Consider the following 72,089-nt stretch of genomic DNA (forward strand, 5'->3'; position numbering starts at 1 on the left):
AGAACACTCTGAGCTGCTGTTAGCCCTGAAAGCAAAGGACCAGAACAGAAATCAAAGGCTGGAAGTGGAAGCATGAAGGCCACCTTGAATATATATTATTTTATTAAGATAAAGCAGTCATGATTCTCAATTCATACTACCCCAGCCTTGCAATCTTCCCCCTACAAAGAATTTGCTAAGGAATAAGAAACCCTTCTCAGACCCTGTGCGCACATGTGCGTACAGCTCCCCCCATCTCAACCACCATTAAGGATTTCACAGAGGGATTCCTAAGGGATGGCTAAATCCATTCAGATATACCCAGTAACCTGGTTTCAAAACACCCACCTTAGTATGCAATCCAATCATCGCATGTATTGTCTTCTCAACAAAGAACCAGATTCTGCTCCCAGTTCCACTGATATAAATGGGAATACAAAACAGTGACTCACCAGCCAGAAGCTCCCTCATGGCTGGGCCTTATGTAGCAGGATCTCTTCATCTGATACCGACTGATGACAGCCACTCCAGCCCTCCACTTCCTCTCATAGCTTTGTCCTCCACCCAGGTCACTTTAAAGTCTCGCCCCTTCCAGGGTATAAAAATCAGTGTCTTAACTCTGAACATACCAACACAGCATCTTCCACCCATTCTGGGCTCCTCCACAGTCCTACAGTTCTTCAGCAAATCACATTCCCATGGTTCCTAAATGACATCCTCTAGCACAACACAGAAAAATCCACACAAAACAAACCCAATTAAAGCAACTGCTACTCACCCAGACTTTGACTTTTAGCCCTGCTCTAGAACACCAACCCTCAGGACCACCTCTCTAGAACCTCGTGTGTTTGTTCACCAGGAGAGACTCATTCCTCTTCTGCAGCTTTACTCAGCTCCTTTTCCCCAATGAAAGGAGCTTAATCCTCCCCACCCCCAAGTAGCTTTCATTTTCCTCCAGTACGAAGAAGACCCAGCTGGGTCTGATAACAACTGGAGCCTGACACACTCTCCAGGTGCAGACAGATGAGTTAATTGTGCTCACACACTCCTTTTAACCCTTTGTTCACCTATGTGTGGTTTATACCCCATCACATGGAGTAACTCCAGATTCTGCTCCTAGTTACTTGGGGAAAATGCACAGTAACTCTGAGTTACTCTGGATTCATGTCAGTCTAAATGAGAGCAGAAGCTGGCCCTTAATCTTTTAATTATGGCTTCATTTCTCCCCTCACCTTTTTATCTATACACTCCCCATCAGTGGCCCCACAAAATTGCGAGACCTCCTGGTTAACCTCCTCCTAGCCTTGGCTAAAACAGCCATTTATAAAACCAGAGAGGGGAGGTTGGCCCATGAAGCGTCCTGCGATTATAGGGCCTTTTTCCGATCCTCAGTACATTCACGTATCCGGGCGGAGTTCCTCTGGGCGGCGTCCACCAACTCCCTTGACGCCTTCGAGGAGCGGTGGGCGCTGTCTGGGGTTCTCTGCTCGGTGACCCCATCCGGTTCCCTCCGTCTGACCCTTTGATTGAGGGGAAGAGCGAGAGACGCCAGCGCCAGCCGTTGCCGCTGTGGATACCATCATTACTGTCATCTAGGAGGGGTCCTATAATACATGGGTGTCTACCCCCCACCCCTAAACCGCCCACCCCGCAGCTGTGCCCATCTTGCTGGGCACTCTCAGGAGAGGGATAATCGGTGACACTGGACGCGGCACTAGGTATCTCGAGGGGGTGGAAGACCACGAGTGTCGAGGAAGCCCCCCCGCTCTAGGCCACCAGGTAACTCAGGAGGGTGGAAGACCATGAGTGTCGAGGAAGCCCCCCCGCTCTGGGCCCAGGCTAGCCTGAACACTTCTCCCTCCTGAAAGCTGCTGTGTTATACCTTCTGTTTGCGTTGTTTTGTTGCATAGTTTGTTTTGTTTTCCTTGGTAATTCTTTGTAAGTGTTACAAATAAAATTCTTTTCTGTTTCAAAAAAAAAAATCTTTTAATTAACACTGGGCACCACCTGCTAGTGGCCTCCATTTTGCTCAAGAGTGGGTTTCTGTACATCAGGGTTTGGTGAAATTATTCTCTATTTTGCTTTAATAACAGCTCAACGTTGGAAGGGCTTTACTACATAAATATGAAGAGTTGAATTATCCACCACCTTGCACTTTGTGAAGTCACTGAATCACAGCTCCTCAAAGGTATTTAAACTCCTAACATCCATAAATTTCAATGGGAGCTAGGAGCCTAAATACCTTTGAGGATGGGGGTCCTACCCTGTGCAAAGTTGGTGTAAAACACTACCAAATCAGACTCCCCCACTCGCTTACACCAGTGACTGTGTTTTACACATACTTTTCTCTGGTGTGAATGGCCACACAACGCAATGGAGAATGGGGCCTGAAGGTTCTAATTCATTAGTGACATAAAAAGTGTGGCATGTCAAGTGCAACTTGAACTGATATGGCATTCAAAGGGTATGCAAAATACTTGTAATTTACATACTAGGGAGGGGGGAAAGGAGGAACAGAAAAAGTCTGTAACTAGCATGCAAGACAAAGCAGCCCCCCTCTTCCATCTTGCACACTCCTGTTAATTGCTTTTCTGGCTACACGACTTCCTCTCACCTGCTTGCACACCCTCTGAGCATCAAGGACTTGATTCTCTGTTGCCCTGCGCCTTGTGAACTCATATACATCCGTGCAAAGTGAGTGCAACATGAGTGTAAAATGCCACCAAATCAGAATAGCATTATACATCTCCTCTGCACTGGTGAAAACGACTACCCAAGGGGCAGGGCAAAGGAAAATAATGGCCACATTCTCCACTGGTGTAAACTAGTAGAGCTCCACTGACTGCAGTAGAGCTAAACCAGTTTACACTGACAGAAGTTGGTTCCAAATCAGTGTAGATTGTATTACTTTACCACCTGTGTTACCCTTTACATCATGGCTGACTTTGGCCCAGGGATTTCCATGGGAGCTACCTCCACTTTAACTAGGCCTGAGTTTGACATTAAATAGTTGAAATATTTAAAGATTGAACCTGTGAATGGGATATAGAGGGTCCGTAAAGGGAAAAATAACTGACTTTCATTCTTCCCTGTAGTTCTCTGCTGTTATTACCTATGGTGACTAGTCCCTCCCTTTCAAACAACCTTTGCTGACAGCAGCCCACAATGATACATTGCAGGATGCACTAGAGTGCCGAGGAAGCCAGTGCAATATGACGCATTTACTGTACTACAATGTACTGTATCTCAGTACTAATGACGTCTGAGTATTGAACTAGCCTCCACAGGGAGCAACACTGTAACACCTGCTCTTTGTGGATAACCTAGCCTTCATCCCCCTGCTGCAAAGGGGAAAAAAAAAGAAAAGGGGAAAAAAAGACCTTTTCAGAGAGGTTGCTGAAGTGGAATGTCACATTAGTGCATGCTTGTTAATGACAGCCCATTACAAGGTTGGCAAAGAGTTCCAAAAGCTGCCCCCAGAACCACAAGTACTGGAACATTTTATGTAGTGTTGAAGTATTCAAGTCTAAAGGTCTACATAATAAAATAAAATACAAACTTTTCATTTATTTGTTTTAATAATTGTCTGTTAGTTATTTTGTGTACAATAACAATCCTATATCTGGAATCTACACTTCGTGGTCCAAGGGACTCTGAGATAGTAGTGAGCTGGTGAGAACTAAGGTCCAAATTCTGCCCTTTGTTACACCAGTGAAGCGCTATGTAAATAGTTAATGTTGCATTGGTGCAAATCGAGAGCCAGGTTTGCTACTAAGTATCTACATGAAGGCTGGTTGTGCATAGGAAGCTGGGTTTTTTTTACTATATTTATGAGATTGAAATGTGATTGTATGGTCTCCACCAGGGTGCATGCATTTTGCTGGCTGTACTGATATCTGGGAAATCTTTCATTCATGTAACAGGAGGTAAATACACATGTATTTCTCCGTCTCTCATTTCATCTTGCCATTAAGCATTGTAGTTTCAAACGAAAAGATGGTGGTGCTTTTCCAAGATCCTCCCACAAAGTACACTCTACTCACTGGAGATACATAAATGTGGTGCTGCTCTGAACACATGGTGCAGAGGTTCAGCATCTGATCATGCATGCCCCTCGGGCTCGAGGGGGCTCTTTGAGGTTGGTTCCTGTCAAGGGATTTTGAATACATCGTCCATGGACAATGCTGGCTGCTTCTTGGGACTGACGTCTATTGATGAAACTCAGATGGCCTTTTAAACTCTGATATGCTTCTTCTTGATAGGAATAAAAATTAGTGGTGGTAATCCCTCAAGCACTGCCCACTCCAATGAGCTTTCACAGGCGCTTGTGATCTTCCCTGTCGTTCCTTACATGTTTTGATGAACGGTGAAATAGTTATCAATGGTGATTTTAAATTATTGTCATTGGATAACGAAATTAACACCTCACTGAGATAAATGGGGCATTTCATGCCTCTCAGAGCTACTTTCTCAGGCTCTTTACAAACTCAGGCAGACATCACTGCTTCACTCACACTTGGTTCACATTTTCAAGGTTTTTTTCATGACCATAAGAGCTGTAGGTTTACTTTGTTTTTGTTTTGTTTTATGAATGTTTAAATTCTGGGAGACCAGGAAGGCAGCTTGGGAGAGGTACTGCTGCAGGCAGTCCCAATTCAAGTTCTATTCACAGCCAAACAGAGATTTCCAGGACATTCCAACTGAATAGAATTGGAAAGTATGTGACAATGCATCCACTGACTTTGGGTTTCAGTGACTATCGTGATCTATGGTAATCCAGAGAAAATGTTGAGCTTAACTTCAACTTGGTCAATATTTTCCTTAGCAGACGTCAATATCTGCTTATGATTTCACTCTTCAACTGTATCTATGAAGCATTTTGTGGTGCATTTTGTACGAAAAAAATATATAAAATAGAGTCATAATATACTGGTCAAATCATGTTGCTGAAAATATAGGCCTCAAGTGCCTTTTTAGCTCAGACATTTTTCTTAGCTGTTTTTCCCATTGCTAGCCTTTCTTGTTTTTATAAATACAGCATTTAGTTTTTGCTCTGTACTTACAATCACCTACTGAAATATAAACATTTAGTAACTTTTCTAAGCTGTATGCAGCACTGTCTATAAGATTTTTTTCTCTCTGGGGATGTAATACATGCATTAAAATGTCGCTGTGACTTTGATTCTATATGTGTGAAGTTAAGAGTGTAATTTTCCTGTGTAGTTTAAAGCTATTTTTCAAATGATCCCTATTCATAGTATAGAGAATGCTCACTTCTCAATGCACTCACCTAATTCCCACTAGAATTAATTAACTTTAACTCTGGTTGCTCATATGACAACAGTGTCCCCAGAATGGGCAAAAGTTTCAAAAGGGTGATTTCCTTTTCGCAGTTGTAATTTGTGCTTCTGCACCCACATTTGAATTGTGGGTGCAAATGCAAATTATTATACATGTCACTAGCAGAATGCAAGTCCAAATCAAGTAGTCAGAGACACAAATACATTAATTTGCAAGTGCACAGCATTCTGTAGATGCAAGTATAGGTGCAAATTGCACCTGCAAAATGGTAGGCCAGGTCTCAGCCAAACATTTAAGTCAATGATTCTGCAAATTGCCTTCAACAAAGGTTAAGGTCTGTCTCAGCTCTTTCTCAACATACACCAGGAACCAGCTAAGATGAAATGTTCACAAATGTCACAAATATTCATTGGATTTCACGTTGATGGCTGTGATGGGAGTGTATACCACATCCTGGACTTAACAGGAGCTGAGTGCTCAATTAGGGCACCTGGTTCCATCTGGAAGGTAGGCCTTGCCCAATTAAAGATGAATCCTAGCTGTGGGAGAAGCAAAGTGGTTAGAGGTAGTCAAGAGTAAAAGGATGACTACAGAGAGAAAGGGAATTCTGTAATTCTTCTCTATATAATAAAGAGGCCCCTAGGCCAGGGAAGGTTTCAGAGCAATAGAGGGAAGAGAAAGCCCTGAGATGAGCTAGACTTGTGTGCTCCTTGGAGTTGAGAACTTTGGCAAGCGATTAGGAGAAAGATGGAGACCCTAGCAGGGTGGATTCTGCTTCAGGATTGAGCCCTGCCACAAGAGTTGGGATCAAACCACCCTGAAGGTGCTTGAAGGGGGAACCAGAATAAAGGGGAAAGTTAAGAGGGGTGAAAGCTTGAGCCTGGGGAATGATAAAGGGGTTTGTTTGTGTTTTCATTTTGGATTTGTTTGGAGGAGTCCAAAGGAACCTTGTGAGCCCCTGCCCTAAAAGAAGGATGAATTGTGCAAGGCCTGGAGCCTGGAAAGATAAAGAATTTGTGAAGCCCTGAAGTGAGGGGCTAAAGATCACTGAGTTCAGAGTTTGAGGCTGAGAAGCTGACACAAGGTCTTAGAATTGTTTGCTGGATTTTCTGTTACCCCAGCAGGGGGTGGGACTAAATGAGGCCAGGCTGTAGGGCTGAGTCATGACAAGAGGAAGAACACTTCAGGGCTGGAGTGATTGTCACTAAGGGGCATTGGAGGAGAAGAGACTTCTACACCATGACCAACCAGAGGTGCATCCACTCTTCTGTAATGGCATTATTCTTTGCTTGGATGTCTTTCTATAGGCTCCTGTTCTCCTCTCTAAGGAATTCCCTTGGAATGAGGTGTATTGACTCTATGAGGCCTCTTATGTAAATGGGGTGATATGTGGTCTCCCCCTCTTCTCTACAGGCCTATCCAGTGATACTTGCAACCATCCATTTTGTTCATGTGCAGGTTAGACAAGCAGTCTCCCAGTTTGTGCACAAGCAAATCCTGTGCAAGCACAGAACAGGCTTGTGTATCTGGACACTTAACTAGGTGCCTAAGTGGGAACTGAGCTCTTTTGAAAATCTGGGCCTATAGGAGATTGTTGGAATTCTTTATTGTATTGCAGTTCTGTACAATGAAATGTTCTTTCAGCAGCCTTAACTTTTTAAATGCAATGCTTTAAACACATAATGTAACCTACCAGATCTCACAGGCTAAGCGGAGTTAGACCTGGTCAGTATTTAGACAGGAGGCCCCTAAGGAAACCCAAGATCCTGTAGGGGTGTACATAAGAGGGGGAGGTTGTGATGGGGGCACAAACTCCTCTGGCTGTGGCAGGCAAACAGAACATGCCCCTCCAAAAGTGGTGGAATTTAAATTCCTGTGCATTCCCCTGGTAGGAGAGGAGGCTAGTCATTCAGTAGAAAGCGATCTTCCCAAGACATGAACAAAGTCTTGTATTAAAGTGTGGCCTGACCACTGTGAATGAGGCATAAAAACCATGGACCTAGGTCCTTGTGCCATGAGCTCTTTAATTCTTATTTTGTATAAGAATTAGAGGCATTTGCTCCAATATCCTAGCCAGATTCCATTGTGGCTAATTCATCAATTTCTAAGGCTAGAAGGGACCACAGTGGTCATCTAGTCTGACCTGTGTAACACAGGCCATGAAACTTCCCTGAATTAATTCTGGTTTGAACTAGAGCCATTTAAAAAAAAAAAAAAGAAATCCAGTCTTCATTGTATGTATTGTCTTGTCTTTTTAAAATCTCTCTGTAGTTTGAAGCTGCACATAACATTTTGTTACACTTTGTGTCCTAAAGTACTGTGCAATGCTGGGTGTGTTAGCTACCATGTTTCAACCCAGAGGTGGCTGCACTTCAGTGCTGGGTAAAGCATTTCCTTTATATGGACTGGAAAGCTCTTTGGGATAGTCTTGGATGACAAATTATTATTGTATTTAATTTTTGAAACTCCACTGGAAAAGTTAAGCCCTTAAAGAAATCCGTGCACTTACTACATTCAGCATTTTCCCTTGTAAGAAATGACTGGTGAGTTTGTGCTTTTAATTATTATCATTCTCCCTTGAAATTATAGGCAAAGCACTCAGTGATATTTGAAACATAAATTACTGGCCTGAAGCCTCATGCTACTGTTTCTCCATATCCCTGCCAGGGCTGCAAATCAATTTTCTGCATTTCTTTCAGATTTTCTGAGCAAAATTGTGGAAAATAGCTGTTGGCACATGGCATTTTTCCACAATGGTTAGTTATTGAGTTGTGCAGTAATGTGCTGCCATCGCGAAGCCAATCCAGTTAAAAATGCCAACCTCAGAAGGATCAGAACGCTTTCTCAATCTGGATTTCATAACGTTTCCACAGGAAGAACAAAACAATCGGCTTGGGTTTTGCCTGTGGCCCTGTGTCATAGTAAAAAAGATAAAATAAAATTTAATTTCATTGCCCCTTAGTTTTCTTCTCCTCTTGGTTCTCTCCATTACACCCCTTCCACCCTGTGTGGTTTCTTTCTCTTCCCCTTAGGCTCCTGCTATGGCTTCCTCTGACTGCAGAAGATTTCAGGAGGGTTTTGTTTTGATCTATTTAGTCATTCTTTAGTATTTTTAATGGGAGACCTCAAACTTCATCTAGGTGCTGTAGGGAGTAGCACTGATCACTGAATCAACTCCCCAGCATGGTGCTGTGACATTGGCGGTACCATCTTCTGAAGGAATGTGGTTCAAAAGAAACTCCTGACCACTGGCAATTATAAACCTTTAGGATGCTGCCCAGTCCTGAGGAGCTTTACGCCTTCAAGGCTAGCCAATTTCCCAGGCCTTTGTGGCTACAGGTAAGATACTGTGCTGAGAAAAAGAGAAGGTGTTTACCCAGTGGAACAGGGATGGGTCTAGGACTCATAAAGGGAGCTACTGTAGTCCACCCCTATCTTTTGTAGAAGGAGCAGGCGGCAGCTGGACCTCAGCAGTGTGCCCACCAGAGCCATGGAACCAGGAAGTGGCTCCAGACTGAATAAGGAGTACTTAGTAAGAGGCAACAGAGGCTTTCTGTCTGTGCAGGAAGTGGGTTACATTCAGACTTGTGGGGGAAGTTCTAGGCAGGGCTTGAGTTCCCTTGCTGGGAGGGAATGGGAACCAGGTCCAGGTGGAACAAATAGATAAGAGCTGAGTTTCCTCCTGTCATAAATATAAAAGGAAGGGTAAACCCCTTTGAAATTCCTCCTGGCCAAGGGAAAGCTCCTCTCACCTGTAAAGGGTTAAGAAGCTAAAAGGTAACCTCGCTGGCACCTGACCAAAATGACCAATGAGGAGACAAGATACTTTCAAAAGCTGGGAGGAGGGAGAGAAACAAAGGGTCTGTGTGTCTGTCTATATTGTGTCTTTGCCGGGGATAGACCAGGAATGGAGTCTTAGAACTTTTAGTAAGTAATCTAGCTAGGTACGTGTTAGATTATGATTTCTTTAAATGGCTGAGAAAAGAACTGTGCTGAATAGAATAACTATTTCTGTCTGTGTATCTTTTTTGTAACTTAAGGTTTTGCGTAGAGGGGTTCTCTGTGTTTTGAATCTAATTACCCTGTAAGGTAACTACCATCCTGATTTTACAGGGGGGATTTCTTTATTTCTATTTACTTCTATTTTTATTAAGTCTTCTTGTAAGAAAACTGAATGCTTTTTCATTGTTCTCAGATCCAAGGGTTTGGGTCTGTGGTCACCTATGCAAATTGGTGAGGCTTTTTATCCAACATTTCCCAGGAAAGGGGGGGTGCAAGTGTTGGGAGGATTGTTCATTGTTCTTAAGATCCAAGGGTCTTGGTCTGTAGTCACCTAGGCAAATTGGTGAGGCTTTTTACCAAACCTTGTCCAGGAAGTGGGGTGCAAGGTTTTGGGAAGTATTTTGGGGGGAAAGACGTGTCCAAACAGCTCTTCCCCAGTAACCAGTATTAGTTTGGTGGTGGTAGCGGCCAATCCAAGGACAAAGGGTGGAATATTTTGTACCTTGTGGAAGCTTTGACCTAAGCTGGTAAAGATAAGCTTAGGAGGTTTTTCATGCAGGTCCCCACATCTGTACCCTAGAGTTCAGAGCGGGGGAGGAACCTTGACACCTCCACTTAGAACCCTAATGATGAGACAACTCCATTTGTGGAGTTCTAAGGATTAAAGATGCCCTGGGACTCTGTATTGCAAGAGAATTGTTGTTAATCCTGGTAGCCAAATTCTAGAGCTGGTCAAATAAAGAAAGAAAGCTGATTTGAATTTGATTCAGTTAAAGCTTGAGGAACAAGGTCGTAGCTCAGATTCTTACCCGCTGAACAAAATGGTTCTTCCAAAACCTCTGGAGAAAGTCGGCATCTGGGTTTTTGATTATATGCTTTACTGCAAGAGAGTGATGTAATGTCAGACATGATAAAACAAGGGAACTGATCTTGAATTGGAGTTAATGGATGATAACTACTTTAATCCAAGTTTGAGCACTTCAGATTTATCCAGCCATAATTTTAGGAGCAAATATTTTTGAGGTTGGAATAGTTTGAGTGACATAGGCTGTCGGCTGGTTTAGTCTGAATCTTATTTTGCCATGGCAGAAGGAAATGCTGCCATGTGGTTGTAAAAGTCATTTTAAAAGGGAAAACCAAGTTAACCTCTGGGTCCTTCGGCTAGTGTAAAGTGATGAATTGCTATCTTCGTTAACAGAGAGGATGCCAAATAAGCTACATGAGTCAGAACAGGCATAGAGACAATCTGGCAGCTCTTAATGAGTCAAACAGGACCTGATTTGTAATGTGAAGTTATTGATAATCCCTGAGTTTATATAACAGTGATTCTAGACTAAGGAGCAAAAAACATTCTCATCCCACCCCTTCCCTGCAAACTGTTAGATGACAAACTCCTCTGAACAGATGGCCTGGGTTAAGCATCTGCAATCTGAAAAAGTGACATTGTCAGAGGTAAGGCTTCTCGTCTGCTCCTGTAGCAAGACACGTAGGGCAGATGTTGATTTTTCAGTTAACAGGTTTAAGGATCACTAGGAATGTTGTGGTACTTGATCAAAGTAATTCATCTCAAGAGAATCCGAGTTCGAAGACAATTTAAAAAAATAATTCTCGAAGATGTTGCTTCAGCTCGAGGAACACGCTGCTTCTTTTTCACACTAAATTCCTTCCCTCAATCGGAAATTCAATACGTTGGGTAGGAGAACCATTGTCAATAAAATAAACATTGAAGCTTAGGTGTGGTCTAAATGTAACTTTAGTACGGGTGTAACTATCACTTTAGGGGTGTTTTTACCCATGTAGTTATACCAGTACAACTCTTAGTACTACTAATCTACAAAGTTTTGTTGACATAGCTATGAGGGTCGGGGTGTGTGTGCATGGGGTAGGGGAAACACAACCAGCCACCACAGCTGTGCTAGCAAATCCCCCAGTGTAGACACGGGTATGCTGACAGAGGGCTTCTGTCAAGTTAGCTAATGAAGTGTGGGGAGGCGCTGTTACTATGCGAGCAGAGAAATTTCCTTCCCTTGGCATACGTTGTGTCTATATTAAGGGATCTGCTGGTATAGTTCTACAAGTGCTTTGCTGATGGTGTAGACAAGACCTTAGTGTGGATGCAGTTATACCAGTGTACAGGTATTCCCTTTTCAGGTACAGGAATAAGCTATTCTGATATAAGCACCATTACAACTGCATGCATACTAGGGGCGGGGAGGAGGGTTGTACCACTACAGCAGCACACAGTATAACTAAAGCCGTGCAGATTTCTGTGTGTAGACAAGCCCTTGTAAGTGAGAAAAGGGAAAGGTCTAGTGTGTCACCCATACCACCCCCTGCTAATGCAGGATTGTTCCCGACCCTGGTCCAGGAACTCGCAGCTGTAAACAAGCTCATTTTCATTGGTTTCATTGTTACCAGCTGAGGATCTTGACTAATATGTCTCTTAGCATGTTGCCCGTTCTAGTTTTAAGTGTCCCAGTTCCACTTTTCTAACATCAGATTCTTCTGCCTGAGATTCAGGCATGCAGGGGATGAATCCACAGACCCTCATGCCTACCTACAAATTCTTAGAACTCTTGGTGACACAACAGCCATAGCTTCCAGAAGTGCAAAGACTGTGGACTCTGAAATTATGAAAGTGGATTAAGCTAAACTGAATTAAGGCCACTTTTTGTGAATGTGCGTCTACACAGGGGGTTCATGCAGTTTAACTATTCCACTTCAAACTCACACTTTTCTAGTTCATTTGGATTATGTTTCCTGAGTGTCCCCATGTAAACTAACAGAATAGATTTGAAGGAGCTGGAGAGATGGGTCCTGTCCAGGAAGCCTGTAAAAGAGACATTCTTGAACCCAGGAAACCTGATCTTGTCCAAATTCATGCAAAGTTGGGAAATCTTTATTTTTAAATTCCAAGACCAACAGACATGTATGCGAAGCATGCATTTTCCCAAATGGCAAAGGAACTGGACAATGGGAAAGAGCAGAGGGAGGGGTTAGCCTAAGGGAAAAGGCATTCAGGCTGTTAGAGTAAAATGGGTGCCATTAAAGAACTAATGCTATTGATAAATATCCCAGTTTTAATTGGGGACACATGGAAACTGATAACAGGCTTGTATAAATGGAAATTTCGATCATTATTGTTCATTAAGATGGCACCATCAGAAAAGTGCACACTGTGAACATCAGAGGCTAGACTAGGACTCTGAGTAATATTTGCAGAAGCCAGAGACCAGTGGTAAAACGGGCGGGGGAAATGTCACAGTTGAAGATGGCTGCAGTGAAATGTGAAGGTGCAAATGTCAACACCTGTGCATGGTGCAGGCGTTGGACTGCTCCAAGGGCACACAGAAGTGTAAGCATGTTCAGATGTTTGTGACGGCAAAGTGCAGGTATCCATTTGAGCATGCATGTACGAGTGAAGCCAGGCATTAGAAAGTGACCATTTAAAGAGTCTGCAATAATACCTTACACTGACAAGGTCTGCGATTCTGTTTACCCTAATGTACATTCCAGGCACCCTTTTTTTTTTTTTTTTTAAATTGTGTACTGCTTAATGAGAGCCAACTTCCGTGCCTTCACAGGAAGGGGCAGGGTGTGTCACTTTAATAATTTTGTCTCCTTCCATAACACTCCTGATTTATTTATTTATTTATTTTAAAGTGATTCCTAGAAAGCATGGTGTTGAGCCAAAAATGCAGTTCAACTGGTGTCCTGTTGCATTGGCAAGAACAGTGATTGCATATCATATCGCTGAGCCTCCACAGCCCTTAGCGCTGCAACAGAGTACAGGAGGAATTTATCTTCTTGGAAAAACTGATATGCTCCCTAAAGCTATAGGAAAGAACAATGAGGAAGGTGATCAAGTGTTATAACTACACAATGCACAGTGTGTCCCCTTCATTTCAATATGTCTCCCTCACAATTAGACATGTAGGTAATTATTGCAGAAGGGACCATGCCACAAACTTCAGATCTCGATCTAACACATGCATGGCTCCAGGGAATTGGTTTGGCCCACTAACAAGGAAGGGTTTGCTTGCAGAATTTGCGTCCTGATATGGGTTCAGATTTCAAACACTCCAAAAGCTTTGAGGCATCTTAACTGAGTAGCCTGGTTCAGGCCTGTTTCTAGGGATGGGTGAAACTGACTTTTGTGCAGTAGACCTGTGTAGCACTGATGCCAGGCCTCCCTTTAAGCCGTTGGACAAGATAGTACATACGCTTTGTGCTGTCTCCCTTCACAGTGGGGCATAGCTGGTAACCCAGGGGAAAAACTGTATTTGCCTCTTCTACAAATATTTAAACAACTTCTGGCCTTGTCTCCAAATCTATCTTTATTCCCCACAAAAGTGAAGACAAGGCATTTTGGTTTTGAGATAAATAGCCATTTTCACAGGGAAAGTGGTACTATTTTAGCTGGTGTGAAAATTTGCTCTTTATTCCAAGATGAAAGTTCATCACTTTTTGGCAGAGAATTTTTTTTTTTCCTGGTGAGGAATTGAACCCCTGACCAAATTCACAAAGCTCCTAGTTCCCACAATCCAACTCTAAGACCATCTCAACTGCAAAATGGCTGTGATCATCTATGGTATTTGAACTGTTCCTCTTGTTGGGGTAGAATATAATAGGATGCAGGACTGGACTGCCCCCTAAGAAGGGAGGCATCAAATTGACTATCCTAGGTCCAGAATTCAAAAGGCTCCCAGTATTTTGGATGACCCCTTCTCATCACAAGTGTGTGGTGGGATAACCTCTCTCCTGTGGGCTGCTGCTACCTACCACTTCATGCTAGTTATTTCTCTCAACTTCTGGAGCTCCCCCTACTAATCTGAGTGGTGCAATGGGGTCCAGTTTTAAATTTGGCAATGAGATCTAGCATGATCAGGGTTGGACACCAGACCTTAGTGTGTGTCTGTGTAGAAAATAAATGACTGGTAAATAAATTTATTTATTCAGGGAGGGAGTGATATTAGATCCCAATAATATGTTACATAGAGTGCTTCAAGACCCAGGCCCTGCTGTCACCATTTCGCTTTGCTCCTCCTTCTGCAGCACAAACACCCCCACACACCTGCAGTGTCACCTTTTATACAGTACAACAGTGATGGGGAATCAGGGCCACTGCATTGCACCAAAGTGAGAGGCTGAAATAGTTCAAATGAAAGTGTGTAGCAACAGAATGAGAAGTTACTGCTCTGATCCATTGTCAAGAGGTGAAAAGCTCAATTCAGGTAGCAGAGGAGGAGCAGGAATAATATGCTGGGGTCGGGGGAGAAGTTGTGGGGAGTGTGTGTCTGCAGGCAACTTCTCTTGCTTCCTTTGTGTTTTAAAGGAACACTGTCAAGTGGCTTGGGTCCAAAATTAGTTTTGTCTGATCACATAGATCCCCCCCACTCGAAGGGCAAGAATAGCTGCTAGGAGACCCATATAATTGCTTCATACCCTGTCCTTGCATGAAGACATTGATTCCTACCTGCTTACCTCCAGATAGTTCTCATACAAAGTCCATTTACTCTGAATTTCCTCCTATCAGAAAATATGTAGACTTCAAAACTACAAATATACTTCCCTTAGTAAACAACATATTTGAAAACCAGATCACCCTTTATTTATCTTCCATTGAGAGCATAAACCAGTCACTTGCTGTTGGGAGTTGAGGAGAAACTTTCCTTACCTGCTGCAAGATTCTTATCCCATCTCTGACAAGTGTACTGGAAAAGATGGGCCTCTGGTCTGATAATTTCTGAGTCCCTTTGAGAACTCTTGCGTTATAAGAAGGGTAAGCAGGAACATGCTCTGGGTTCTTCTGGCCAAGATTCAATATGCATAGGTAGTAACATATGATAAACCAACTACACAACATGGAAAAATGAAGCTAACCTAGATTAGATTGTGTGTGCATATATAAACTGCATGGATTTAATGTATCGGTAAACCCCATGCAGATGGGTGTGACCTACAGATTTAGAATTGCTTCACACACTGTATGTAAATTGTAGTTAATCTGTCAGTTTTCACTGTTAATGTAACTGTGTAAATCTGTCACTTGCACAAGGTTACTTAGTTTTCCTGGCCGAGAATGCAGTCATTTACACTGCTGTGGAGATCACATGTGCCCTTTTGAAACATTGATGCATCCAAGGTCGGGGTGGGGGGTGGGTAGGTGTGTGTGGGTGAGAACTGGGGAATTGGATCTCATTCCCAGGGCCTCTAGCTTACAAATATCAATTTCGCTTGTTCCGCAGTGACACCTTCTGTGCATTCTTCATGCTTATCTGTATGTAGAATCTTAGCTGTTTAGCTGCCATAGAGTGGCGTTCCCTTCTGCTGCTCTACACCAGTCACTATTGGGACCACATCTTCAAACAGACACCTGTATCTGTGTCTGCATTTACACATGCAGTTACTGTGATTGCTTGTGCCTAGTGGGTTTGTGTGAGCAAATAGTTATACAATGAATATTAGAGTCCAACAGTATATGTCTAATCACCCCATATGCAAAAGCTTGGTGGTAATGTTGCCTGCAAAGATACATGTCTTTTGGTGTTGTCAATGAAAGTCACAGGTTTTTCAGGTAGGGTGGAACAGGAGAAGTGTGCAGGCTGCTGCTGCCAGTTCTTTTGATAAAGGCACTTCAGTCACCAGGGAAGTAGCTTTTATGAAAGAAATGAATAGCAAATATAAACTGTCATGGGGTGGCTAGTCCCTTTTAAGGGAAGTCAGAGTCCAGTCTACCTGTGATGAGCTTCGTTAAAGAGAATGAGCCCATGTCAGCCTCCCTGGAAGTAATTAACTGCCTAGGTGGCAGGTTGGTAGCTAATTGGCTAATGAGCACTTGACTTAGATAACAAGTCAGCCCTCACCAAAATCTATAACATCTTCTAAGTACCTCTAAGATATGGATGCTACATGGATAGTTTGATCCTAGCCCATAGTGGGTGAGGTTCACTGGTAAGCTCCAGCTACTTTTGTGCCACACCATAAACCTGATCAGCCAGTTAAATTAGACCAGGCTGACAATTGTCTTTCATTGTCAAAATGTTGCCTAGGAGGTAGAGTGCAACTGTAAATCTAGCCTACTTAGGAGAAACTCTTTCTAAAATTTAAAAAAAAGATTAATTCTAAGCAGGAGCCACTCCCGATCTGTCCCAGACAACTCTCCCTTGGTGGCTGCCTCCACCCCTGGGGCCAGGAACTGGTTCCCCATCTGCCCCCCCACAATTCTCCCCTGGTGTCTTCCATTTGGACCCCCTCCCCCTGGAATCATTCAGCTCAAACACAACTGCACTCTGGCATCCCCCCATGCTCCAAAACCTCCGCACTTCCAGTTCATGCCACCCAGCCTGGCCTTGGCATGCCACACCCTAGCCAATGCCAGCCTGTATACCCCACCTGGTCCCCCTACTCTGCCCCCTGCAGCCCTCCACATCTTTCTGGGTGAGCATTTTCCTGTTGAAGCGATAGCCACCATGCGAGTCTGGGGGTGGCCGAGACCAGGGCTGGGAGTTGTCTTGGCAGTAGGGGCCAAGACTGCAACAGCAGGTGTGGTTTGGGCACGGCTAAGAGCAGCCCTTGCTTGGGGGCAGGGAGTGGCTAGGGAGGAGATGGGAGCGATTCCCTGAGCAACCTGTTGGCAAAGGGCTGCGTCCTGCTCTTCAGAGCCTTGTCTGCCTATAGGTAGGCTGTGGTGTAACTACAATGGTACTGAAGGAAGAGCAGTCCTGGTTGGTTGGGCCCCCATAACCTTGTAGGCCTATTGTAGCTATGCTCCTGGAAGGAGTTGCTCTATGAAAGGGGCCTGAGGGCAGCTGAAGATGGGACGTGACCCAGGGAAACAGCAGCAAGTCTGAGTGAGCAGATCTTATCTGCTTAATACAGGGTCTGTGGGCTGGAATCCAGAACAGAGGGGTTGTCTGGCTTCTCCTACTGACACCTTCCCTGAAGAAGGGGATGTAAAAGCCCCTCGATGTGACAGGAGACAAGGACTATCAATCACAGGCTGGGCAGAAGGCCAGGGATACAGTCATGAGACTTTGTTTTATTGGACTCATTATTACCTCAGAAGCCATGGGACTAAGTGACCAGCCTGGAGGTCTCAGTCATGGAAAGGGGCAAGCCACCCCAGGCCTGGATGGCGGTTAACAGGGGAGCCAGAGTTGAAGAGGCTGCTACACCAGCTCAGCCCCAAGGGGGCACAATGGAGAAATGACACCATCATGTATTTGTTCAGGGAAGTGTCCTCCATTTCTGAGGATGGAGGCTACTGAGAGCCTAAAGCTCTCGCAAAGACATACTAAGGCCACATTTTCAGGCAAGCGTGTGGATAAGTGACTCTCTAGCAAGTGTGCCAGTCAGGGGGGCATGAATGCATACCTCTGTGCATGTGTCCATCCCCAGCTGCAGGAGATTTGTGCACCTACATAACAGGGGCACATACAAAAGTGTTTGCTCATTTAATGCACACCTGAAGGGGCTACTTCCAGCTGAACCTAGTTTGTTACAGTTGCTAGCTGAGCCAGAATAACACTTCCACTTTGCTTATTCTGTCCATATGCCACAGAGGCCTAGGTGCAGGGTCTCGGCAAATATATCATCTATACATGCCCAGCTATAAAACAGCGTGTGGGTGGACTGTCTGTGCTTTCAGAACTCCAGCCTGTAGAAAGATATGGCAGCTACTGTGCTTGTGGTGACGTATGTGTGTGGGTGGTTCAAGGTGTGGATCAATGTCTCCCTTCCAGTTAAAACATGCTGATCATGATGTCACATTGAGGAATCCCAGCTTGTAAAAGGACTGGCAGATGAGTACTAGAGCAAAAGACAACCGCGTAGTTTGTGCATGTAGAATTTTAGTGCTGGCCTTACAGTTCAGTGGTCTGAAGTCCTGGGCTTGCCCACACAAAAAGAGACTCCATGCAACTCTGCTAATATTAGTCAACCTTGTTCAAGAGGGACCAACTTTAGGGGAAAGAGCGTTTTACTTTGTATTCCCATTTAAAACCTGGGCCTTCTGCTGACACTGCCATTGAGTACCCAAAATGCCAGTTGTTTGATGAGGCCATGTATCCACTAGAACCTGGACTGACACTACCAACTTACTTCTATACTGCCCAGTTGGCCACTGGAGAGGTGTCAGACAGAAACAACTGTAAGTCCCTATTGGTCTAAACCAGTTTCATATTGGCAGTTCATTTATTGTTATTAGTACTCATAAACTAGACTTCAAAGTTCTGGCACAGAAAATATTTCAACTTAAAAAAACAAAACAACAAAAAACACCCCCAAAACCCAACCTTGTGAACATATGCGTTTCTCATAGGAATGCTGGCATAATCTTACTTTAACTGTGAACTGAAACACACATGCATAGTACTGTACTGACAGTCTGCCCAGCCAGTAATATCTGCATATAGGGTTAGATATTAACCCTTGCTCTTGTTTGTTTATGATGGATGAGAGGCCTGGAGCTGTGTGAAGGGGCACTAAGGACCAAGTCCACCAAGGGACTTAGGTTCCTAAACTCCAACTAAGTCCCAGTCCTCTTGGCGCTTGTTTCTACCTCGAAGCATGCACACAGATTCCTCCCTCTAGGTGTCCGAATGCCTATCTCACACCAAAGCTCCAGTGTGATCCTCTCACTGGGGAAAGACAGGCATTCCTCTGCTTCTCTGGCCTGCAGGGCTCGATTCAGTAGGCATATAACTCCACACAAATAGCCAGAGGAAGCAGACTGCCTTACATCCTTTAGCCAGTGGTAAGGTCACTTACTTGGGATGTGGGAGACCCTGGTTCAGTTCATCCCTCCACCTCTCAGGTGAGTACCCTAACCACTGGGCTCTGGGATGTTCTGATGTAGTGCACTCTCTCTCTCTCTGTCTTGTGGACACTATTCCATTTAATTAAATAGCTTAATAATTAAATATTGGGCCAAAAACAGTGAGATTCACTCTATAGTCCAATGGCTAGGGCACGTAACTGAGGTATGGCAGCTCCCTGTTCATATCCCTTCTAATCAATCAGTGGGGGGGGAATTGAACTGGTGTCTCCCACCTCCCAGGACTGCCCTACCCAGGGGGCTAACGGTCATGAGATGCAGTTTCTGCCGCCTCCTTCACCCCCTTTCTCTGGCCATTTTGTATGGTGTTAACTCTTTCTCGCACAAAATGGCTTAGTCACCTGCCTCCAGCAGAGGGTTCTCAGCTGTGGATGTAAGCAGAGACGGGCACCTCCCTGCAGGCTGGAGTTACGTGCTGAACACCATGGACACACACCCCTGTCATCAGCCTCTCCCATTGGCTAGCTTAGGTGGCTTCCCACCTAGCATGCTGTTTTTTGTGGATTCCATTCTAAGGTGCCTGCCCCCATTCATTGTATAGGGAGTGTAGGGGTCTGGCTCAGGCTTTGTGAATTCCATTGTTGCTCTGGTGGCTTTCTGGGTTCCTAAAAGTTATGTGTTGCGACACCTAAGCCCCTTTGTGGATCCAGGCCTAAAAGCCCTGTATCCAACTGGGGGAGGATTCCCTCAGTGCAGGACCTGAGGAAAGCAACCATGAGTCTTCCTTTGAAATATGTCATTGAAAGTCATGGTGTAAAGGGTGTGCTGGGTTGGGGCTTGGTGCAGGAGGGGCATGTCAGGCTAAGGCTATAGTCTGCAGCGCTGTGAAGATTCTGGGCAGCTCAGCAGCCCATAGGCAACCATGGAAAGGCTGCTATAATTAGACAGACAGATCTGGGGGCCTATGTTACTATAGGGAGACAGAGCATCCCTAGATTGGGTGAGTTCACAAGTGGCTTAAAGGCACCTTAGCCCAGCTCCCCTGGGTTGTGAGTTCTGTGCTCCACCTCTGAGACAGTATAGAATCTCCCCTGTTGTATTCTGTGGAGCTACAGTGATTGACTCTAGCTGAGGATCTTTAGAGATTCTATGGGCCAGAAGTTAATCAGGGTGTGTGTGTGTATATATAATTGTATGTATATAAGCAGTAAATGATCATTCTGATTTAGACCGTGATAATCAACTCAATCCTGTGAGATATTGAGCACCTTCAGCTCCCAGTAGTGTCTATGGGAATCAGGACCTGTTGGGAAATGCTCAGCATTTTGCAGGATCAGGGAGATAATATGACATTACAGCAATGGACTGCGACCACTGTTCCCTCTAAGCTGTGCGTGTGTGCGTGCGCACACAGATCCTAAACCCCGCGCACATGGCGAAACACCGTGCACACAAACATTTGCACAGAAGAAATTTGCACAGAAGAAAAGGCCTGTCAAAAAGTAGAGAGAACATTGACTGTGACTGTCCATTTTGGAACTCTCCAACATCTGTTGCATGGGGATTCTGGGAAATATGTCACATGACTAAAGATGATTAAAACTCTGGATGTGAGTGACTAAACACTGGATGTGGACTTGAGTGATGAAGTTCAGCACTGGACCTGGATCTAAAGTTCAGATGCAGTGTTCTAGTTTGATCCTCTACTGACATTCCACTTTACTTGCATGCAAAAAGCTCTCTAATGCTGTACTAGTTTCATTCCCTGCTAGTGTAGCTGTTGTTTTAATAAATGGTTAATTCATGTTAAAGTTCAACAACAACACTGGATTGATATAGTTTGAAAAAAACAACCCAAAAGCATGTTACAGAGAATGAAGTTGGCTTCAGCAAGTCTCCAGCTCTGCTTTTGTGGTTTGTGATGTCACCAGGTCGCTTGGTGGAATGATTCCCTTGTAAATCACTAGACCCCCGTTTGTTGTTCTTGTTGCATTCCATCTGTCCATATGGCTCTGTCAGTTGCTTGGCAGAGCAGGTGACTAGGTGAGTGTGCGTGCCCAAACACCGAAGACATGGTCAGGAAGGACACTCATCCTCGAGCAAAATAACCACAAACATATGAATGATTCTTTCAATTCCCTAATCTTTCAATCAGATGTTTCTATCATGTGGGTAAGCACGACAATCATCTTTAAAGGGGAATCAACAGAGTTAGAGAAACTTTAATGGAGGTTCATTTGAGGTAAGGCAGTAAGCTAAAAGCCATATGTTGCTTTTATTGCAACTTTTCCCTCCTGCTTACCATTGGGAGCCAATAGCTCCCTTCGAGCCCTCAGTGCACACGCACATGGGCGCGCGTGCACACAACCAGTATAACAGGCTTCCTTGCTGAATGCACTTAATGTGCTGTCTGTGCTGGCATGCCTTCGTCTTGCTTCATAAAACTTGTTGAAAGCCAGTCAATTCACTAATCTTTTGCCAAGAAAAGTTCAACGCCAAAAGGAGGAAGATGATAGGGCCCAGTCCTGTGAGGTGCTGAGAACTGAAACCAGTGGGTGCTTAGCCTGCTGCAGGGTGGAGCTCTTGTATGTTTGCCCCCCTCCCCTTTTAGCTCTGTCTCTGAGATACGGCTGCTAAAATGAGTAAAGGAAGCAGCTTGGTGACTGGAGCCATGAGACACAGATACTGACTTTGCCAGCTCTTTGAGGAGGTCTCTATGCTAACCAGAGCAATGTTCCCCCCCACCCCTCAGACAGCACTAAGGATAGGAAAGTTAATAGGATCGCCTTTTCAAAACATGCGGAGGAGACATAGGGACACTCTGGCCCCACGCCAATATCAATCCAGCATTTCTCCTCCCTTCCTGAACTAACTGACAGAAAATCCCTGGCAATGGAAACTTCAAACTGTTTGAAAAGAAATGAGTAATCACTTGAGTTGCCTAGTCCAGTTCTAAAGTGCACTATCATCAGACCATAGGGTTCTGGCAGTGCTGGTAGCTTTTGGTCAGCAGTGAGCTTGCCAACATTCCTGTCCAAGCTATTCAGAGTGTGTGCGCGTTGGGGGCTCTAGGGGCTACCATAATACGACAAAAAATAATCGAATTTGCCACTCTCACTTATTGTGAATGGTAGGCTGGGACTCTTACTCCTTCCCACCCAGAGCAAGTCTGAAGGTGTCCTTTTAAATGCTACATTGATCACAAATATTTGCTTATGCTTGTAAGTCAGTGTAGGCTCCACCAAACATAAGTAGCCTTATTCCTGAATGGTTCAGATAAATGGTTATTAAATGGCCGCTTTGTGTGAAAATGATCTCTTTCCAGATACTAAACCAGATTTTTATCTTGTCAATAATGTAAGATTACTTTCTTTCCTGCACTACAGTATAGTAAACAATCTGGGGCCAATTTCATTGACATAGATCTAGTTGGAAATGTAAGAATCAGGCCCCAAGTGTCTGATTCTGCTCTGCGCCTCATGCAGTCACTTAAACCTTCACACTGACTTGTACTTGCTTTGCACAATAGGCAGGGGTTTAGTCTGTGCAATTCACTCACTGGCCTGAGTCAAGGGTGGCTCAGCCTGCACAACCCCATGAGCAGCTCAAAGAAGGGTTGCACATCAGGTTGTCACGAGCTTCCACCCGCTCTGCCTTCAGGATGGTGCAGCTGGCTTCCAGAGCCTGTCCTCCTTGCTTCACAGACTAGTGCAGAGGGAGTGGTAGGGACATATACAGTCCCTTCCCTGTCCCCTTTGCGGTGCTTGTGCCCCTGTGGGGGAGCACTGAAGAAGCAATCCCTATGTGCAGAGGGTTGCAGTTGGGACAGGTCCTTGAGTGGGTAGCCCGCAGGCTGGGGGAGGGAAGAGGGGCAGACTACCTGCATGCTCACCTCAAGCAGTCTGCCTGATAGGGAGCTGTCACAATCTGACCCTGCATATTCCTTGCCTTCGATGGGGGCAGGAGCAGGCCCAGGGGTCAGAACTCTCCCTGGTGAGCACATTCCTTGTCCTACAAACCCTCGTCAGTGAGATGGGGAATCATCATTGAGCGGGTGTGTTTCTAGTGGGGTCCCACAGGGATCGGCTCGTGGTCCTATGCTATTTAACACTTTTGTCAGTGACCTGGAAGAAAACCTAAAATCATCACAGAGCAAATTGGCAGAGTGGTAAATAATGTCACAGACAGGTCACTGATACAGAGACTAACTGTGAGCAAGCAAGCAACATTCATTTTAATACAGCTAAATGTAAATGTGTACATCTGGGAATAAAGAATATAGGCCATGCTACAGGATGGGGGGACTCTATCCTGCAAAGCTGTGATTCTCTGAAAAAGATTTGGGGATTGTGGTGGATAATCAACTGAACATGAGTGCCTGGTGTGATCCTGTGGACAAAAGGGCTGATGTGATCCTGGGATACATACACGGAAGAATCTTGAGTAGAAGGAGAAAGGTTATTTTTACCTTTCTATTTGGCATTGGTGCGACCGCTACCGGAATATTGTGTCCAGTTCTAGTGTCAACAACTCAGTGAGGATGTTGATAAATTGGAGAGGTTCAGAGAAGAACAATGAGAATCATTAAAAGATTAGAAAGCATGCCTTATAGTGATAGACTCAAGGAGCTCAATCTATTTAATTTAGCAAAAAGACAGTTAAGGGGTGACTTGATCAATCTGGGGAACAAATATTTAATAATGGGCTCTTCAATCTAGCAGAGAAAGGTATAACATGATCCAATGGCTCGACGTTGAAGCTAGACAAATTCAGACAGGAAATAAGGAGTACATTTTTAACATGGAGGGTAATTAACCATTGGAACAATTTATCAAGGGTCATGGTGGATTCTCCAGTTCTGGCAATCTTTAAATCAAGATAGGATGTTCTTTCTAAAAGATCTGCTCTAGGAATTATTTGGGGGAAGTTCTCTGGCCTGTGTTAAACAGGAAGTCAGACCACAATGGTCCCTTCTGGTTTTAGAATCTCCATGACTCTAGCAAATCTGTTTGTTTTACAGCTAGACGAATCAGGAGACAGGGACTGGGGAATATCCAAAATCACCCATGGATGGGTACTTGTTCAAATTGAGGAGACAACCCAACAATACAGATAGTTTGCCCTCAGAAGGATATCCAGACTGTTAGGGTTACAACAGTTGTGAGGACAAGCTCCCCTGCTTGATTTTTCAGAACTACTTTGTCACTAGTCAGGCCAGAAGTACTGTATTTATGAAGAGGTTTTGCTGTAGAGTGACCTGATGTCCCGATTTTCATAGGGACAGTCCCGATATTTGGGGTTTTTTCATATATAGGCGCCTATTACCCCCCACACCCTGTCCCGATTTTTCACACTTGCTATTTGGTCACCCTATTTTGCTGTGCTAGTCAGCCATCTCTGCTGGAAACCAGAGCCAGGAAAGGAAGAAATACACTTGGGGTCTAGAGGAGCTAACAGGACGACTTGATGTTCGTTAGAGTTTGCATGTGAACTGTGGGTAAAGTTTGGGTCTGTTTCCTGTTTCTCCCCAACCAATTTGTCTGACCGACCCAAATGTTAACTTGATTCTCTTGCACAAGCCAATGTTTCCCTGTGTCTTTTGTGAGAAGGTATTTCCCCCAGCTAAATGTGTTAAATCAACACTGAAAACGAGGCAAACCTTTATTCTGGGGGCACCATCCTCCCTGCATCTATATGGATATACGAGCATCCATGTCTCTGCTTTGAATTATTTGGGAAAACCTCTTTGGGTGTGGGGGAGGATGTACTGGAGGGCTGCCATGCAGGCTGTAATACTGTGGAGAAATATGAATTTCCTGGATACACCCTTGTCTTCAAGCTATCTGTTGCTCACGAGTAATTGTATCAGCCAATCCTGGAGTCTTCTGAGTACGAAGCCTCAGCCAGGCCCCTTTCTGGCAGGCTTGTTTATCTGGGTGTTACGTTGCTTTAGGCCAAGGCTTAGTTTCTGTTGTACTTGTGCCAGTGTACACAACTCTGGCAGCCTTAGGCACATGGGAGGAGTGTCATTATACCCCAAGTTTCTTTCTGGAATTGATAACTGTTTGACTGCAGATCAAGGTGGGCATTGGGCTAGGGAGGGGTTCCAGGAGTGGGATGGCATATTCAGTTCAGCTAGACACTGAAAAAGAGCTGGACCTGGAGTATATAAAAAAACAAATCAAGATTGTTTTTATTTTGGTTGGCTTTAGACCAATTAATGAATCTACTGCAAGTATTCTGCTTTGTCTAGATGTGGGGAAGACTGTATTATAAAGAGGGTGGGGAAGCACCACTTATCTGTGTGCTTTTATAGATCAGAGTTAAAAGGGGTAACCCGATGAGACCGCTTTCATTTCAGACAATGCCAGCATAGCTGAGTCCCTCTGTTCTCTTAAACTGAGACCTAATAAGCAGGTTGGAGTCTCTCATGAAGACGCTGCATTTTGGAGAGTGGTATGAGCTAATTATGCAACTGGCAGAAGCAGCCAAAGTATCAGCGTTGAAACTGAAAGTTTTTGTACTAGAAGCAACACTTGGGAAGTTTGGCTTTTCATAGAGGTTTGCAAAAAGATGACACTTGTTGCCCTTTTCACTCTATAGCATGCAGATACTTCCACACAACCTGTCAGTGCAGTTTTGTAAAAATGTAAATCACAGGGAATTTTCACGCACTTTTATGAAAACAGACACAAAGCAATGTTGCAATGACCTCTGTGTAATCTGCAAAGACGCCAGTGGAAAATTGCAACAGGATTGCCCTTTGCAAAACTTTACCTTGGAGAAATGTGACACTTTTCATAAAGAATGATGGGGCCTGCTCCCTTTTGAAGTCAAGAGCAAAACTCCCACTGACTTAATTGATTGGGACCCAGGACTTTTCCACAACACTGCTCCCCCCATAAATGCAATTTTGGATCCTGGCCATATCAGCAAAGTGCTACGTGCAGACCGGGGAGATACAGCTGTTTAGCTTGCAACAGAGGTTTGGGTTTTTTTTGTTTTTTTTCCTTGAAGGCCTACTGTTGGGGGGAGGGAGGGAGATGCCCTCCATAACTGGAGAATTTCAGAGAAGTCTCCACCCGCTTCTGAGCACAGGTTACAGCTGTTTGAGAGTCACATCTGCCAGCTGAACAATTAAAACCAAAAACCTGTTTTACAAGCTGTCAAGTCAAGTAAAACTTTCTGAAGCCCTTCATAAGGCAGCAGAGCTGACACACTATCAGCAATAGCTCTGGTTGGTTTTAAAAAAAAAAAACAACCACCCCACATAATGACATTACAGTTCCTACCTCTCTCTGAGGTTTGTCTCACCCACTGCACTAGTATCCAAGTGCCAGGCTACCGACACTCTAGTTAAGATTGTGAAAGGGGTTTGTATACAGACCCTTAGTTTCAACCCATCGTATGTTTGAGAAACACTGCACTTACAGACTGAATTGTTCCATACTTGGGCCCTGTTTCTCCTCCAAATTTCTGGGCATGTGGTGAGTAGTCCCATCGAATTTATACAGGAACTACTCGCATAGCATAAAGTTCAGCACATGCATACAGCTTCTCACCGTTTTATATTCCTGAGAATGCGGGGGATGGGAGGAAAACCTGTTTCTGTACAGTTTTGTGTTGAGGGGAAAAAGAGAGAATTTCACCTTTACACTTCAGGTACCACAGTGGGTATGGTCTTAGGCCTGGATTTGTAAAAGTATTTAGGCATTTCAAAATTACATGAGCCAATTTCCTCAAAGGTGTTTAGACACCTAACTCCAATTAATGTGAGGATGTGGGTCTTATAAACTTTCAGTGAGACTTAAGCTTCTAAGTCACTTTTGAAAATGAGATGTGAGGCTTCTAAGTCAGTTTGGCATAGCAATGCTGAGCAACCAATGGCTAAATACCTTTAAAAATCCAAGCCTAACGGCCTAGATATAGAGCTAGAATAGAGTAAATACCGTATCCACACCATGCACTAGAAGCTGGATCCCTTTCCTCTCATTCTTGGAGCATTTTGTTATTTTTCAGACATAACCAATTAAATGTTTATGCTCTGATGGGAGCTAGGACCCAACATACAACCCCAGATGCTGCTACTGACCTCCTTGCTCTTTGTTCCTGGGCATGCCCACCTGAAAATTACACTAGGGTTCTGGGAATGAGCTGGCAACACTGTTATGTTGATGAGAAGTCCGGGAATGCTGCCTCCAGGAAGGTACCTCTCCTTAAAATTCTGGCAGCCCTCACCATGTTAGAAATGCCTAGATGATGATAATGTGAAAAGCTATCGCATCTCTTCCACCCAGAGGCGCACATCATCGCATCACTAGGATAGCCACCAGACAACACACCATGAGTGCAACTCTACCCCAGTAGGGCTTCCAGTACGCGAAACAGCTGACTTCCCGTCTAATGTCTGTGCTGCACAGTTCTGGAAAATCACACTCACTCATGTCTGGGGAAAAGGATGCTCCAAGCCTGGCATTAATTTATTAGAACTCAGGAACAAAATAACTGACTTTCTTGAAATGCCTCAGAAAATTCAAACTTTATTCAGAGATTGTGGTGAAAACTTGGGGCAGATACACTATTTTTCACGTAAAGCAGGCATTCAACCTTTTCGTTTTTAATGCGAAAATTGAATTCAACCTTAAATAGGGCAGAGTAACAGTGCCGCCATGGTTATAGATAGTATAGTAGCACTTTCCGTCCCCAGCCAAGATCGGTGCCCCGCTGTGTTAGGTGCGATACAAGTGCATATTCAGAGACAGTCCATGCCAGAAAGAACTTACAGTTGAAGGCTGTGTCTACATTATACAGTTCACCCAGCTGGTTGGCACATCTATGTATTCTGTGCCTCTGAAAGTAACCGCCATCCTCAAATGCTGGGGACATAGACATAAGCAAATCACGGCAATAAAGAGGTTAATCCTTTGCCTGCAGGCCTTGCAAGGGACTGGACTGGTTTCATTCAGCAAGATTTGACAACAAAGCCCTCTGTTTCAAAAGAGCTCCAGATACAATATGTGCCTCTAAGCTCTTAACCTGCCAAAGCGTCAATGTGAGGCACAAATTATAGGCAGACCCAAAATAAAGGCATGGCACCCAAGTGCTGAAGTGCAGGAGGGAACCTGGAATGGCATGCGGTTCATTTCTATAATGTAAGGAAAGCACTCTGCAAGTTCAAGTTCATGAAAAGAATCACTTACAAAAATAGTGATGCAACAGTAGGGATGAGGAAGGGAAAGGATAGATGTGGATGAGGGGTTCTTGTAATGGGATGGTTGGAGTTGATTTTTCAGAGAGCGCCAGCTTCGATAGCAAAGAAACTTTGTCAAGAACCCAGGAAATCCTGTACCAAAATACCACAGGTCAGATTCCTGGGTGTAACTTTGACTCCAGCGGAGTCACACCTAGGATGAACTTGGCCCTACAGTATGCCTGGGATTTTTAAAGATGCCTACAGGAAATCTGGCCCAAAGTTCAATGGTCTCTCAATGTTCTCCATTGAAAATCCCTACATTTTAAGTCACACCAAGTTCAGCTTCAAGGCTCCTATTAAAATCAGTGGCAATGGCATGGGTAAATCCTGCGTGACTCTTTGAACCTCATGTGGCCAGGGGATCTTAGCAGATGAGCTGAGATAAATCCAGCTATTTCAATAGGCCAGGGGCACTATTCCTTTTATGGAAGGCACCGCACTGCTGGAGTGGAAGTTGGGGGTGGCATTAGAACACGCTTTGATATGATACAAAGTCCCTTCTCCAACATTGGGGAGTCCTGTCTCCTAATATTATTCTTTGTTCATTTTTTGATTCAAGCCAAAAGTGAAAACAGAAAATAACTATTTTTTTCTTTTCTCCCCTCACCCCCTTCCCATTGCTGCAATGGAAATGGTAGTGGAGGGAGGGGGTATGGAATGGGCTAGAGCCACTTAGACCAGTTTCATGCACAGGAGAAATAAGACAGGAATTATTTTTCTTGTTAGCCTTTTTGTAAGAAGACAGACAACCCTTTCAGCCCAAATACAATATTGTAATTGCTCATATTCAACTGACAGAGGTTCCCAGATGAGCTTCACTGAAGCGTCATTTACTAATCTGTCATGTTCTATAGCACCCGGCACAGAGCGCTGTAAAAGTGTCTTCTTCTCTTTAAGTTATTTATATAGTTGGCTGAAAGCGCTTTGCTTGTACAAACTAGAAACTATTAGATTAGACCAGTGGAGACAGCCAGAGGCAATCTTTTTAACAAAGTGAGTGGGATTCAAAGTAGGGCTGGAAAGCAAATATTATTTCACTGGAAGTCTATTAGAGGTAGTTCCCTGGATAACAAATAAGTGCTTTGTTAGCTTAGCTTGGAGAAATGCACTGGTCAGGTTGGCACCAGCTGGGTCTAATGGTAAACTGCTTGATAGCAGATGATAATTCTATGATCAGTGGGATGTATAAACCAATTTTGCTCCTTCTCCTCCACATCCCCAGGTTTACTTATTTAAAGTACATGTCAGAACTTAGCAGCTGGGGATGACTCAGTTTGTTTTAAAACTTCTCATCATTACACATACGCACAAAAATTATGTAAATTCAATGGATCAGAAAGCAAATATTCTCCTTGGGTAAGGCTAAAAGGTTGGCCATACCAGAATGTTTTAATAAAAATGTGACCTGGATATGAACTAAGTTATAGATGTAGAGCCAATAGGGACATGCAGGCTTCTTTTTGTCCGCAAGTGTTAAATAAGTGTAAATCTTCATAAAAATGTGTAAAGCAATTCTTAGTTACTATTAGTTGCTGGCACTGGCAAAATGTAACTCTCATTCAACCCCTGAGATGGCTGCATTTCGGTGATGGATAAAGTACACTGTTGTGTACTATACTGGGCCAAATGTATCCCTTGGGTAACTTCTCTCACTACAAGAAAATGATGCCAAGGATGGAGTTGGAGCAATGTCTGTGAAACAGCTTGGGGTCTATTACCTTTCAATGAAAGGTGCTCTATACATGTAAGGGTTTATTTATTATTAATAACCAGTTGCCTGCTCGATGGAAATTCTCTGTATGGAGCTCCCCAACCTGATAAGAGGGATCAGAAATAGCACTTAATATCTCCTACATATCTAGGTGGATAAAGAACAGTCAGGCCACTGTATTAATCGAAGTGCTAATGAGGAGATTATGAATTTTTGCCCAGTATGGGCCGGACTTCGTCTGACTACAGCTGGGTGTCTAAGACAGATGAGAGGGTGCAAGGATCCTTTCCCAGATCCCCTTGTGCCCTTGCACGGTCCCTGAACTTGTGTCCATGAAGTGCAAGGATGGGTCCAAGCTGGTGCCAACAGTGATGCTAGCTACTCAAAGGGAGCAGAGACGTCCGCACCCTCTGTCCTGCTCCACAGAAGCCAGCAGAGTTTGTCTTTCATGGGGCAAATACATGATTCACCCTGTAAAGGAGTGGAGCAGCAGTCAGTCTGGCCACACTTGCTCAGCGTTTCTGAGCAAATTGTGCCTGCCAGTGGGCACTGTCACTAGCTCTGCACCTTTTCTAAGGGGGACTTGTGCATTAAATGCACAATCTAGGCCCAAATGTGGGATCCTTATTTGTTTAATTTATTGTATTTTTAAACCATACCCAAATAGCTTAACTGATCCTTTCTGGCTCTTCATCCACCCATTAAATTGGAGGCAGGCAATCGGGTGAGCAGACAGATAATGCCTTGCCACTTATGTTATATAAAGTGCCACATTTTAAACAAATATCAAAATTTATCAGTAGGGCTGTTTCCCAAAACTTTGTAGCTGAGAAATGCTGATGATTAGCAGGGTCCCTGTCATACTGCCAGCCAGCGATTGCCCAGGAGAGTAAATGCAGAACCATTGTGGTCTGCTCCCACTCCAGAAACTTTATGCAAGTTCTCCGGAGAGTCATTTTGCTTTGACAACCCTGCTGTAAACCTAGGAAGCAAATGGCTTTTGCTTCCCAAGAGCTAATTGAAAACATAGCCAGCCAAAACCTTAAAGGTGATGGCACAAACTTGCTGTTCCCTACCAGTTGGAGAGAGAGAGACTTTGAGACCCAACTGACTGGGAAATCCAGTCCATGGTTTGCCCATGGTGAAATCCAGTATCCACTCCTAAATGCTTCCAAGTGAGTTAGGAAAGTGAGGGTGTCCCAGGGACAAGCTTGGTTTCTAACTTGCCTGGGGAGGAGGAAGAACCTAGCTTCCCTCCCAAGCCTAGCTCTCTCCTACACAGTGGCATAGTCTCAATTCTTCTATCAGCCAGAGATCTTGCAGTTTACCTCTAACAGCGCTACTCCCTGGTAACGACGCTTCTAGCCTTTATGCTACTGGAAGAAGGAGGTACACTGCTGCCCCCTTTGATCTTCCCTTTCACTCCTTCTACAGGGCCATGTGTAAGGGAGAAGGAGGCGAGGGAGCAGACATGCCAACGGCTCCCTTCAGAACAAGCCAGACAAGTCTTTTATCTGCAGGGAGGTTTCACTCCATTTAGGAGGATTAAGGCTTCTCAAGTCTGACTAGAAGCCCTCGCTTGCTGATAACAAGGTACTTCAGTAGCTCAGCACTCCTGGCTCAATACATCATCAGTAGCTGCTTAAGCGGGCGGCATATTAAAAGCACCAGGCACAGCCCCTTCGGTGTCAGCAAGCCAAAAGGCAGATAATGGCTGAGTTTTGGGGAGGGTTGACTCAAACGAAAGCTCTTATGGGGCTGGTCATATTATTCATAATGAATAAAGTAACTACCCGGCAGATTCAGCCCGTTTCTTCCATCTCTGAATTAACCACGAACAGGTCACGATTCTGGCTAATTTCTTTGCCATTCGCACTTGTTCAAAGCAAAAAAAGATGCACCCTGTGATCAGTCCACCGTAGTGGTCACTGTGCGTGATTGGCTATTAGCACTGTGTCGTTGGTTGCCCATATCACATCAAGGGATAACCGTGAATGCAGAGGGAAAAGCTTCTGATCATCTTGATGCTCAGTGGTGGTGTGAGGGGTCGGAGGGGGCAGAGGATTGCACTGGGAAAAGCATCTGTGAGTTGGACTTCAATACCTATTGGGCCAGATTGTCAGCCGGTGTAAATTGGTGCCACTCCACTAACTTCAGTGCAGCAACACTGATTTATAACCAGCGGGGATCTGGTCCATTATTGGTTCCATTGGCCTGAGTGTAGCACGTGGCTCACTTTCTCCAGCAGTTCACCTGAAGCTCCGGGCTCAATCCTGAAAGGGGCTGAGCATGCTGCTTCTGATCCAGTAAAGCACGTGATTTACGTCAAGTGCCTAAGAGGTCTCATTAAATCCAATGAGACTATTAATAAGCTTAAAGTTAAGCGTATGCTCAAGTGCATTGCTCACCAGCTTACAGGGCTGAGCCCAAAGAGAGCATTTCATTGCCCTTATTTATTTACACCCAAGGTAATTGAGCATCTGCCCGTCTTTAAACGCAAAGAATCTGACTGAAGTCAGTGGCACTCCTCGTGTTCAGTTAGGCACACTCTCAAGCACTTCGCTGAATCAGGTCCTTAGGCTGGAAAATGCTTCCCCCTTTTAGCCACTTTCCTATATTATTTTTCTTTACCACCAATAGAACTGACTAATTTGAGGAGTGGGAGGCAGGGTGGGGGATAGTCTGATGTAATGAGCGTGTGCAGTTAATTTGGAGTGGCTTACAGCAGGATGGAAATTCAAAGGCATTTGTCTTGGCTGGTAGAGGAGATTTTCTTGAGGGTAGGGGGTTGTTTTTGTTTATCAGCTGCTCCCCCACTTCCTACTGCTAGATTACTCAGTTCATATCAGTCTCAGACAGGCTGTAATGATCTTAACGCAGCTCTGATCTATACAGGCCAGCAGCCGAGTCTGATGATCTATTGCAATCTTTATTGCCCTGTTACTCCCATTCTCTCAAATGCTTCTCCAGATCGATGGTGAAATTCCTCTAGTCCAGTGGCTGTAAGTCTGCATGCTGCTAATGAGCAGAACTGTTCCAGGCTGGGCGGCAAACCTTAGAAATGCTTAGCCTACAAGAGACAGGCCATGCGGAGTAGGCTGCAAACCTGCAGGCACAGGACCCTGAAAGGGACAAGAAAGGAGTGATTTCCTGCTGATGCTATGCACCCTGCTAACCGATTTTGGTGAGAATTATTTCTCCTCAGGAGGCCTGGATCTTTCCCTCACCTTCAGGCTGCTGCTAGTGCTGCAGAAACATGGGCTGTTAAAAAGAGGAACAGGAATAATGTGACTGTAGGGTAAGGAGTGGGTCCTGTTGGGTAAGAGGGAAACCTCAGTTAGAGGCAAGAAACTTTGTTCCCCAAGAAATGAGGCTAGGTGTTAAGCCTCAGGCACCGTATGCTAAAGCCTTGGGTCTCAGTTCTCAGAAAATCCCTGGTAAGGGAGGGCATGTATATCACAGGAGGAAAGCAAATATCCACTAGATCCATACTGCCATGTTAAAAAATCCTGAGTCAACCTCCCCGCCCAATAGTGAGATTGATCCCCAAATTGAGCTTTTTTAAAAAAAGACTATTATGATTGTTGGTCTTTTGATTTTTGAACACCCTTTGCTCATCACTTGTGTGTATGTTTGCATGTAGCAATTAATGTAGCCAACTTCCCCACACTTACACAGTAAGGTGGCCCCCGCTGCATGAGCTCTCACTGACTGCGTGCTAATGCAGAGCTTTCAGGTTCTCTCCAAACCTCGACATTCTAGTTAATTCATTCTGGGGTAGATAGGTCTTGCAGTGCCTGAAGAGTCTGTGTCTCTGCCCCCAGGCTAGCACTAGGCACCTGGCCAGATTTACCTCCACTGGTGCAGGGAGGTAAAAATTGTAGTTCCCTGTGGCAAGAGAGATTGCTGTAACCACATGGTGTCCACACCCTCTCTCCCACAGGGTTTCTTTCAGGGCACAGGGAGCTTTACCTCCCCCCTGCCCTACTCAGACAAACTAGCCTTCTTTTGGAGCTGCACTGACTAGCCCTCACCCAGAAGAGATGTTGTGGATGCCTGGTACTGCCACAATCTGCACCTGATGGTAGATTTGATGGGGTCTTTGCTGAGCTCGGTTAAGACTTCTTCTAGTTCAGACCTGAATGAACAGGGCCCAGAAAGATTAGATTGTGTTTTCCAACTGAAATGTTGGAGGAGTAGTTATGGAACATGGATGCAGAGATGCTGTGAGACACATTTTCAAAGCCTACCTCTAATGTTGCACTCACAGTCATTCACATGTGGGGAAAAAATGCATTTGCATGTGCAAACTGTAGTGAGGAAGCTTGCATTTGTGAACAATCACGTGTGTGAAACTGCAGGTGTAAAGAGAGGCCAGGTAGAAATCCATTGGAAAATTTGGTCTGGAAGGCTGAAAGTATGTTCATTGTGGAAATGAAATGAAAATCATGAATAAAATGTACCACCAGGGCCTAATCAAGCATCCACTGAAGTCAAGGAGAGTTTTGCCCCATTGACTTCAATGAAAGCAGGATCAAGCTCAGAGTTAACTCCTCTCTCATGAGCTAGTGAAATCATGGCTTTGCCAGAGAGAGTTGGTGATAAAATTGGGTGGCAGGGGTTCCACAGAGAATATCAACTTTTCATTTTAAAAAAACTCCTGAAATTTAACTTTTTGGGCTTTCAGTGAAACACTGAAATTTTTGATAGAAAGCAGACACTTTTCTTAAAAAAAAAAATCACTCATCAAAAACCCAATTTTCCACTGAAACAGTTTCAAGAGAGAATTTTTCACCAGTCCCATTACCAGAATCAACTCCAGCTACAACTACATGGTATACAAGAGGCATGGTTTATTCCTGTTTGCAATGCAGATTTGATGGCAAAGAGGACAAGAACTAGTGTAGTTTGCAACAACTAACAAGTATTTGATCAATGATACTCAAACTATGGTCCAAAACCCACAGCTGGGCCAAGAGCTTTTCCAGCTGGTCCATGGAACTGCTTCTGATGTGGCTTCTGACAGTCTTTTAGCATTGGTCCTTCTAACCATTTGTAGTCTAGTCTGGGGACCCTCAAAAATTCTACGAGCTTTTTTGATCAACTATACCGAATCAAAAACACCCAAACCAAAGCAGCTCTGGGCACCCTGCCTGGGGGCTTCTGATCTTTGTTTGTCAGGGGTTCACTATAAAATCAACTGTGATCACACTTCCTGATGAAACCAACACTAAAGCAGTAGCAAGCACACAGGACACAGATGGGAAACGTGACTTAGACCGATTACAGCAGAGGAGGCTGAAGGGGAGATTTGTTACCACTAAATGTAAAGTCCTTCACCTAGGAAGAGGGAATAAAGGGCATGGATACAAAATTGGGAGGTTATAACTAGAGCTAGTTAAAATTTTTCGGACAGAACAGTTTTTCATTAGAAAATGCTGATTTGACAAAAGCAGTGCTCCTCTGGTAACGTGTCAGTTTTGTCAAAACTTCCTGTGGAAATCGGGTGCACAGGCATACTGGAAATGCAGAATTTCTTATGGGATGGAAATTCCAGTTCCTCCACAGCTCTAGCTATAATCGATCAGCTGCAATTGCATGGAAGGCACTTCGATATGACAATGATTGAGGACAGTACAAAATCCCAAGATAGAGAGCTGCATTCACCTCATTTAAATGAGTTTGTTTACATCTTGTTTCTTTACCATTGTCTTACGTTACATCTTATTAAACACAGTACTACAGTTGATGCAGGGAAGCTGTAGGTTTGGGCCTGGGAGGCTAAAAAGAGGTATATGCAAGAGTCCCACTGAATGAAGTTATCCCCAGTCTGAGCAAATTTGAAAGCCAGCGTACAGGAGAGTCCCCAGTAGAGTTGATGACGCTGTGTGTTGGGAGAGCTTCAATTACTTAATGAAGGAAATTATGATGCTGGGAGAGTAGCTTAGAAGAGGAAATCTCTCTCATCTGGATGCATTTCATTTATTTATTTATTTTTTTATTTAGTGAAAGATGGAAATAAAAATGGAAGACGACGTAACATTTAATAATGTTATTGCTAGGAACTAAAATGGGGGAAATACTTGGAATTAATTAAAACAAAAGCATGAAACGGTTAAAAATAAAAGAGAAACAAATAGCAGTGGTCAGGCAGAAAACAAAATAATCCATTTATTCCCAGCACTGGAAGAGCCAATCAGCGTTAAGAAGAGGGGTGGGGGTGTAGTGATTCCAGCAGTGGAGTGGGAGTCAGGTTTGACTCTCCTTAATGCAACTCATTCTATCACCCTGAACAAGTCACTCCACCTCTTTTGTGCTTGTTTATTCGTTTATAAAATGTGGATAATAGACCCCTGCATCACAGTGGTGTTGTGGGGCCTAATTCACTAATGTCTGTATAATGCCTCGAGACCATTACATGGAAAATGCTCTGTACGTGCAAATTATTGCTATGGAGTGGAAGAAGTCACTCCATGGCTAAGACTGAAGTTATATTCCCATTATAAGCCCTCCCCCTCCAACTTCCCCAAAGAGAATCCCTTGAAATTTCACATGCCACATTTTATCCCAGGGTAGATGGTGTGATGTTTGTAACCTGACATCGTTCTTTCGCTCTCTGGTGTGTGTGGGGATGCATCAGAGTAATCAGTCTGAAATGACTCTCTTCTGTTCATGAAGTTGAATTAGTCCTCTTAATTAAGTCAAATGCTATTTTTCTCATTTACCTTCAGACTCCTCTTAAGGAACACCAAATTCAGGGGTCCTAGGACTTCTCAGCTCAGGGCATCACACACTATTATTCCAAATATACTTTACAATCATTGCAGTAAAGATATCTGTATACCATTTAAAACATCACATTTGTGGTCAGTCTCTGAACTGTTTTTTTACTGTCATCTTTGGGAAGTGCTGGTGAGGTTTCCTGTTTGCTGACATTGCATTCCCAATTTTCGGATATGTGTGCGTCTAAAATTTGCATGAGCATTGGTTTGTGTTCAAGGCGGGGAGTTGGTCACAAGGTAGCAGACTTTGAAGTAAAAATGCTAAATTGCTTATGTAAATGCAGGATCTGCTCCTGCAGGAAAAGAGAAGTCATCTGAAAAGGTGGTTGTGTCTGCTTATGAAGGACCAGTGACCCAAACCAAGAGGATCCTGCCGTCTGATAGGCAAAAACACATGTTTTTCTAGCTCAGCTGCTGCAGCTGGGCTCAAGTTGCTAAACTGAGCATTAAAAAAAAAAAAGTTGTTTTCAAAAGCTGCAGAACGTGGTTTATGTTGATGGACAAACCTCAAAGTTTGGAGGTTTCCAGTTTTCCCCAAACATTTGACTTTATCCAAACTATCAAAAAGCCGCAAAATTCAACTGGTAATCTCAAGAGAACAAGCGGTTTCACAAGATTTCTGATGTTTCCTGATTCAGTTTGGGCCAGAAATACTGGAAGAATTGTCTTTCATGTGATATTTTTGCACTTTCAGATATTGGTGGTGGTGGTGGTGGCAGGGTTTTATTGTGACAGTGTCTACAGGCCTCATCTGAGACTGACGCTCCATTGTACCAGGTGCTGTACAATCATATAGTAAGAGATCCTGCCCCAAACAGTTTATAATCTAAATAGACAAGACAGACAAAAAGTGGGAGAAGGAGCTTATTTTGATTCCTCAGCTAGGGGATGTGAGAAACAGAGAGATGAAGATGCCATGGTCACACAGGAAGTCTCTGAGAAAGCCAGGAATTGAACCCAGCTCTCTTGCGTCCTAGCTGGTGTCTTATCCATAAGACCATCCTTCTTCTCACTTGGTCAGCCACCTCTGGAAACCCAGACGTGCAGCAATGCACGCAAATAAATGATACACAGTTAACTACATTTTTAAACATCAAAACAAGTATGATTTGAATTTCTACCAACAACTCGGGTAATTTCCAATTGTACATGAACTGCTTTGACTATCCCTAGTTTATAATAGCAAGCATCAGCAGAGCATTGGCAATTAACCAATTTGTAAACAACTGCTTTGTTGAAGTGGGGCTGGGGCAGTTGTGTGGCTGAGAGGGGGTTTTCATTATAAATTTCACTGAGCAGACTTCAGTCTTCTGATAAATGGTTTCTTGAGGATTTTTGCCGGTGTTCGTGGGACTCCAAAGAGAGAAGACGTTTCTCAGACCAGATGCTGTGAGCCAGAGTATCCGAGTGACAAAACCAGATGTCTAAGTAGGATGATGAAGGGGAATTGTAATTCGTACAGAGGATGAAAATCTGGAGCTCTGTAAAAGTGCTGCGTTTTCTTTGCAAGTATTTGTATTTCAAACATGAATGTGGGACAAAATATCACCACTTCTGGGTGTGTGTGTGTGTGTTTTCAGAGACCTGCCTTTTTAAAGACTGAGCCCCCAAATTACAAGGACAAATTATTATCTGGATTTTCAAATCAGTATTTAGACATCTAACCTAGGTATCTGGCAAAAATGAGTACATGTAAGTGCTGATTTGAACACCCAAACAACGAACTCAGGTGCACAGCTTGGATGGCTATGTCTGAAAATTAAACCTGCGTGTAGAGAGAAGCAGAATTTCAGCCACTGGGAAAATTTGCAGCAAGGGAAAACTTTCATCTTTTCTTTCTTGGTAACATCGACAAACTTTTTTGTTCAGGACTCTTTTTCCATTCTCCCAACACACAGAGACACTTCTTGCTTATCTCACCCCTACTACTCCCATGAGCTGGGCTGTTGTTTTCACTGGATTTAGTGAGGGGTTTTCTACATGGGAAAGTTATAGGGTAAGGTTTGAATTTAAGCCACTATAGTAATACCAGTATAACTGTCCATGTTAGCGCTTAGGCCTGGTCTACACTTAAAATTCTGGTTGGCATAGCTACATCACTCCCCTTGAGTGATGTAGCTGTGCTGACCAAAGCCCTTAGATGCAGCTAGCTTGACAGAAGGAATCCTCCTTCCTTCACTTTAGGAAGTGTCAACACTGTAGTTGTGACACTGTAATGCCCATAGTGTCAAAACGGCCTCATTCTGGTTTGGCTTATGTCGCTTCGAAAGTAGTTTAAACTAAATCTCTGCCTTCCCCTCCTCACCCCCCAAAAAAAGTAAGTGTTCACATGGGGAGTTATAACCAATAACAGTAGTAGTTAAACTATAGTAGTTTAACTTTACTTGTATAACTGGAATATTTTCCTGTGTCGACAAACCCTCAGTAAGAATTTGACCCACGTGTCTCTGTCTGTCTGGATGAATAGTTCCTAGTTGTCTCTGTGAAAACAACCACTTTACATGTTCACAGAAGAAGTGGAACAATTTTGTTGAAGCTATTAAGTATCTCCTTTCTTCATTAATGGTTGGCATTTTTTCAGAAAGCCCTGAACAGTTTTTTAACTTTCCATTACTGATCTAACCCTCCCCTCCCCTCAACAAACTTAATTTGAACATTTGCAAGGTATATCTGTGAATTCTAAATATTTCAGATGGTCTTACTTCTGTCTGTTCAAATACGGCCCTGGTGCCTTATTGCCTGATGAAATACATGCATATCACCTGATATTTATTTTTACTGGACAATTACAAATCAAATTGCCTAATTCAACCTAGAGGAATATTTAGGACACAGTCCCACTTTGACACCTTTGGTTCTAACATAAGGTATTGTACTGCAATATCCCTAAACACTTCAGGAACACTCTTGTAAGTTTAAGTCTAACCCTTTCCTTCCTCCCCCATTCACTCCCCTTGCATGGTCACCCCTCTTAATATAGCATGGGCTAGATCCTCCGAGATACTGAACTTGTACTTGATACAGCTGGTAAGGGAGTTGGCTCTGTTACCTCTTCATTCCCCTGATTCTAGACCCCACGGGAATCTCTCAATTAACCAGAGCACATACTGCTTCCTCCTGTCTGGCACATCCACTATGCCAAAAGGGTGGGGACAGATGATCTGGGAGAATCCCCAGTTGCCTTTGTACTGTAGCAGCACTAACGGGACTTAAGAGTTAGGTCTACATCTAGGTTCAAGCTTTTCAGAAAAGGGACTGTCATTCTGTTTCTATTGTAAAACATTTACCCATCGACTGATCAAAAAAGAACATGGTACACATCACAGTGCATATTAGATTGTTAACTCTTTGGGGCAGGAATCATCTCTTGGTTCTGTGTTTGTACAGTGCCTAGCACAGTGGGGTCCTGATATATGACTAGGGCTCCTAGGTGCTACCGTAATTTTCTATTAAATAATAATGGAAAATAAGCTACTCTCATTGCCTGTTGAATTATATTTAAGAGAATCTGTGCATGTTACTTTGTACTTGCCATGTAGTTTTGCTTTAGGTGCATGCTCATCACCCAGAAAAACCGAGCAAAACCAAAATTTTCCAGGCAGACACACAGTATGCTATCCTGTCAACGTGTGTGTTGTTGCCAATTACTAAATGAATAACAATATCCTGAATGCCAGATGCCTTCATTAAAAGGTGTGTTTGGGAATATTCTGGGATTCTGCTCCCTCTGCAGTTCTTGAATAGATTCCAGCCTCCTGCTAGTCAGCAGTGAGCAGCGGGGAGCTACGGTTTTAATAACAAATTGTGACTAGTTGCTACTGGCTGCAAAGCAGTTCTCGCTGCAGTACACAGACCCTTGAGGTTGTGGGAGAGCACATGAGTGTTTAGTTTAATAGACAGCCGTTCAAGTGAAAGGCACCACAGTATAATCAGAATCTTTGCCTTTGGTGATATTACCCTAGGCGGGAAACTAGGAATAGGATTTTTGACTTTGGGCAAACCCAACAGGTCTCAGCAAAATACATCAGCTTTAAAAAGGAGGGGAGAGTAGGCAGCTAAAATCAATTCTGATTTTAAAGTGGTAGTGATATGCAGCCACTCCTCAAAGATAAGCTTCTTATTAGCATAGAGGGCTTGATGCTTGAGTTGAAGCAGAGGCAAAGCTCCTATTGACTTTATTGATGCAGGATCAGAGCCATAACTGACAGCTACATATACTTGGATATTGTCAGGGCAGATTATCATCATTTATTATTTACAGAGGAGAAGATTTTTCTAATGCACCAAGAACAGTTAGGTGCCCAACTCCCATTGAAAGTCAATGGGAGTTAGGTCCCTAAATCCATTTGTGTCTGTTGAAAATCTCCCACAATGTTCACAGCACAGCCGATGGTTTTGACCCGTTTATTATAGTATCTATTGTATAAGATTTATTTCTGCAGAATTTGCTCAGATTTCCAAGGCTTAAGTGCCAGAAAAGCAAATTCTCTATTCAGTTCAACTAGGCACTCCAATGTATTTTGTTTGCATTAGCTTCACTCTGTTGCATTAGTAATGTCCCATCATGTCATATTAGTAGTCTGCTTCGCTTATACAGGAAAAGTTGTTCAGGCAATACTGAAGTCTCCTTGTATTAGCAGTTGTTTTCCATTGTATTTCATTACATACAGATGCATTGAACCTTGTGGGGGAATTTCTTTGATACCTGGGGCTGGATTAATCCAAGGGGATAATAGGGAGATGTTTTGGGTTCATTTGAATTGAACAGAAAAAATGAAGTTCCCTTTCCTTCTTTATCTCTTTACAAATGTGAATGAATAGATCTAGTGATGATTTCATACCCTGATTTTCAGAGGGGCTTTGTTGGGCTGGTAGAGATTTTTCAGATTTAGAAACTTCAACCGTTTGCAGTTTTTGGTTCAATTTCAAATCTTCAACAAAAAAATTCATCAAAAGGTTCACTTCTTTTCTGCTCACCACTTTCTCAATCAGCTCTACTGCTGACAACTGTAGCTTCCATTAATTTCAATGGCTGGGTTACACTGCACTATGGAAAGACAAGCCAAGATTAATTTTGATATTTATAGGAAAATGGCTTCTGGATAGACATCAGCACAGATCAATTTAGACACTGATTTTAAACTACATCCCTGCATTGCCTGTGGCGTACCTCATCCAGTGCACTAAATGCCCCAATAACTGTGTGTGTGAAACCAGACAATTGCTACGCTCTCGAATGAATCACAGAAAAATGATAAACAACAAAAAGACCATATCCCCAGTGGGCAAACACTTTTCACAAAACCATCACTCCATATCTGACCTCTCAGTCCCTGTCCTCAAAGGAAACCTGCACAACACCTTCAAAAGACAAGCCTGGGAGTTTAAATTTATAACTTTGCTAGACACTAAAAAAATCATGGTCTTAATCAAGATGCTGGATTTATGGCTTATTACAACAATCTGTAACCCACTAACCTCCCTTTTTTTGTCTTATGACTGCAGGGGTGTTAACAAGCCACTTCATCTTGAATAGTCCTTTAGAATGTGTTAACTTTTTATACTGAACGCTCTGTTCCTTGTGTTTAGCTGTGACACTGAGAACTTTCCAAGACCTGAAGAACTCTGTGTAGATTGAAAACTTGTCATTTTACTAGCAGAAGTTGGTCCAATAAAAGATATTCCCTCACCTACTTTGTCTTTATATAGGGTCTGTGCATTCCCTTTTCAGTGCATGCCTTCTGAAGGCTAATGCATTTGCCAGGTCACCTTTATTTCCATACAGGCAGGAACAGATGAGAGCTGTTTTCACCATCCTCCTCTTCCCTCTTTCTTGGCCCCAGAATCACCTGAAAAGTTTTACAACAGTGGTGCCTAAAGAGTAGCCCAAGAGTTCATACAACCCATGCAGAGCCAAAATTCACCACCTGGCTACACTTGCCCTGGATCCAGGTGAGTTCAAAGTTGATCAGCTGCAGATAGTATTTATTTTATTTCTGGTGAACACAAACAGGAAATGTCTAGTCATTTATCAACCACCTAATATAGCTGGATGGATTAGGACAGACGGTCCGCTGGTGTAAATCACCATAGCTTCACTGCAGCTTTTGGAGCTACATCCATTTACACCAGCGGAGAATCAGGTCCATTGTTTTTTGATAAACTATGTGCATTTCTATACAAACTGAAACAACAAAGTATTTTCTAATATGAATTTAACCCAGAGCACCATTACTGAGCATGGATTGTCGTTTTTTTCCAAACAGTAGTGCGGGGCTCCGCTCAGATGATTATAAGTTGATAATATGCTCTGTGAAACTCGGTGCATCCTTAGGTTAATGTTTTGTGGTTTGGACACTCGTTCCATCTTCTGGCATAAAATGCACTGCTGAACAATGAACTTCTTGTGAGCAAGGGAGTCTTTCTTTAAAAAAAAATGTTTTAATAAACTAATGGGAGAGAAGAACTCCAGGCACATTCCTGTGTCAGATTTGATGTGTGCTGCGAGATTGCATATGCACAGACAGAGAGATCCCTCCGATGAGAGAGTGAAACTGTCCCAAATGGGTGCCTATAAAGCTTTAGTGTCACCATGCTAGGCATTCTGCATTTGTCACAAATCTGAGAGAAAAGCTACTTGAGAGATGTTTTAGATGCCTACATGTAATCATTTGTAACCCTCCTGACTTGTGCCAACACCATAGGCCAAATTTATTATTTTATTTGTATTACAGTAGCACATAGGGATCCTGGTCCATGACTGGAATTCCATTGTGCTAGGTGCTGTACAAACACAGAACATAAAGATGGTCCATGCCTCAGGAGTGGTCTGCATCCACAATCAGGTGCATAAAAGACTGGGTACACTAGATGCTGAGCTCTTTTGAAAATCTCCCCCCACACACACACATATAGATGCTTAAATAGGAGCTGACCACATATGGAAATCTCGCCTCATAAACAGAAGCGTGCTAAGAGGAAGCTAAAAATGAGAATGAATACATTTTATCCACAGTTACTGATTTATCTGAGAGAGCTCTTTCTTGATTTTGAGAAGTCCACACAAGCATATTACATTGAGGGACTGGGGCCAAAGAGCGGAAGCTTCCCTTCACAGTTCAGTCAGCACACCTCAGTGTTCACATTCAATATCATACTTTAGTGGTGGCCCGGTATGGTTTACTAGGTACCAGAATTAGACCATCCATCACAATTTCATCCGTAACAAGAAAAGGAGTACTTGTGGCACCTGAGAGACTAACAACTACTCTGAAACCGGAATTTCATCTGTGTGTCCTGTGGTGACAGGAGTAGAGCAGCCACTTTCTGCACCACCTTAACCAACCCTCCACCCTGCTAAATAAAGCCCCTTTATTAGTGTAAACAAACATCCATTCCAAAATGTGTCAGTTTAAAGACTTGATAGTCCTGTCACTCTGATGTAAATCAGAAGTAACTGAGGTTACACCAGTGTAAAAATTAGTATAAGTGAGATCAAAATCAAACTCCCCTTGACTTCAGTGGAGACAGGATTTCACCCTAAAGGTAAGTCTATACTAGAGCTGCAAGGTGTAATATCTGGCTCAATGAGACATACCTGTATTAGCTGTGATTGAGCTAGTATGTTAAAAATATTAGCCATGGTGGCATGAGCAATACAAGGGACTAGCTGCCCCGAGCACGAACCTATGGTCTCAGATGAGATTGTACACAGGCTGGCTAGCCCCGCCTACTGGTCATGGCTACACTTCTGTTTTTAGCACACTAACTTGATCAAAGCTAGCATGGGTATGTCTCCTGGAATTGGAATTTTCACCTTCCAGCTCTAGTGTAAACATATCCTAAGTGTTTAAAGTGGTGATCAATAAATTTTTCTAAGTGCAGAAGAGTTGACCTTGAAACAAACTCTTCAGGGTCTTAACTCTTCGTGGGTTCCTGAGACCTAGACAACCCCTGTAAAGTAATATTAATTAACACAGTTAAGGTGCCAGCTTAATATGTTTGCCCTTGTGGAGGAGAAGTATGGAGAAAAGTGGGCTGGGTGGGTTTGTTAGACTGTGTTCTGGATTTGATGGTGGCTCTATTTGCTAATGTTGAAGATTTCAGTGTGATATAGAATTAATATGGTCTCCCATGTCATGTAATGCAAATAAAGTAAATTGCTAACAGTGTGAACATGGACTGAAGATGAGCTCTGTGACATCCGTTATTGTAGAAGCAAAATCACCTTACTTCATGAAGGAAGGCAGTTTGAAGGCTAAATTTAATGAGCCTAATTCTGATCTTGCTTATACTGGGGCAAATCAAGATTGACTTCATTGAAGGCAATAGAAATATTGTTGTAAGGCAAGAGGTGAGTCCGATGTATTAATATATCCATCTATGCTTCATGTAAAACCCTAGTGCTTGCTGGTGTATGTTTGCTGTTCATTACTCTGATTTTGACAGTAGGTGCTGTTAGAGAACCACCAGGAGTTTCTAATTTGACATACAAATTAAAAATAATCCTCTGGTACCTTTACAAGTACCATAAATTGTGTTTTTTGGCACTGGTGTCTTTTGAGCTAAGGAAGGGGGACTCACAGTTCAATTCAGATAGTTAGCAGGGTGCTGACAGTGACATGTTGGTACAAGACTGTACTCCTTTGTTTGGTTTTGTTTTAATTAAAGCAGCATTTATTTTTTTAAAGCAGGTCATAAAGCTTTACTCAGACAACACAGAATTGCATTATAAAAATCATTCCTTATAATAATTATAAACCTCTACTAAAGCAAAGTGAAATGGAATGAAAATACTCGCATAAGTTACCTCTCTTTGATAGGATCAAAATCACTACTGAATATTCCAAAACGTTGTTTTTTGGAATATATTCCTACAGTAAGTCTGGGAATCTTCAGATTCTTGTCTCTGCAAGTATGATGAGAGACCCTTTAAAAACAGTCTTCCGTTTAAATTGAATGCTAAGCAGCTAAAACTTCTCTGGGCCATACCTTCAGCCTGCGTTAAGTTGTGTAGCTCCACTGGCTAAGAATGTGAATCAAATCATTCAATATCTTCTGTTGTGGAATGAGAATTTTTGGAATTGCAACTTCAGCGTCTAGTGAGATGGTTTAATGAAAATAATTTGTCAGCAGTTCCAAATGAGATGAAAGAACTGATGGGTGGATTTCAGTAGGTTTGTAATCTCGTGGCAAATTACACAGGTGATACAAGCATCTGAAGTGGGAAAAGGGTGGAATTCCCGTGAGGGTTTTTTTGGCACTTCAGTTTTGTTCTGAGCTAGAAATCCTGAGAGGACAATCTCTTACATGGTATTTCAGTACTTCCAGATTGGAAACCAGGGCCCAGATCCTCAGCTGCTATAAACTAGTGTAATTCTATTGATTGTAAATGGACTCACATCAGTTTACCCAATCTGAGTGACGATCTCAGTCCAGAAATCTAAAAAAAAAAATCTGTCCAAACATTTCAAAATCTCAAACTGTCTGGTTCAAGTTTCCTTGGAAGGAGGAAGGGGACTATTGCATTTGAATCCATTTCTTGCAATAGCCTATCTGCACTCACCTATTTCCAGCTGATGGTGAACCTACATGCTCAACATCAGAGAGGAGGCCATTGTCTGACTTCTCAGGCTCTCCATCCCTCATTGTGTCCACACTTTTGGAATTAATTAGGAGTCTTCTCAATGCCTCACTAATTCAAGAAACATGGGAAGTCAGAAAGAAAATAGAGTTTATGATTAGTAAATAATTTGCAGGAATTCAAAGCCTAGTATAGGGGATTGCAAGGGATTCCCTTTGGATATGAAAATGCCAATGGTATACTTGGGGTTGCATGTATAGTAGAGTCCATTTAGTATTTCAGGCAGAAGACTGCTAGAATTGGGAAAAGGTATTGCACTGAAATACAAAATAAATCAGACTTCAATACACTCCAACTGAAACTACCCATGAAGACAAGAACAGATGAGAAAATTTTCATTGGAACATTTTTTGGTTGGAAAATGCCATTTTGACAGAACTGAAATTTGTCATGAAATCTGGTTTTGACTTAAAATAAAAATTGAAAAATTGGGGAAAATATTTCAACATTTTTGGAACTAAAAGCTTCCATTTTTTGTTTCAGAATGACATTTTGTTTTGAAATATACTTAATTTATATATATATATAAAGAGGGTTGAAAGTGAAGTGAAATGTTTTGAATTTGATCAAAATGAAACATTTCAATTGACTTAAAACAAATAACGTTTGGAAATTTTGTTTCTTAAAACACTTCAAAGTTTTGGCTCTTTGGGATGATTTTTTTTTAATCTTGAATTTTTTTATGGGGTGGAAAATGCTTTTCCCAATCAACTCTAACACTTTCATCAGAAAGTTTAGCTAATGCAGAGCTTAGCAGCCCACTTAGGTACTGGTAAAAACATATGAAGCATGTCACATCTGTGTGGCTCATAAGGCTGCCTGGCGATCAATACATTTCCAGTTGTAATTTAAGCTCTTGATTTGGATCTACCAGAATAAAACAGTACATGGCCTGGATCTTGCTCACGTTAGAGATCAGCTCTTTGTCCTCCTTCATTTTTGCAGCTCTCCAGATTAGCTGCTATGTTGTGTCTAACAGATAGAAATAGGGCCCTACCAAATTCACCTCCATTTTGATCAATTTCACAGTCACAGGATTTTTAAAATCGTACATTTCATTATTTCAGATATTTAAGCCTGAAATTTCCTGGTGGTGTAATTGTTGGGGTCCAGACCCAAAAAGAAATTGTGGGGCGGTTGTGGTACTTCTACACTTACTTCTGCATTGCTGCTGGCGGGGGCACGATCAGAGCTGGGCGGCTGGAGAGCGACAGCTGCTAGCTGGGATCCCAGCTCTGAAGGCAGAGCCAACGCCAGCAGCAGTAGGGAAGTGAGGATGGCATAGTATGGTATGGCATTGCCATCCTTACTTCTACACTGCTGCCCTCACTCTTACTTCTGCACTGCCCTTGCTCAGCAGCTGCCACACTCTGGCCGCCCAGCTCTGAAGGCAGCAACTCAGAAGTAAGGGTGGCATGGTATGGCATTGCCACCCTTACTTCTGCGCTGCTGGCTAGGTGCCCAGCCAACAGCCACCACTCTCAGCTGCCCAGCTCTGAAGGCAGCACAGAAGTAAGATGGGCAATACTGTGACCCCCTTAAAATAACCTTGTGACCCCCCCCCACAATTCCCTTTTGGGTCAGGACCCCCAGTTTGAGAAACACTGGTCTCCCCTGTGAAATTTGTATAGTACAGAGTAAAAGCACACAAAAGACCAGATTTCATGGAGGGAAACCAGTTTTCATGGGCCCTGACACATTTTTCATGGCTGTGAATTTGGTGTGGCCCTAGATATAAACTCTGGAAGTGTATGTATGGATGCAGGCACTTCCCAGTCATGGACACCCAGCGCTGCAATTCACTTTCCCCACTGATGTGCAAAACCAGATTGTACTGGCCTTCAAAACACAGTGAAAGCCCTATCTATTTACTCAGGCTTTTCCTGAGAACGCTTCCTAGGGAAGTTGAAACAGGGATTGGGGACGGGGAAAGTTTATTTTTGTATTTATATCTGAAATTGTGATGGGTTTTCACTGTTTTGTGTATGCCCCAGCAATCGTGATGATGGCATAGTTTGAAATTGAAAAACAAACACCGCTGATAAATAAATATCAAGCCAATCCTTTTTAGGCCACAGCAATGCAGTGACAACTGTTGCTCATATTATCCTCTTTCAAGCGTGTGATTTCTTCACATGGCAAGGGGGGAGGATGCAAATATTAAAAAAAATAAACAGCCTTTTTAATTCTAAGGAATTGTGGGTAATATGTAAGAGTTTCTCTGCTTCCATCAAATGGAGGTGTTTATTCTACTCTAGTGTGTGAACTCTTTGTTGGGAGTGGCAGTAGTATCTAGTAGCTAAGGCACGGGACTGGAATCTACTCCTGGGTTCTACTCCTGACTCTGCTACCGAGTTTGAACACGTCACTTCACTTCCCTATGTCCCCTCCCACCTCTTGTCTGTCATGTCTATTTGCAGTGCAGGAACTCTCTCTAACTATGTGTATGTACAGGTGCCAGCATAATGGAGCCCTGATCTTGGTGGATCCTGTAGCTGCTGTCCTAGCACAAATAACAATGGGAGAGGAGATTAAAGCATCCCGGGCTCTAGGCCCATTTACTCACCGCTCCCTGAAAGTTAATATATTAATTACCATTTGCATCTCCTTTTTTAAAGTGAGCTGCATGATGGCTCTGGTGTATACGAGTGCACAAAAGCCAATGCTTGTCACAGATGTTAGATAAGACTTTTATTACCTGTGTTGTTATTACAACTAGGCCATTCCAGCAGCTGAAAGAAGGGGCTAGCTATGGCAAAGCACAATAGAGGGCTCCATAAACCATCAGTAAAGGAAATTCCTTTATGAAAAAGAAGCTCTCCTCAGAGGCACATTTCCAATGTAATACGATGGGTTGCAATTTGGCTGCAGTTTCCCACTAGCCAGAGTGTGTGGTAAATTCCTGTGCATTGCACTGAAAATATACCAGAATAAGAACCATGGCATTTATTATTCATGCAATCTGGACATTTAAAATTAGATATTCAGGACAAAGGTCGTGCAAGAATGCATGAGCCATCATATGCCTAATCAGTGCAGAAATGGCCAATTCTATATTTGACTACTTGTATGTGCTGTTATGACAATTGCATATGAAGTCGAGGTATATGAGCATGAAAATTAGGTACACAATTCTATGCACATTTTTGTGCATGTGCATTTGCTGAAAATCTGATTATTCTTTTCCTTAGTATGAACCCAGTTCAATCAACACTTGATCTGGACTCTCCGAATCACAGAAGATCAAAATATTTAATTTTTTTGAGCGGGTGTAGAAACCTGATGGATTATTTTTTTAAATTGAAGCTCACCCTGTGTTTGTATACAACAAAGACACACTAGTAACTCACACAAGTAGATGTTGATCTATAGCATAGAGCAGAATTCTGATTGAATCATACAAGAATCAGGGGTTCTCAAACTGGGGGTCGGGATCCCTCAGGGGGTCACGAGGTTATTACATGGGGGGTCGTGAGCAGTCAGCCTCCACCCCAAACCCCGCTTTGCCTCCAGCATTTATAATGGTGTTAAATATATTAAAAGGTGTTTTTAATGTATAAGGGGGGGTCGCACTCAGAGGCTTGCTGTGTGAAAGGGGTCACCAGTACAAAAGTCTGAGAACCCCTGTGCAAGATGCATCTTACAAAGCATTTTTTCCAATAACTTTAATGTGTGTAAGATAGTGTGATGAACTCTTTGATAATGCATTTGCTTTATACCACCATGGAAATACTTTTAGTAAGTGCTGGAAATGAGGCACCTTTAATGTTGAAATTAGTAACCAGACCACATTTCCTGTTTGATTTGTGGTTGGAAAGCCCTAGGGTGACCAGATGTCCTGATTTTATAGGGACAGTCCTGATTTTGGGGTCTTTTTCTTACATAGGCTCCTATTGCCCCCCACCCCCTGTGCCAATTTTTCATATTTGCTGTCTGGTCACCCTAGAAAGCCCAATGGTAAGCCAAAAAAATCAGTAAAGACTGAGTAGAAGATAAGGGAGATTATTCAAATTCAAACCTTCAGCAAATTATATTGCTTTCTCTTTACATTTAAATGTATATTAATAGTAAATATTCAGGGCCAACTGCTGATCCTCTTGCACACGTTGAGTAGTACCTTATTCCATGAGTAGTCCCATTGATTTCTGTGGGCCTACTTGTAGAGGAAGGTCCCACGCAGTGTGAGCAAAGAGATCAGAATCTGGCCCCCTGTAAATATTTATTCGCTAAACATGGAGAAAGATCCATTTACAGCCTCAGGCCCTGAGCTTCCAAATTATACATAGGCTTCACTTTTTGCACATGAGTAGCCCCATTGATTTGAATGGGACTACTCATATTTGCAAAGATAAGCATGTGCATAAGGGTTTGCAGGAGCAGGGACTTGGTGAAAACAAATTGCTTTATTAATTGTACCGAACTGTGCTACTGTACTTTTCATACACTCAGTCACACACTCCACTTTCCAGGTTAGAACAAAGCTTAGGGAGGATTTCTCACTTTTTTTTTTTTTTTAAGGAAGTTCTGGTGAAATACTTCTGTTGAAAATCCAGTTCCATTGCTTTTAGCATTTTAACTGCAAGGCAATTACTCAGTCTGTCAGGCTAATCATCGTAAATATTGCTGTCCACAGTATTTCGGCAAGTTAATAGTATTTGGGCTGGTCAGTTCAGCTGCAGCCAGTGACCTTACAGGAAAGAGTTGCACCCACTAGTGTTTGTTGCCGAAACTATGGATTAGAGTGACTGTAAAAATGGTCCATTGTTAGTGCATTGATCTCTTCCCCATGACTCCGGAGTCATATTTACTGACACAAGTGCATTTTCCCGACTCTGTCCAGTATACCTGCTGAAGATCAAGCAGTATTCTATGGAGCCTCATGCATCTGCAATAAAATTGTCTGCTAAGCTCTGATTCCAAGTATCTCTTCCGTTGAGGACTATGGATAAAGCAAAAACAAAAACAAAAAAGCTTGATTTCCACATACCAGCTTGAGAAATATTGATTTCATTGATAAGCCAACAAACTGGAACTGGAAGCCATTGACAGGGAACAAAGAATGCCAGAAAAGAAACACTTTGGCAGATGTCAAAGGTGATCCTTGTATGGTAAAGGGACACATCCCCAGATCCAATGTATATTGGCCTAGCTTCATGGAAGTCAATAGCACTATGACAGGTTTCAGAGTAACAGCCGTGTTAGTCTGTATTCGCAAAAAGAAAAGGAGTATTTGTGGCACCTTAGAGACTAACCAATTTATTTGAGCATAAGCTTTCGTGAGCTACAGCTCACTTCATCAGATGCATACTGTGGAAAATACAGAAGATGTTCTTATACACACAAACCATGAAAAAATGGGTGTTTACCACTACAAAAGGTTTTCTCTCCCCCCACAAACCCACTCTCCTGTTGGTAATAGCTTATCTAAAGTGATCACTCTCCTTACAATGTGTATGATAATCAAGGTGGGCCATTTCCAGCACAATCCAGGGTTTAACAAGAATGTCTGAGGAGGGGGGGAGGGTAGGAAAAAACAAGGGGAAATAGGTTACCTTGCATAATGACTTAGCCACTCCCAGTCTCTATTCAAGCCTAAGTTAATAGTATCCAATTTGCAAATGAATTCCAATTCAACAGTCTCTCGCTGGAGTCTGGTTTTGAAGTTTTTCTGTTGTAATATCGCAATTTCATGTCTGTAATCGCGTGACCAGAGAGATTGAAGTGTTCTCCGACTGGTTTATGAATGTTATAATTCTTGACATCTGATTTGTGTCCATTATTCTTTTATGTAGAGACTGTCCAGTTTGCCCAATGCACAAGGCAGGGGGGCATTGCTGGCACATGATGGCATATATCACATTGGTGGATATGCAGGTGAACGAGCCTCTGATAGTGTGGCTGATGTTATTAGGCCTTGTGATGGTGTCCCCCTGAATAGATATGTGGGCACAGTTGGCAACGGGCTTTGTTGCAAGGATAGGTTCCTGGGTTAGTGGTTCTGTTGTGTGGTATGTGGTTGCTGGTGAGTATTTGCTTCAGGTTGCGGGGCTGTCTGTAGGCAAGGACTGGCCTGTCTCCCAAGATTTGTGAGAGTGTTGGGTCATCCTTCAGGATAGGTTGTAGATCCTTAATAATGCGTTGGAGGGGTTTTAGTTGGGGGCTGAAGGTGACGGCTAGTGGCATTCTGTTATTTTCTTTGTTAGTCCTGTCCTGTAGTAGGTGACTTCTGGGAACTCTTCTGGCTCTATCAATCTGTTTCTTCACTTCAGCAGGTGGATATTGTAGTTGTAAGAATGCTTGATAGAGATCTTGTAGGTGTTTGTCTCTGTCTGAGGGGTTGGAGCAAATGCGGATGTATCGCAGAGCTTGGCTGTAGACAATGGATCGTGTGGTGTGGTCAGGGTGAAAGCTGGAGGCATGTAGGTAGGAATAGCGGTCAGTAGGTTTCCGGTATAGGGTAGTGTTTATGTGACCATCGTTTATTAGCACTGTAGTATTGATTTACAACAGTGGAGTATCTGGCGCTCAGAGTTTAAGGATCCTAAATACAGTTATACAGTTATACAGTCCTATCACCATAGCATCTGACAAGTTCCCATATATTTAAAGATATAAATAACAATAGAAATCACTCCCTCTGTCTTCCTTGTGTGTGTTGTGTAGATGGCAGCTTGTTCTAAATGAGAGAGAGAAGGCAAGCTCAGAATACTGTATTATAATACTAACAGTACTTTGTTACATAGCCTCTTATCCTAATCTCAAAGCATTCTATGCATGTTAATTACTTTATAGCACTGTGCAATGTGGAAAGTGTCCATATTTTACAGATAGGTAAACTGAGGCACAGAGTGGCTGTAACTAGCTGTACCTAGCTCAGGTTCAAACAGTGAGTTAATGGTGTAATCAAGAATAGACTCCAGGAGTCAGCTGCTCTAATCACATATGCCTTTAAACTAGGTTCACCGGGGGAAGGACACCAAAGGCCTGAGGTAAATGGGGAAGTGGGATACCGGGAGGAAGCACGAGCAGGAGCGCGTGAGAGGGGCGGGCTCCTGCCTCATACTGAGAAAAAGGGACGATCAGTGAGTTATCTCAAGTGCCTATACACAAATGCAAGAAGCCTGGGAAACAAGCAGGGAGAACTGGAAGTCCTGGCACAGTCAAGGAGTTATGATGTGATCGGAATAACAGAGACTTGGTGGGATAACTCACATGACTGGAGTACTGTCATGGATGGATATAAACTGTTCAGGAAGGACAGGCAGGGCAGAAAAGGTGGGGGAGTTGCATTGTATGTAAGGAAGCAGTATGACTGCTCAGAGCTCAAGTATGAAACTGCAGAAAAACCTGAGAGTCTCTGGATTAAGTTTAGAAGTGTGAGCAACAAGGGTGATGTCGTGGTGGGAGTCTGCAATAGACCACCAGACCAGGGGGATGAGGTGAACGAGGCTTTCTTCCGGCAACTCACGGAAGTTACTAGATCGCAGGCCCTGGTTCTCATGGGAGACTTCAATCACCCTGATATCTGCTGGGAGAGCAATACAGCAGTGCACAGACAATCCAGGAAGTTTTTGGAAAGTGTAGGGGACAATTTCCTGGTGCAAGTGCTGGAGGAACCAACTAGGGGCAGAGCTCTTCTTGACCTGCTGCTCACAAACCGGGAAGAATTAGTAGGGGAAGCAAAAGTGGATGGGAATCTGGGAGGCAGTGACCATGAGATGGTCGAGTTCATGATCCTCACACAGGGAAGAAAGGAGAGCAGCAGAATACAGACCCTGGACTTCAGAAAAGCAGACTTTGACTCCCTCAGGGAACTGATGGGCAGGATCCCCTGGGAGAATAGCATGAGGGGGAAAGGAGCCCAGGAGAGCTGGCTGTATTTTAAAGAATCCTTATTGAGGTTACAGGGACAAACCATCCCAATGTGTAGAAAGAATAGTAAATATGGCAGGCTTAACAGTGAAATCCTTGCTGATCTTAAACACAGAAAAGAAGCTTACAAGAAGTGGAAGACTGGACAAATGACCAGGGAAGAGTATAAAAATATTGCTCGGGCATGCAGGAGTGAAATCAGGAAGGCCAAATCAAACCTGGAGTTGCAGCTAGCAAGAGATGTTAAGAGTAACCAGAAGGATTTTTTCAGGTATGTTAGCAACAAGAAGAAAGTCAAGGAAGGTCCCTTACTGAACGAGGGAGGCAACCTAGTGACAGAGGATGTGGAAAAAGCTAATATACTCAATGCTTTTTTTGCCTCTGTCTTCACGATCAAGGTCAGCTCCCAGACTACTGCACTGGGCAGCACAGCATGGGGAGGAGGTGACCAGCCCTCTGTGGAGAAAGAAGTGGTTCGGGACTATTTAGAAAAGCTGGACGAGCACAAGTCCATTGGGCCGGATGTGCTGCATCTGAGAATGCTAAAGGCGTTGGCGGATGTGATTGCAGAGCCATTGGCCATTATCTTTGAAAACTCATGGCGATCGGGGGAAGTCCCGGACGACTGGAAAAAGGCTAATGTAGTGCCCATCTTTAAAAAAGGGAAGAAGGAGAATCCTGGGAACTACAGGCCAGTCAGCCTCACCTCAGTCCCTGGAAAAATCATGGAGCAGGTCCTCAAGGAATCAATTCTGAAGCACTTAGAGGAGAGGAAAGTGATCAGGAACAGTCAGCATGGATTCACCAAGGGCAAGTCATGCCTGACTAATCTAATTGCCTTCTATGACTGGATAACTGGCTCTGTGGATGAGGGGAAAGCAGTGGACGTGTTGTTCCTTGACTTTAGCAAAGCTTTTGACACGGTCTCCCACAGTATTCTTGCCAGCAAGTTGAAGAAGTATGGGCTGGATGAATGGATTATAAGGTGGATAGAAAGTTGGCTAGATTGTCGGGCTCAATGGGTAGTGATCAATGGCTCCATGTCTAGTTGGCAGCCGGTATCAAGTGGAGTGCCCCAAGGGTCGGTCCTGGGGCCGGTTTTGTTCAATATCTTCATAAACGATCTGGAGGATGGTGTGGATTGCACACCACAACTGGGTGGAGAGGTAGATACACTGGAGGGTAGGGATAGGATACAGAGGGCCCTCGACAAATTAGAGGATTGGGCCAAAAGAAATCTGATGAGGTTCAACAAGGACAAGTGCAGAGTCCTGCACTTAGGACGGAAGAATCCCATGCACCTCTACAAACTAGGGACCGAACGGTTAGGCAGCAGTTCTGCAGAAAAGGACCTAGGGGTTACAGTGGACGAGAAGCTGGATATGAGTCAACAGTGTGCCCTTGTTGCCAAGAAGGCCAATTTCATTTTGGGCTGTATAAGTAGGGGCATTACCAGCAGATCGAGGGACGTGATTGTTTCCCTCTATTCGACATTGGTGAGGCCTCATCTGGAGTACTGTGTCCAGTTTTGGGCCCCACACTACAAGACGGATGTGGAAAAATTGGAAAGAGTCCAGCAGAGGGCAACAAAAATGATTAGGGGACTGGAACACATGACTTACGAGGAGAGGCTGAGGGAACTGGGATTGTTTAGTCTGCGGAAGATAAGAATAAGGGGGGATTTGTTAGCTGCTTTCAACTACCTGAAAGGGGGTTCCAAAGAGGATGGATCTAGACTGTTCTCAGTGGTAGCAGATGACAAAACAAGGAGTAATGGTCTCAAGTTGCAGTGAGGGAGGTTTAGGTTGGATATTAGGAAAAACATTTTCACTAGGAGGGTGGTGAAACACTGGAATGCGTTACCTAGGGAGGTGGTGGAATCTCCTTCCTTAGAAGTTTTTAAGGTCAGGCTTGACAAAGACCTGGCTGGGATGATTTAGTTGGGGATTGGTCCTGCTTTGAGCAGGGGGTTAGACTAGATGACCTCCTGAAGTCCCTTCCAACCCTGATATTCTGTGATTCTGTGATTCTATGCCATCCCTCCAATTGGCCTATAAAGTTTAAAAAAAAAGTGTGTTTGGAGTTCTCCATTCCTCATTATTAGCTTTTCAGATGAGTTTTGCCTAAAAGGAGTGAGTTAATCAGCTCTGCTGTTGCATCAGTATGTTTCACTGTGGCTGAAGTAGGTGTCACTTCATGGAGTAGTTGTCTTCATTTTGTCTTGGCTATGCTTGGGAAGATCTTGGCTAACATCTTGTTTGACAAATTTTGCACCGCCCCACATAATGACACTCAGGCAAACTTAGAAAAGTATCAGAGTAGCAGCCGTGTTAGTCTGTATTCGCAAAAAGAAGAGGAGTACTTGTGGCACCTTAGAGTCTAATCAATTTATTTGAGCATAAGTTTTTGTGAGCTACAGCTCTAAGGTGCCACAAGTACTCCTCTTCTTTTTAGAAAAGTATGAAATTTGACCAAAACCACTTTTGTCTCTTGTGGCTCTTTTCTGTGCTATCTTTCTTGTCACTTTTAAATGGAAGGTACATGATACGTGATCTAGTGGTTAAAGAACAACAGTGGCGATAAGTAGGTCTAAGTTCTCTACTCCTGGCTCTGCTGTTGGTTTGTTGTGCTGGTTGAGAAATCTCTTTTGTTTGGTTGTTTCTCATGAAAAACGTCAACAAATTCAGAAAAAAAATTGTTTCCATCAACATTTTTCTTCAGTCATTTTTGGGTTTTCATCAAAGCCCCCCAACCTGAAAATCTGTTTTTTAGCTTCTAGCATTGAAACACCAAAATATATTAGCCCCAGATCAAAATATTTTCAGGTTTTTGATAAAAAGTGGAAGAAAAAATCACCTAAAACAGGCATTTCCCACAGAAATGTCTATTTCAGTGAAAAATATTTTTGGGGGGCGGGGGAGGATGGAAAATTTTCAGCCATCTCTGAACATCACTCTTCTGTGCCTCAGTTTCTCCGTCTGTCAAATAGGGGTAATACCTACTTCACTGGGTGTGGGGAGAGAGTGGGAAGTTTAACATTTTAAATCACTTTTATCTTCTTGGACAGAAGGGCTATAATCATGTAAAGTATTTACATTATTACTCCATTAATATTGCAGCATCGGATACATCTGGTCCTGATACAGTCGGTTCAATCTATGATGCCACAAACATTCCAGATGGTAGGGACTAGTTACCTCACCATCACTGGATTGTGATATTGTATAACTTATACCTAGACGATGTTTCTGATGATGTGTGGAATAGATTGTGTTATTTAGATAAGTTAAAACAGATGATGGTGAATTAACTGTTTATTTTCCTTGTGAATTTTCATGCATACAGAAGTGAGGCCACAAAAGCATTGGTTTAAACCTGGCATAATGTGGTGGCCAGGGGCGACGTGAACTTCCCTTCCCACACTTCTGCAAATGCATCTTAATCCTGACCTGCAGGCAATGCTAATGTTACTCCTTTATTGCTCTGCAGCTACTACATACCATTTCTACTCCACTTCCTCCTAGGAGAGCTTTACCAGTGTAACTTCTTCCAGAAATCAGTTGCACACCATCTAGTGACCTGGCAGGAAATAGACCCAAGGTGCATCAGCCTTAGTGCAGTGACTTAGTTTCTAGATGGTGCAAAATAGTCGCTCTTGACTTCAATGGAGCTATGTTGATTCACATCAGCTGAGAATCTGGCCTCTGTGTATTTTGGACAAATATTAAATATTTGTCTGTGATGTGGCAAGGCTTGTTTATGGGAAATGCTGCCAGTTTAGTGTCTACTAATATTTTTCCTTTGCATGGACAAAAGCAAAATGTGGAATTCCCTTAGGTACTTCTTGTATGCATGCCATATACTTATGATATGGGGTCAGTGCTCAGCCACAGTGACATTTCAAATGATTTCCAGTGAGAAGGGGCTGTAGGGGTAAATTATGGATATGGCCACACTTTGCTGCATTAAAGTGCTTACATTTGACTACATTATCAACTAATTCATGTCACCATTACCATTCTATGAGTGGAAAGCGTGTTTGTGAAGCCAATACCCAAGCATTCAGTTTATAAACAGTGGCTCTGCAGGTGAGCTAGCTCTCCTGCTGGCTGAGCCAGCAGAAGTATGTGCAAAGCTTTTCTCAATTATAATTTGCTTGCTTACTTAACTTTCTTCTGCAATGTGGACTCCCATCAAACTCTGTGACGTGACACCGGTAACTTGACGACAATACCCCACTTAGTCTGGTGACCCTTCTTTGTAAAGCTCTCTTTATCCTCCGTGCAATTCAACTTATGTAAAATGTTTTGAGGCATTTTATCCCTGGCATGTAAAGAAAATACCCCCAACTATTTCACCTGCTTCTTTCTATCAGTAAGTGAGCACTTGGTGCCGTAGAACCTACCATTAGGGTAATCAATGTTAAGAAGCTATCTGGAAAGAGAATAGTTTGGCAGGACAAAATGATTGCAAAAGACGCTTGTAATTCAATCTGTTGCAGCAGCCTGGGTGGATGCTGAATTTCATTAGCCTTTCAAATTGCCATAGATTTGTTCAAAGGAGCCTTCTCTTGTTGGTAGGGCAAAGCGACAAGAACCAGCACGCCTGTGTCTGACAGTGACGTTAACCACCTGTGGAGGAGTAGAAGCAAGGAAAGCAGCCAAGTGCTGCCTGCCAGCAACACAGATACAGGAGTTTGTGTGTTTCTGCAGGCACCTGCCAAGCATGATCCATCCTCTTCCACCTCCCTCCAGGTGAAACTCTGATTCAGCATCTTTAACCAAACCACAAACCCTGCCTGTCAGTCTGAGAGCCCTGTTGTCTCTCTTTTTCCTCTGCCACAAGACTCTGCACGTAACAATCTGACTGCCCCAGAGGGGGCTGGAGTGAAGGAACACAGTACATTCAGGAACCCATCTTATCTGACACTTGCTGGTGTTTGAGAAACTGCCAGGCTTTGGATCACTTGAGGAAAGCAGTCTATACTCCTGGGGCCGACAGATCTGTTCAGACTTGCAGTCCCAGCGAGTTTTTCAGCATATTCTGAGCTTTGTCACCTGGAAGGGACTTATCTGTCAAGTTTGCTGGTTATCAGAACAAAAAAAATCATGAGGATTCCTTTCTAACCTGTTTTTTTGTTGTTGTTGTTTGTTTTGCTTTAATTAAACGGCTTGAAAATACATAGCTGAAATCTACAAAGAAGTGTAAGCAAAGAAAAAGTGTCACGCTAAGGCTATCCATCAATTCAAACTAGAAATTTGGATACATTCTAACCTTAACTTCCTATTGTTCCAACTACATTCTTTCATTCAGGTAATGACTAGAGTAGGACTAAATAATGATTTTCAGAAGACTGCAAGCAAAGGGCCAGAATTCCTCCTCACATTGACTCTGCATCTGCTGAAATCTTTATTTATTCCTTGATCATTTTCTGCCTTAATGCAGCTCCTGCTTTTATGGTCTTATTCAGTCTCTGTTCTTTAAACTTGATGGAGTTCACATGCCATGGCCTGGTTATCAACTCCTCTCTGATGTAGGACCATTATCTCCCTCCTTTAGACCATACCCCAGCTCCAAACACCACTAACTTTTGAGCCAAAGCAGAAGTTTAGAACCAAATTTCTTCCCATTTTAGGGTTTGCTGTACAATGAGTAGACCCCAAACCTTGCAAAATATGTACTTAGATCTGAACATTGCAGCTCTCACCTATCCCTAATCAGGCTAAATCTAGTATAAAAATAGTTTTTATATTGGTGCGTTTTAAATACCAATACACTTTGCTGATTTTTGACCCAGACTGAACGTATTCTGATAAGATTTAAGCAGCTACTGTGAATGGGGAGAAAAGTAGGAATGCCTCATTTTTTCACTGGATGCTGAAAAGGGTTTGACAGAATTGAGGAGTAACATTATCTCCTAAATATATTTTAAAAGTTGGGCATCTGCTTGACTGACGGTAAGGGATGAAGATCCTTTATCATTCTCTTTTGGCCCAACGAATCCCAAAAGGTTTTATCACTCCAGAGAAGCTAGAGTGTGGTTTTCCGCTGCATCAGGGGATGCGGAGGGGATATTTGCAGTTTTGACAGCTGCTCAAAGAATGACAGGAAATGAGGGGAAGAGCACTGAGGGCTGTGAGAAAGCAGGGCCTGTTGCTGAACTGCCCTCATAAGGGATCTCTTTCAGCAGTAGAACTTTGCAGCATGAGTCCAACTCTTATTTATATTACAGATGGGCCAGTGCTGGAACCCTGAGTGCATCCTTTGTATTCTGGGGTATGTGGTATATGGATACGAATGCCCAAATCCAAAATCATTCCACGGTTTTAGTTCCGAGGTTAATTCCAAAACTGCAGGGACCCTGGAGTAAGTTGAGCAGTCTTTCTGTGAGCATGGACTAGACTGGGATTTAGGGAGAATCTGTGTAGTGATATTAGCTAACCCAGGCCGTGTTTGTCAGTCTGGAAGCTACACAGCCAGAGAGAACCAGAAGGGCTGTCTGTGTCCAGCAGCCAGAGCCAGCATTCTGAGACCCTCGGTACACCACAGTTCTTCCTCCAAAGCCCTGTGCCTGCAGTGTTGTTCCACTCCCCATTTTGATGGATGGTGGCAAGAGGGCTCCCCCTACCCTCCTAGAGAGGCAGAGGCATAATGTCCCTATCTGTACCCCAAAAGTGGTTGCAAGAGCCACCCTCCCTTTGTACACATCAGAAGTTCTTTCTCCTCTTCAGAAAGGCAGAGTCCCCAACCCCAGCTTTTCAGAGTGTATCTGCTTGAATGGGTGAGTGGAGCCTACAGCACTCTTCTACTCCTACTACACAAAGACTCCTCTGCTGGGCTGGTGTTGACAGGCCTCTTCTCTCCCCCTCTACCTCCAAGAAACAAGTATTGAATTAAACCCGACTGAGCTATATGGAGCAACTCACACCTCTCAGACCTATTGTTTCGGGCACTCTGCAGCCTCAGAGAGATGTCACTGTGTAAGTTACGCTCTTGTCACATTTTCAAGCTTTTTTTCTTCAACCAACAAGGAAAGAAATTTTTCCCCTTGAATAAATGAAAACTGGCATACTGATTTAATCATATGACACCAGCACTTAGGGCACCTATACATGGGCCTGTAGTATCTCTGCCTTAATCTGTCCATGCAAGCTATCTAAATAAAGAATCCTCTTGATTTTAATTACACCCGAGTCTGTCTCTTGTCTACCAAGAAGGACATTGTAGGGCCATTTTTTTCCCAGTCCCAGGCCTGGAATGACCATATCTTTTGGAAACACCCATTCTTGTAAGTATTCAGTCCAAGATGGCAGAAGCCATGTGAAAACAGCTGATCTCATAATGTTTCCTCTCTACCTAATAAATCTCATGATGTGGGGCCTGGCCTTTGGGGCTGAAACCTTGTGAGGACAACTTTTAAGACTCCTGGTGCCTCCAGAGTCTGAATCTGAAGCCAAGAGCCTTGATTTGGCCTGGGAAATAAACCTTGAAAGCTTGCCTAAAAGTAATACCTTTCAGGTCCTGGTTTTAAATGTCACCTCACTTCCTGTTCTGTAATGCATGTGGCTGCTAAACCCCAAGCTATTCATGATCTATTTTGAGATCTCTGGGGGTTGTTTTTGTCTCTTCACTTTTAAGACACATTCTTTTATATTTAATTCAGTTCTCTCTGATGTACATATTGGTGTCTGTGTGCAATTCGCCCATTTGAAACGGTTGAGTAAAAATCGAAGTGAAACAGGAAAAGCAAGTGTGTTGCAGGAGCGGTAAGGAGCACATTCGGAGCTGGTTAGGCTGTGGGTACAACACAGCACTGGCAATGCCAAGCAGCGCCGGTAGGTGGATGTGTTGAGGCACTACTCCTGATTCTTTTGTATATCCTGTTGCTGCCTCTCGGATCTCCTTTGTTGTGAAGCCTGGTGTCTGTCTGGTTGGAAAGAAATAACGTGACGATGAGTGTGCTCTGTAGCATTGTTTGCTTCTTTTTCCTGGCTAGTGACTAATTGTAATCCTTTCGGCTTCAGTTGGCCTCAGCACTGCTCCGTTCGGCTTGATGACCTGCACTTTCTTAAGGGCTCTACAGAGCCTTCTACAGGTCTCAATCAGAAATGCCTCCTGGATAGAATTACTTAAACCTGTTTTTTATATATGCATATGTATCCACTCTCTCAGATTCCCAGTCTCTACTTTTCATGCCCTCTGTTCTCCCTCCCCTCTGATCCCTGCATGTCTGGTTGCACCTTGTTTCTACATGCCCCAATCATGCTTTAACAAACAGCTGTTTGATTCCCTGTTTCTTCTCATACCCAGCTAATTATCTGCAATTTATTAGTTAATTTTCCACAAGGAAATTAATGGGTAATTCAACTCTGGCAGCCTGTATGTTCACAGCTGTGAAGAAATAACAGAGGTGTGTGTGTGTGTGTGTGTGTGTGTGTGTGTGTGTGTGTGTGTGTGTGCTGATCACATTTCTGATGAACTTGTGTACTAAACTAAGTTTTTAGGTTTTTTTCTTGCTCTCTATAAAAAGCAAAGGGTTTCAAACTCTTGCCAATGAGTAATCACATTTCATGGTTTAAAAAAAAGCTGATAAGTTTACAACAGGATAATTGGTAGCATGTGTCTTTTCTGTTTCTGTTTTGCCAATATGTCTAATTACACAGGCTAATATGTTTTGGGTGTGAAAGAGATAGACATAACACAGAGGAAAGCAGTCACTGGACAGACGCTGGACACTGAGACTCTGCAATTGGCTCTGTCCCAAAAGACTAGTCTGACCTCGGTTCCCGGGGCATTATACTGAACTCAACACAGAGTACTCCATTTACTAGAAGGCTGTTAAAATAGTGACCCAGATTCTCTGGCCATCTAAGGTACTTTTAGCAAATGTGGATGCCTAATAGTAGGCATCTAAATCCATATTTCGGGATAAAAAGTAGCCTGATTTTATTATAGGGCTGAGTATCTGCAGCTCCCACTGATTCCAGTGGGAGTTCTGGGTGTTCAGTATGTCTGAAAATCAAGCCGCTTTCTCAGGTGTCTAATTATGGATTTAGGGGGGTGAGTTTGAACTTTGAAAGGTTTGGTTTTAATGCACAGAAATTCTATTCCCTGTTGTTACCCTAGAAGTTAAATCTGGTCTTCTCTACGCTGAGGACTCCATCGAAAGAAAAACCTGGCTGCTGCAGCTTACCTTTTGTATCTTCTCTCCAACACATTTCCAGATCAACCACACTTTCTTTGGCAGACACAGTTTCAAGAAGCATCTGCCTCTACAGATAGGGCTACCTAGAATTACCATAACCCCTAGAGGTGTAATTGAGAGTAGGGTTTGACTGGGGTAAGAGTTCAGACAGGCTTTAATGGAGCTGATGGCTATGGTGAAGCTTTTTAACAAAGAGCGCTAGAAAAAGGATGCTTTGCAACACAGGGGAATCAACGGTGCAATTTGGGATTCCTCTAACCAGAGAAATATAGCTTAGCAGGAAGGTAAAATTAGATGGTAGGCCAAAGTTTTGGTTTTTTTTCTGAATCAGCAGAAGTGAAAGGGATGAAATTGGTCCAGATATTACTGATTTCCCCCACCCCCACTGAACCTGCTCTCCAAAATAAACAAACCAATCTTCTTCCTCATCCCAGACTCATTGTATATGTCAAGACTGTTGTCTTCATACTTGCTAGCCACCTGGAAGAAATGCATCCCTCCTGGGGAAAGGAGAGCAACATGGCAGCCATCAGATGAAGTCTCCAACATGTCTGCTGCTGCCAGCAGCTTGCTGCAGGTCATCTCTGAGAATGCACGTCCCTCTCCTGTTACTGCTTTTGTTGAGAATGGCTCAAGGTACTAAAAGCTGAAACATCCTGTTAGGATAGGAACGGAGAAGCGTGGGCTAAGGTAGCGTGGGCAGGAAGGCATGCAAGCATCTGGTTTGAATCGCAAAGCTGCATTCAATATCAGCCAATTTTTGTAGGTTTCAGGGTTGTTGTTTTTATCCAAGAGCTCTGGAATCGTGGTGGATCCCACCCCAGATACACCTCCCAGGAAGATGGGAACAAAGTCTCTTGAGAAGGGTCGGCCTCCTCCAGTTACAGGAGCTGTAGTTTTGAGTGAGGGTTATAAATGACTTTGAAAAGTCAAGACACACTCCTAAAGGTCAAGTGTCTCCTGTGACATTTGGGAGCCAGGAGGACCTGCTGCTCTGCCATGAAAGCAACACGAGAGAAGAGAGTTGAGCAAATAGCCTGAAGGATGCACATTCCTGAACGTCATTTAGCCATACAACCTGCGAGGGCGTACAAGTGGGCAGATGGAAAAATAATATTTTCATTGAAAATTCTCTACCCTTAAACTATTTCCTGTCATGTTCCTACGGGGGAGGGCCAAAGTAGGAGGGTGGAGCGTGGGGGGGGAAAGGGGGGTTGGTGGTAGTGGACTCAAGTTTGTGTTTTCCCAGAGCACTCCATTTTGAGAGCATTTAATCCAAGGCTTTTTTTCCCCCCTCCCCTCCCTGACAGGAGGATCTTGCTAAGCATTACTGAACCGGGAAGCAGATTGGGGAGTGAAATAAACACCTGACTGTTAAATGTTAAAGGTTTACTCAACCATAAATAAAAATAATTCTGGTTTCCTCCATGACATTCTAGAATTACATGAGGCAGCGCACTGGAGGTGGAGGCTTGCACAGGGGAGCCTTGAAAGGTTGAAATTCTTAAGTGGGAAAATCCTGAGGCAATCAGACAGGCCTCCCTCTGTTCCGCGAGAGCCACTCTACTCTGAGAAAGTGCCACAGCTGTTTTCCTTGTGGACTCTAAAAATACCCCCCCACACTCCCATTTGGTTTAATGGCTGCTAGTATCTGTTTCATGGATGCCATCACAAATCTGTGATGTGGCTGTTTATGGGCCAGAGTCTCAAGGGTGGTTACAGTCCCTTTTTGCCACCTGAGGGGCATAATGCAATCAGCAATCCGCAGCAAAGAATATTAAGGCCCCTATGCCAACAGCATAACTTAGTTGCCTGTGAGGAACTCTAAATGGAATCTAGATTGAGGCTTGCCTCAGTGTTGGGGAGGTGTAATCTGTGGGGGTGGGGAGGTGGGGAGGAATAAAAAAATCTGCACCTTTATGTACCATGTTGTAGGGAAGGAGTCTAAGTTCAGTGGCACTGAAGATCCTCCTCACTTTCTCCCCCAAACAAAAGTTCAATTCTTCATGCTAGCTCCATCGATTACAAGGATGATGATTTATATTACAGTAGCTCTGTGAGGTCCCCATCAGGAATCGAGTCCCACGGTGATAGGCACTGTACATGCACACAACACAAAGATGAGCCCTGCCAGAAAGAGTTCCCAGTTGAGACGGGGCAGGAGGGGAAGACATGCCAAAAATGTGTGATGTGTGCAAAATTCTCCAGCTCCCCTATCACCCCAAAATACAATGCATGAAACTAAATGTATTGAAGTAGATATCTGAGCCAATTTTGTATGTCACATTTATGGGCAATCTACCTTATCTGCCATATGAATCTATAGATGGAATAGGAATTATCACGTAAAGGTATGTACAGTGGAATAGGTACTATCCCTTTATGGAGTCTGGCTAGGGACTCCAAGGGCTTGTCAGTCCAAGGAAATTGACTGAAATAGCTATTGTGGAACTCTGTGGCTTGGACCCACCTCTAATACTTCCACACACCCCAGGAGTGTTATGTGATCTCCAGATCTGTCCTACCTTAGTTGTGTTCATTAAAATGCCTGAAATCTCCTTCTTCACTTATCACCTTTCAGTGCACTAGCTGGTGGCTCTGTTAAACCACTGGGCTCTCCAGGAGACCAAGAACATCATCTTGGTCATAGCTCACATGACATAATTAAAATTCAGGGGCCAGGAGAGTGAGAGTCTAAAGACTGATCTGTAACATCCTGGTGCCTGCAGTCTCAATGCACCCCATGAGATGCATCAGGTCAAGAGGAGAATCGAAATCTTAGCATCAGGCTCCTAGTGGGTATGTATTAGAGATGGAGTGCAAGCCACTAGGTGATCTGCTCATTTACTCACATCAAAGGACTTTATAGATTGAAAAAGGCATGGCTAATGGCCATCTGCAACTGTCATCTCTATTCAGATCAGCTAGCTGTGCCAGTCACTTGGTGTTTGATGACAAAGGCCAAACTATATCTTTTCCTGAACCAAGATCAAGCAAACTCATGGACTGAAAAGTCATTCTCTGTTCCCAGGCTGGACATTCTTAAAGCTGGATTGGTACCTGAAGTAAAAGCCTCCAAAATATGTTCTCCCCAGGTGGGGCTGAAATCCCGGACGAGAAAGCCCTGCTGAGAACCAGAATCAGCTGACTTGCTAAATGAAGGCAAATTATGATAAAGTTGCTCTCAGAAGAAGTGAAACTCACTGTTAACCAGAAAGTATTGGGAATTAGAAAGTACAGAACTACTGGGCAAAGAGAAATGAAAGCCACCTGCTTAAAGTTAACCTTTAACCTATACCTCTGCCTTCCTTCTTCCTTTTTTTCCCTTTGAAATGCTCCCAGAATCTCTGCTGTCCATAGAAACAAATTTTCACCATGGAAAGTCAATTTTGAAGGCAGTTTTCCAAGACCATGTGGCAGAATTGGCCAGTACTTTGACTACAAACATGAAAAGGCACTTATTGTGCTAACTTGAACGTAGTTTGGAAGAGACATTACCGAACTTGTTCTAGGAATATACTTTGACTGTATCAGTTTTATTGCTTCTTGTGTAAATGTCAAACTCACTTTGCCTCAAAGGGGAAAAAAACAGCACATAATTGTATATATTACATTCAGCAACTAAGTTAAAAGAACATTATTTAGGTTGCAAAGTCAAGCTCATGTAACCTTAACTGTGTCCCCTTGTGCATCCATCCTGTGCACTGAACAAGGCAGGGGTCCTGTGGAAGAAAACAGTAGGTGATCGAGGTGTGAATTCCTGAAACAGTCTTCCAAGGGGAGTGGTGGGGCAAAAAACCTAACTGGCTTCAAGACAGAGCTTGATACTGCCTGTGACATTCCCCTCTGGCGTTGTCTGGACCGGTGGACTGCTAAGTCACTCCAATCCTTGATTCTGGGAGCCAGCCTTACCCCGCTCTGCTGTGAGAACCCCCACTCCTGGGCTATTCACGCACAGCCTCTGGCATGTAAGCTGCTCCCAGCTACTTGCAACTGAATGACACTAGCCAATATCTCCGGTCCTAGATACAAGGCTAGGAATCTCCATCTTGCAGTGTCCAGTTATACCCGCTGGACGCTGCAAGTTTATATGGGTTTGTCAATTTAACAAAGAAATTGATATGTACCAGGCTTGTTCTCCCAAGGGGAGCCTCTGAAACACGTCAAACCAAACACACTGCTTCAGGTAGAATAAACAAACAGATTTATTAATGATGAAAGATGGATTTTAAGTGATTATAAGTCAAAGCACAAGAAGTCAGAGTGGTTACCAAATGAAAATAAAATATAAGCATGCAGTCTAAACTCTCAACCCTATTAGACTGGATAGCAACTAGATTAAGCAGTTTTTCTCACCTCACTGGATATTCCAGTCCTTAATATACAGGTTTGTTCTTTAAATCTGGGCCAATCTCCTATGTTGGAGTCTTGTCTTCTTCTCAGTGTCTTGGTTGCTTGCAGCATAAGTGAGGGCAGGAGAAGGGCCCAGTATGTATCCACTCTGCCTGTTTTATACCCTCAGTCCATGTGCTTGGGGAGCACAAGTCCAGGCATGCCTGGGGGCATTGCTGAGTCTCTCCCAGCAAGGTCAAGCAATTCCCCTCGTGTGGCCTCATGCAGGTGAGTCATTGCACTGTAGCTCCCTTGCTGGACAATGGCTGTTGATGGGTTGTTTGACACTCTGCCCAGGCATTGGTTACTTTCCTTGCTGTTACCTCTGGGGAGCTAATATCTGGCTGATTCCCCAACTTACAGCATGCTTTATTTAGTGACCACCATACAAAATAACTTCATATGCATTAATGATACATATATATGGATAAAAATTTGACTTTCAGCAGATCATAACATTTCCCCTGATACCTTACAAGTCATGCTTTATATGTGAGATCATGATTATATGAAAATGAGGATTATGGGGTTTACAGTACACTCTCCCAAGGTATCGAATGCCACACTGCCTACAATGGCATGTAGTCGATATGAGACTGCTAATAACAGATATCCCCAGCAGCCAGTGATTGGACACTAGATGGGGAGGGCTTTGAGTTACTACAGAGAATTCTTTCCCAGGTGTCTGGCTGGTGGGGCTTGCCCACATGCTCAGTATCTCCCTGATCACCATATTTGTAGTTGGGAAGGAATTTTCCTGCAGGTCGAATTGGCAGAGACCCTAGGGTGGGGGAGTTCATCTTCCTCTGCAGCATGGGGCACAGGGCAATTGCAGGTTTAAACTACAGTAAATGGTGGCATCTCTGTAAAGCCTTTAAACCATGATTTGAGGACTTTAGTAACTCAGCCAGAGATTATGGGTCTATTACAGGAGACAGTGGGTGAGGTTTTGTGGCCTGGAATGTGCTGGAGCTCATTATGGTCCCTTCTGGCTTTAAAGTCTGAGTCTAAATCAAAAGCTGTCATAATGCATATGCTCAGGGGGGCTGAATTAAGGTTGCATGGGCAACCATGAATCTGACACTTCCTAATTTCTGAGCGACAGATTTTGCCACCCTAAATAATGTTAGTTTGTGTAATTTTTTTTGGGGGGGGTTGTTTTTAGGAAAAAATGATAAGAACAAATTATAATATGTGGAACTACAACAGCCCCCTTCATTATGCATCAGCAGCAGTGTTGGAATCCTGAGCCTTCCACACTGACTTCTATCACTTGAGATACAGGACAGTAGCTGGCCACAGAAGAAGGTTATTATCCCAGAACAGAAAAGGGGATGAGCCAGAGATACCATGCGCTGGGTTCAGGAGGTGCTTGGAAGGAACCCAGCCAAGCTCTTTCTCCACACTCCTCCTCACCACTGCTCCGACTCGCAGGCAGTTTCCAGGTGAAGTGTGTGCTGCTGCTGTTTTGGTGGCAGCATACGCCTGACTTTTACAATGTTCACGTATTATTTTGGCCTATTGCCAGAATTTCCCTGAAGAACCTGAGTTAAAGAAGAGAAATGGGATTTCAAAAGGCTTTAGCGTAGCAAAACTTGAATGGAATTTCATGGGGCAAAGAAAAAGCAGGACTGTAATCCCAGGGCTTTCCCCCTGCTGAATTTCAAAGACTAGCTGCAAACAATGGAGGTGTTAGAGCTTCCCCTCTCCTCCCACCACCCCTAGAAAGGTTGCAAGAATGGAAAGTGGTAGGCAAGTTAAATATAAGTATTGCTGCCACTTCCTCTTATAATACAATTTGCTGCAAATTTAAGTGTCCGCCTAGATTAACTGTATATTTCGATCCATCTACTTTGTAAGAGATCTGTGCGTATGCACTGGAAGAACTTTTTTAACTCTTTGATTTGCACGTTAAGGACCTGATCCTGCAAAGACTTGCGTACGAGCTGAATATTGCTCATGTGATTAGCCACACTGGTATCAATGGAATTCACTCAGATGCATCAACTTGCCATCTTGTTGCAGTGTTTGCAGGATCAGGGTATAAGATTAAGAATGCAATTAAATTTTGAGTTTAAAAAATAAAGCACATTTTTGAACTCTTGGGCAAGAGCCTCATCTGGAGTAAATCAGGTGCTACTCACTAGTTTCAGTGGAGCTTTGCTGATTCACTCCAGCTGATGATCTGGCCCATTAATTTTAGTGTCTGAAAAGGAATTTCTACTCTAAAAATACCAATTAGTAATAAGCTTTGAGAAAGAAGAAGGAAAAAATACTTCCAACAATTTAAATTCACTTTGTTTAATGCACCTTTTCAGTTGCTATTTTAGTTTTAAAAAATTCTAGGCATAACTCTTGATGAATAGAGGGTCTCCCTTAGCAATTGGCAACTATGTTATGCAGTATAAAATTAATTATGGGCAAATGTGAAAAAGATTCAAAAGTTCAATGCAATTACTATGATTTGTATTACGGTGGCACCTAGAGGCCTGAGCCAGGATCAGAGCCCCGCCTTGGGACTCAGGAGACCTGGGTTCTAATTCCAGGTTCTGCCACTGGCCTGATATGTGACCTTGCACAAGTCTCTGCACCTCTCTGTGACTTAGTTTCCCTATCTGTAAAATGGGAATTATGATACTGACTTCTTTAGTAAAGTGCTTTGAGATGTACTGAGGAAGAGATCAATATGAGAGCTAGGCAATGGACAGACAGAGTGAGAGAGAGTCACCACCCCCAAACAATTAATTATCTCAACAGACAAGCCAGATACAGAGTAAGAGGGGAAACTGAGGAATGGAGAGGCAAAGTGACCAAGATCACACAACGGGTTAGTGGCTGTACCTGGTATGGAACTCATCCGGTCTCTTGACTCCCAGGCCAGTGTTCTATAGACTACATCACCCTAAGCATCAATGAGCCCAAATTTTCAAAACTGTGTGTGCAAAACTGAATGTGTACTTTAGCTTGCAGCCAGTTTCAATGTTCAAATAGCCGGCTGCAGGCATGCAAGCTGGGCTCTGTCTGCACACACAGCTCTGCACATGTGGTAACCACGGCATGTTCACTGGGTTATTTGCATGCCTCCTCTGGGTCTGTGCAGAAGTGTTCCCACCCGTCATGTGTTTCAGGGTAAATGAGACCCAGGGTAGGGTCTGAAAATCAAGCTGGGAGTGGTCATTCAGAATTGCTGTTCCTGAAAGATAATGATGATTTTGGGGACATGGAACTCAATGAAACCTCAGGGGATATGTCTACACTGCAAAAAAACAAAACAACCCTGTGATAGCAAGTCTTAGAACCCAGGTCTGCAGCCTTAGCCTTGTGCTACAGCACTAAAAATAGCCATTCCCGCTTGGGCTCTGAGACCCAGCCCTCTTGCTGGGTTTCAGACCCCAAGTGGAAACATCTATACAATTTTTAGTGCAACAGCACAAGCCCCACACACTCAAGTCTGTAGCCCTGGGATCTGAGACTCACTGCCATGGGTGTGTTTTTGCGGGATAGACATACGCAGGCTCAGTTTCCATAGGCCAAACAGTCATTAGAGTAATGAAATCACTGCTGAACTGGGTTGAATGTAAGCTTGTAACTTGAAGGCCAAAACACTGTGTCCCAGTGTCAATGTGTTCAGCCATCCAGTCCCAAAACCTGGCGATGCAACAATATTCAGAAAAGATTACCTGAACCTGTAAACACTCCCAGCATTAAACTCTTATTAAAGGTTTTCTGAGCCTGATACTGAAATTTGCTGAATGCCTCCGGCTAGGTGGTGAGGCTTGCTTCACTGAGAATTAAGGATGTTTAGCGCAACCTGGGATAAGGCTCAAGTCATAAGAACCTGGGGTCCAATTCTGACAGCTGCTCTAGACATCTTGCCCCCTGTAGCTGCACATAGCCCCACTGCAAGGCCTTGACGATTTATCGTTTGCACCAGCCTGTGCCAGATTAGAGACAAAACAGTAGCAATCTGCAGCAAGAGAACTTTCCTTCTCCTCTTCCGCCTTTGCCCTACCCGTTAGCATCCCACAGACCTGGTTGAAGTTTCATCTTGCATTGCAGTAACAAAGCTGTTCATCTCTCAGTGGCAGTGAGAAAAATGTTTTTCTCTACCAAACCTAGTTTCTATTGACAGGCAGATCCTGTGGATTCCTCCCAGAACAGCTATCTTTGA

The sequence above is a fragment of the Lepidochelys kempii genome, chromosome 13 (genome assembly GCF_965140265.1).
Source record: "Lepidochelys kempii isolate rLepKem1 chromosome 13, rLepKem1.hap2, whole genome shotgun sequence".
NCBI lineage: Eukaryota > Metazoa > Chordata > Testudines > Cheloniidae > Lepidochelys > Lepidochelys kempii.